This window comes from Amblyomma mixtum, chromosome 3, assembly GCF_055824585.1.
Source record: "Amblyomma mixtum isolate Tamu chromosome 3, ASM5582458v1, whole genome shotgun sequence".
In the NCBI taxonomy this organism is placed as follows: Eukaryota; Metazoa; Arthropoda; class Arachnida; order Ixodida; family Ixodidae; genus Amblyomma; species Amblyomma mixtum.
The window spans coordinates 251,718,254-251,790,342 of record NC_143014.1 but is presented as its reverse complement, the minus strand read 5'-3'; the positions used below and the strand labels follow the sequence as shown (position 1 = coordinate 251,790,342).

Below are 72,089 nucleotides of genomic sequence, written 5' to 3'. Positions count from 1 at the left end.
TTGTGGACACATATGCTGTCTGCTCACGGGTGAAATCGCATAAATATACACTAAGTACGCAGGTCTCCCTTCATTCCACTGGGAAGTGTTCGAAGTCAAATTCCACTCACATCCGCACAGACGCTCTATTGCTCACAGATAACATTCACATGTTTGAGTGATGTGTTAGAACGTAAGCACAATAACAAAGTACAAATTACGGGAAGCCCTAATAAGCTCTTTGTGCGAAAACTCAGCTGTCGAAGGAGGCTATGAGGCTACAGTCACAAAATGTCTTTCTCGAACACTGCTCCCACTTGAGGGTCTCCCTCAAAGCTCTCTTTGAGATCCTCTTGGAGCAGTGTTCGCTGAAGCTAACAATACGAGCACGGCTTACATGTGGCCAAAATACAAGTGTTCCCGTGTTGCACACTCTGTCCCGTGTCGCTACATGCTATTACAAATGAATGAGTCGCATATGCTCGCAGTGACGCGTAGAAGAGGTCAGGAGAGTTAAACTTTCGTGGCAATGCCGCAGCTGCGAAGCAAGCTCAGGTTTTACTCTCGCTTCGCTCCAGCTTATGTGTGTACGATGACGGACTAAAGGGACGTTGCACGCCCTGGTTATCACGTCTCCGAAAAGTCCATAAATATGTCAAGGTTTAAACTTTTGGCAAAAATTTCATAAAAAGTAGTACAAGGTGTCATTGTAGAAGTGGTACACTGAGACATGCAGCACTGAACGGAGAAAGATATACAGGGTGTATAACACACCAATAAATACAAATGTCAAAAGATAGGCTTTTTGGTAAAGTGCACATTTTCGGCATAGTATTAATCGCGGTTTACTACATCACAATGCAGCTAAAACGTGCTCACTAGTGGTCTGGTTAACTACTTCTGAATAGTTAACTGTTGAACTATTACCCTTAGTCTCCTTAGTTCTTGAGGGCCGTGTAGCCCACTGTAATATTCATTTTAGTTGTTAGAAATTCGAAAACGCGGTTACCTTCGGTTGTCTGGCCTATCAAATTTTGACTATTTCGACGAGTTACGCGCACTGGAGATGTAGTTTTTCCTGCAAGCTTCGCGAAAGCCCATGGATTTTCATGCCATGTCGCCAAACTTGGTTGGGCCACAACGCCAAGATTAACCGCGTTTTTTAAATTCTAAAAACTGATATGGATGTTACCTACGGTGGGTAACAGGCCCCTAAATAGTTAAGGAGCCTGATAGTAATAGTTAAAGGGTTAGCTGTTCCATATTATTTATCCGTCATGCTAATTAGCACGTTTTCGCTATTATCTTATGTACTACAACGCATACCATGCTATTCCTAAGGAAGCGGCCTTCTAACTCAAAAAGCCTATTTTTAAAATTTGTATAAAATCTTATGTGAGACACCTTGTATACATAAACCAAACATCACGGCCAACTGTTGCAGTTAAAATCTGAGACGGATCTGGTAAATAAAACAAAATATAGTTTTAAACAACATGGCAAATAAATAAAACTGGGAATTCTAGAGAACAGTACACATGTTCCGAGCTTCAAGTCCACACAATGTAGGGTTTTTCATTCCATGTGTGAATGACAGTATACGTTCAGTTTGGAAGAAATCGTCGGATTTCATTGTTTATAATGCCCTCCAGCGTATGTTTTGATCTTGATACCAAATTTTGTGATATATAGATGCTAAGCATACATAAAGGAAAAGATGACTGGCGCTGGAAAGCGTTGAAGGCCTTAAACTGGTTGCGCCATTTTCAGGATAAAAGTGTTTCGAGAGAAGCGTTCACAATACTTACTGGGCGTCACCTATGTCAAAAGTCGATAAGAAGAAAAAAAAGGTGAATATTTAATAAAGATGTTATAAAACGGAGTTCACCGTCTTCTGGTATAAGCAGCAGACTGAAATGAGCAGCACTGAGCACCCGAAGTGTACACAGCCAAATATGAGGGCAGTTAAGCTTGTCCCTTTGTTTAACTGCTTCGTGATCTTGGAAATATGCCACTACTGGTCTCGGCTACCTTGCCGGCCAAGACGATGAATACGAACAAGCAAGTTGCATTGCAAGGCGAATTTTTTGTCGAAGACATCAGAGTGAAGCGCGAAATATCTTCATCTTCAGTGGGGGTTCATCTATGTTTGTTCGCCCACTTAAATCTTAAAGGTGAACGAATATCTTTTTCTGCCATGCCAACATGTCTTGCATGGAAATGGTCGAGTCAACAAGAAAAACAGCCTGGGGTAAATTTACGTTAACGTCTTTCAAAGGTTCATCCAAAGAACGCGGAATTGAATGAAAATAGCGTAAAGGTTCCACAGACCCACTTAGACCTTTTTCATTTCAAGTTACCCAATAGGGATTTCAGCCTGTCCCTCCAAACACTGCGGCACATACTGGAATTGGCAATTCGTCTCAGCAGTAGGTGTGGAGTGTCATGTGATCCGAGGATAAGGAAAAATCCTCTTTAGAATTTGCGGAAGAAGTCGGCCTGCTCATGTTGGCGTGGGTCAGATGGGCGGCCTTCATTCGATAGGCCAGTTTGTTTCCACTGTGCCGACGGGAGAGAGATAGGCCTTAGGTTACCTTTGTAACCTAAGGCCGGGAACGTAGAGGGCATTCGAAGGCATGAGTCGCGAGTCATGGGTGGTGATGACGGGCCCACATTACGTCTCAGTCCTGGGTTCTTATCCACTGATCGCTGTCAGGAGTGGCAGAGATTCGCGTCATTTGTCCCTAGAGTAGAATGCGTCATGCTGTATTCGTCGTATTACGCATCTATGTACAAAAGATGGGTTGTAGACGGTCTCCAAATCCATGAATTTAGGAAAAATCCCGAATCCAATAAGAATTCGTCACAAGAAGGTGGATCTACGAGGTTTTTTAATCAAACTGCGGTAATGACTCACGTTCTATAGTATAATGCATTATGCTGATCTACGGGACTAAAGGTGGGTTCTAGACGGTCTCCTAATTTGTGAAGTTTGGAAAAATCTAGAATGCAATACGAATTCATCATAACGTGATGATCATAACGCACACGCACGCACGCGCACGCACGCACACACACACACACACACACACGCACGCACGCACGCACGCACGCGCACGCGCACACACACACACACACACACACACACAGCCGCCGCGGTGGCTCAGTGGCTATGGTGCTCGGCTGCTGGCCCGAAAGACGCGGGTTCGATCCCGGCCGCGGCGGCTGAATTTCTTTGGTGGAGAAATTCCAGGCCCGTGTACTGTGCGAAGGTGAGAAGGTCATCTTTCGTGCGTTCGATAAACTCCTTGACGCGCTCCTTCTTCATCCTCTCGTACACTTCAAGCTGCTGCTTCAGCGCTGATATGGTGCCGAGAGTGATGCCGGTATGCGAGCGCTTGAATTGCTCCTGCTCATGCTGCGGTATGTCGAGCCTCTCCCAAAACAAGGCTACCCGCTCCATGAGTGCGGCGTGATCATTGATACGGTCCGCTTCGAGGATCTTCGAGGAATCACATCAGCGGCCTGACATCGCAATAGGGAGTGCAGACACTGCGGCCACGTTACTTTGCTAAAGCATATCTTCTCTGACGCGCGCTAAGCGGTTAGCAAAAACAGATCTATGTCCTCTCCTCTGCGATAGGACATAACTTGCTTCATTTTGAATGACGCGTTCTCCTTCACTATATGCTACGCTGCCCTCACCACTATTCAGAGCGTGTGCATCCGAAGGTTCGAGGCGCTTCGTCTCAAGATTGTGCTGCTTGCACTTTAATCTTGGCGAGTCTGAGTGGGAGGGAGGATGTCGGCCCCACTTCCTGCCGTGTTTTATAGTGATTTTCTTCCCTAAAAACTCTAGATGGAGGCCGAGCCGGCCGACGAAGGGGTCCCCTTTTCGCTGGCCGTACTGTATTTCTTGGTGGCTTCAGGCCTGTCGGTGGCATCAAAAGTGGCGCACAGCCCGCATAGGATCGCGAACGCGCAGTGCGCTCTGTGCGTCGTTAGTGTGCAGCGCCATGAGTATTGAACTCAGCGAATCTATATTGGCACGCGGAGAACGCCTTCGATGCGATATTGTTACATAGCTGGTCGAGTCCTGCTTCTGCTTCTTCCGTCTCTTAGTGGGGGACTTGACAGCCTTGTCAGTCATTGCAGGAAGCTTGTAGTCAATGAATTCATTCTGTCACGCGGACAGCGCCTTACATGCGATATTGTTGCTTTGCTGGTCGGGTGCTGCTGCCGCCGCTGCTTCCCGGCGTGTGCCTGAGGCCATTGAGAGCCTTCTCAGTCACTGGAGTAAGCTTGAAGTCATCGAATCGATATTGTCAACAGGACAGTGCCTTACATCGGATGTTGTTACATTGCTGGTTGAGAGAGTCTTCTGCTTCTTCCCGGTATGCGACTGGGGCCTTCGACTGCCTTCTCAGTCACGGGAGCAACCTTGAAGGCAGCGAATACATATTGTCACGCGGACAACGCCTTGCTTGCAATATTGTTGCATTGCTGGTCGTGTCCTGCTTTTTCTGCTTCGCGGTATGTGACTAGGAGCCTTCACAGCCTAGTGAATTGTTGGTAGGGGCTTGAAGTCAACGAATCCATTTTGTCACGTGGAAAGTGCCTTATGTGTCTTATTGTTACATGGTTGGTTGAGTACTACTTCTGTTGCTACCTGGTATGTGACAGTGGCCTTGACAGCCTTCTCGGCCACCAGAGGGGGCTTGAAGTCGAAGAATCCACGTTGTCACGTGTACTGCATCTTCCATGTCATAGTGTTACGTGGTTGGTCGAGTCCTACTCCTGCTGCTTCGTATGTACTGGGGTTCGTGAAAGGCCTGTCAGTCGCCAGAGGAGGCTTCAAGTTAACGAATCCATATGGTCACATCGACAGCGCCTTCCATGTCATATTGTTACCCGGTTGGTCCAATCCTACTGCTGCTGCGTGCCCGTATGTGACCGGGGGCCTTAACAGCCTTCTCATTTGCCGGAGGAGGCTTGAAGTCAACGAATCCTTAATGTCACGTGAACAGAGCATTCCATCTCATTTTGTTACGTGGCTGCTCCACTGCTGCTCCTGCTGGTTCCCCATATGTGGCGGCGTTGACAGCCTTATCGATGGTCGGAGGAGGCTTGCAGTCAACGAATCACTACTATCTCGTGGACAGCGCTCTACATGTGTATTTGCTACATGGTTGGTCGAGTCCTTCATCAGCTGCTTCCCCGGACATTTGTACCAGGGGAATCACGGACCATTGCTATTTTTTGTGAATAGCGTTCTTGTGGTGGTTTAAATTATGGCTCTGGGTGAATCTTTTTTGTCACAAGTCACATAGGAAGGGCTTTATGCCCTTATGGGATCTAATATGCCTTGCAAGGTCTGAACGTACCGCAAAAGCCATGGGGCACAGCTGGCACTGGAACGGCTTTTCACCCGTGTGGGTACGGACGTGTGCCACCAGGCTGCTTCTATTACTGTGGCCATGTAAGTACTTACAGTGCACTGTGGCACTATTGGCACATTGTGTACCAATCTGTGCAAGTTGCACTGTGCTATAGCAAACCATTACGGTGACCCAAACCATGGTCACAGCTGTTGTGGCTGTGGTTATTTTAAGCTTTAAGTTACTCTAGGCTGTAAGATTTCTTTGTTCTTTGGAACGAAAGCCAATAAAAGAGTTCACTACCACCTGCATCATCGTTTCTCAGAGCACTGTCTCCACTGAATAGAAATGGCATAATATTTATGGAGCATTGTTTCCAAGGAATTTTTAATATATTTTAACATAAAATATATATATTACAATAGCACAGTGGCCATGTATACATGATATATATATATTATATATATACTATAGGCCATATATATATATATATATATATATATATATATATATATATATACATACCTTCGTAGGCAATCACATGTGCACTAAGGCTTCTTTAAACCAAGGTCGACGCAGTACGGGATTCCGGTGTTCCAGAAGAGCTTCAGGCGCTTCCTGTATATATATTAAAATATATTAATATATGTGCTATTATATATTACATAGTTGCAAGTACGTACATGGCCACAACACAGTGGCCATTAAGTATTATGGAGAATACTTCTCCAAGTATTCTATTTCTGCCGTGCCAACATATTTTCCAGGGACGTTGTCGAGTCTACAAGAAAAACATCCCCGGGGAATTTACGCTAATGTATATCAAATGTTCATCAAAAGAACGCTGATCTGAATTAAAATAACGTAAAAGTTTTCGAGACGCACTGAGACGCGTTTTTATTTCTAGTGACTCATTAGGGATTTCAGCCTGCCCCTCCATAATACTACGGTGCATACTGGAATTGACAAGTCGTTTTAGCAGAAGTTGTGGATTGTCATGTGTTCAGAAAATGCGTCTCGACATCAATGACAAAGTGATAGAGCAGTAAAAATATAAAAAGCGGTGTATTCAGAAGAAGCAAACCATCCTACCTTAAGCTCGTACTTTAGGCCTTCGTTCTTGTTCTCGAGTACTATCTTGCACTTTATGGGCAGATCGCAGATCTTCTTCTCGAGGATCCTACACTTTGTGTGCAGTTCAACCTTCTTGGCGGTGGTTTTCGGAACCTGAATGGGCTGGCTTGCGAGGTCCTCCTCAAACCGTTCTTTATCTGCCGTGGGTTGAGTGACTTCGGCAGCAGATTCTGCAGCTGCAGTCAGGCTGGTGTCCTGCGCCCGTCTCAACCCTTCCAATTACTTCTGCAGCCGTGCATTCTCAGCGATCTCGGCGGTGAGATCGTCGATCTGCAGGTTCAGCGACTCGTTGTTCGCGTCGCGCTCTTTGGCGCATTCGTAGTTGACGTCCTCAGCTTTCTTCTGCAGGTGCAGCTGGCTGTTCAGCTTCTCCTCGAGGTCCCCGGTGCGTCTTTCAGTGCCTAGATCTGGTGCTTGAGCACATCTTGTTTCTCTTGCAGTTTCGTGGTCAGTGCCACCTGCACCTGCTGCTCGGCATGGGTGGACACATTTTGCTCGCGAAGATTCGAGGCACTCGAGATTCGATAACAGCCGCCTTCTAAGCCAGCGCCTGCTTCTCTTCCCACAGCCTGCCAGAAAGCATTCTTGTTTTTCTCAGGCTGCTGCTGCAGAGAAGTTGTCATCGTTGTGTACTCTTGGCTCCCCAGATCGAACTTTGTGCGCAGAGCTGAATGTGCTGCCTGCACATTTTCCATCACGTTCACAGCTGCGCCCTTTCTTTCCACAGCTGCTTTTAGCTGGGCCTGCCGTGCGCTGAGCTGATGGCGAAACTGACAGCAGTTTCTTCAAGCTGGCGCACTCCTGCCGCAGGTATTCAACGACATCTGTCCGATGTCTCCGGTCCTTCTCGCTGTGTTCCAACCTTTGTTTCAAATAATATACGGCGCGCGTGGTGGCAATGCAGGCCTCGTTGAGGGACCTCGATGCGTACTCCGCTGCGCGGAGCGATGAGTGCAGGAGAGAGAGAGAGAGAAAACTTTTATTGCTCTTTCAAGAGATTCGCGGAGATGAAGACTTCTTGGTCGTCCTGCTTGGGCGCTGGCGACTTGAGTCTTCGAGCAAGCGTGGGCCCTCAGTCCAGGGCTCCACTGAGTCGTGCCGCTTCAACAGCGTGCTGTACCAAGGCCCTCTGGACCTCGAGCTCGCTGCTGGAGAGACAGCTCTCCCATTGCTCCTCACTCGGTGTTTGATAATTGTGGAATGCTATGCTTTTTCAAGGTGTAGCCAGGGGATTGCCAGCTGAAGAATGGCGACCTCCTGCCTGAAATACTCCACTTGTGCGGTAGCCTCCTGGAGTTGAACCTGTCCACCACGCAACTCGTCCTTGCGCGCATCTGCAAAAGAGTCCAAGCTGGCATTGCTGATCCTGAGAAGTCATTCCCGCTCACCAGAAGCAGCAATCTTAGCCTTAACTGTGGAAACCTCGTCCTGCAGGGCAGTTCAAAAAGCGGTCTTCTCCGACAGCTCCAGCTCGGCTGTTCAATTTTCTGCAAGTGTAGCATTGAATTTTCTCTTGGTGTCTTCAAGATGGCTACGAAGCTCAGAGTTGCCTCGAGCCATTTCTTGGATGTCTGTTTCCAGGCACTTTGTTTTTGTACCGGCGTCCTGGAAAGAATCCTTCAGTGCCAAGTTTTCGGAAGAAAGCCCTTCGTGCAAGATAGCTTGCTCACCACAGTTCTCTTCCAGCTCAGGTGCAGTTTTCTTTTCCTGTTCCAAGTGAGCCTCAAGTGCTTTATTTTGTGCAGAGTCTTTCAATGCACTGCCGAAGCCGGCCACATTCCTCAGCCATCTTCTCACTTTGTTGATTCTATGCACCCAGCTCGCTTTTAAGCTCTTTGTGAGACTGAGAGCGCAGCCAATTACCTTCCACGTTGAGCATTTTGCTCGCGAAGATTCGAGGCAGTCGAGATTCGAGAACAGCCATCTTCTAAGCCAGCGCCTGCTTCTCTTCCCACAGCCTGCCAGAGGCCACAGAGAAACTAGCATGCTCGCGTTTGCCCTGCGTTTCCGCGTGCTGTACCAGCTGGTTACCTTTTTCCTGCTCAATTCGGCTTAGCATTTCCTGCAACTCTGATCAGCGTCTTTTTGCTGATATGAACGAGGTCGGCGGGCGTGCAGCCTGGGTTGGTGTACGTGGCGTGGAGCTGCCGCGAATAATCCACAGAATAATAAGGAGGTGGTATGGAGCACGGGCGTCCGCCTCCACCTCTGCCGCCCACGATATGCCTCTGACCTCTACACCGATGAAGTCAGTTGGGGGGGGTGCCTTCAGGTCGGCACATATACAATGTAACAATCATATGCTAGTTACATATATGTGAACACTGTGCAGAACTACTAATAGTACTTCGTCACCAGCGCTCATTTTAGCGGAAGTGCAACTGACCTGTGGAAAGAGGAAAATGTTCGGAGACTTGAATGAAGCAGTTTCACCGTGACCGCACTTTAAGCAGTCTGCGGATGGTATTTCATTCTAGAGAGAAGTGCGGGCATCAATGTCATGCGCAGTTCATGCAGGGGTGGATACAGTCTGTTTTTCGGGAACGTAGAGGGCATTCGAAGGCATGAGTCGCGAGTCATGGGGGGTGATGACGGGCCCACATTACGTCTCAGTCCTGGGTTCTTATCCACTGATCGCTGTCAGGAGTGGCAGAGATTCGCGTCATTTGTCCCTAGAGTAGAATGCGTCATGCTGTATTCGTCGTATTACGCATCTATGTACAAAAGATGGGTTGTAGACGGTCTCCAAATCCATGAATTTAGGAAAAATCCCGAATCCAATAAGAATTCGTCACAAGAAGGTGGATCTACGAGGTTTTTTAATCAAACTGCGGTAATGACTCACGTCCCTATAGTATAATGCATTATGCTGATCTATGGGACTAAAGGTGGGTTCTAGACGGTCTCCTAATTTGTGAAGTTTGGAAAAATCTAGAATGCAATAGGAATTCATCATAACGTGATGATCATAACGCACACGCACGCACGCGCACGCACGCGCACACACACACACACACACACACGCACGCACGCACGCGCACGCGCACACACACACACACACACACACACACACACACACACACACACACACACACACACACACACACAGCCGCCGCGGTGGCTCAGTGGCTATGGTGCTCGGCTGCTGGCCCGAAAGACGCGGGTTCGATCCCGGCCGCGGCGGCTGAATTTCTTTGGTGGAGAAATTCCAGGCCCGTGTACTGTGCGAAGGTGAGAAGGTCATCTTTCGTGCGTTCGATGAACTCCTTGACGCGCTCCTTCTTCATCCTCTCGTACACTTCAAGCTGCTGCTTCAGCGCTGATATGGTGCCGAGAGTGATGCCGGTATGCGAGCGCTTGAATTGCTCCTGCTCATGCTGCGGTATGTCGAGCCTCTCCCAAAACAAGGCTACCAGCTCCATGAGTGCGGCGTGCTCATTGATACGGTCCACTTCGAGGATCTTCGAGGAATCACATCAGCGGCCTGACATCGCAATAGGGACTGCAGACACTGCGGCCACGTTACTTTGCTAAAGCATATCTTCTCTGACGCGCGCTAAGCGGTTAGCAAAAACAGATCTATGTCCTCTCCTCTGCGATAGTACATAACTTGCTTCATTTTGAATGACGCGTTCTCCTTCACTAGATGCTACGCTGCCCTCACCACTATTCAGAGCGTGTGCATCCGAAGGTTAGAGGCGCTTCGTCTCAAGATTGTGCTGCTTGCACTTTAATCTTGGCGAGTCTGAGTGGGAGGGAGGATGTCGGCCCCACTTCCTGCCGTGTTTTATAGTGATTTTCTTCCCTAAAAACACTAGATGGAGGCCGAGCCGGCCGACGAAGGGGTCCCCTTTTCGCTGGCCGTACTGTATTTCTTGGTGGCTTCAGGCCTGTCGGTGGCATCAAAAGTGGCGCACAGCCCGCATAGGATCGCGAACGCGCAGTGCGCTCTGTGCGTCGTTAGTGTGCAGCGCCAAGAGTATTGAACTCAGCGAATCTATATTGGCACGCGGAGAACGCCTTCGATGCGATATTGTTACATAGCTGGTCGAGTCCTGCTTCTGCTGCTTCCGTCTCTTAGTGGGGGACTTGACAGCCTTGTCAGTCATTGCAGGAAGCTTGTAGTCAATGAATTCATTCTGTCACGCGGACAGCGCCTTACATGCGATATTGTTGCTTTGCTGGTCGGGTGCTGCTGCCGCCGCTGCTTCCCGGCGTGTGCCTGAGGCCATTGAGAGCCTTCTAAGTCACTGGAGTAAGCTTGAAGTCATCGAATCGATATTGTCAACAGGACAGTGCCTTACATCGGATGTTGTTACATTGCTGGTTGAGAGAGTCTTCTGCTTCTTCCCGGTATGCGACTGGGGCCTTCGACTGCCTTCTCAGTCACGGGAACAACTTTGAAGGCAGCGAATACATATTGTCACGCGGACAACGCCTTGCTTGCAATATTGTTGCATTGCTGGTCGTGTCCTGCTTTTTCTGCTTCGCGGTATGTGACTAGGAGCCTTCACAGCCTAGTGAATTGTTGGTAGGGGCTTGAAGTCAACGAATCCATTTTGTCACGTGGAAAGTGCCTTATGTGTCTTATTGTTACATGGTTGGTTGAGTACTACTTCTGTTGCTACCTGGTATGTGACAGTGGCCTTGACAGCCTTCTCGGCCACCAGAGGGGGCTTGAAGTCGAAGAATCCACGTTGTCACGTGTACTGCATCTTCCATGTCATATTGTTACGTGGTTGGTCGAGTCCTACTCCTGCTGCTTCGTATGTACTGGGGTTCGTGAAAGGCCTGTCAGTCGCCAGAGGAGGCTTCAAGTTAACGAATCCATATGGTCACATCGACAGCGCCTTCCATGTCATATTGTTACCCGGTTGGTCCAATCCTACTGCTGCTGCGTGCCCGTATGTGACCGGGGGCCTTAACAGCCTCCTCATTTGCCGGAGGAGGCTTGAAGTCAACGAATCCTTAATGTCACGTGAACAGAGCATTCCATCTCATTTTGTTACGTGGCTGCTCCACTGCTGCTCCTGCTGGTTCCCCATATGTGGCGGCGTTGACAGCCTTATCGATGGTCGGAGGAGGCTTGCAGTCAACGAATCACTACTATCTCGTGGACAGCGCTCTACATGTGTATTTGCTACATGGTTGGTCGAGTCCTTCATCAGCTGCTTCCCCGGACATTTGTACCAGGGGAATCACGGACCATTGCTATTTTTTGTGAATAGCGTTCTTGTGGTGGTTTAAATTATGGCTCTGGGTGAATCTTTTTTTGTCACAAGTCACATAGGAAGGGCTTTATGCCCTTATGGGATCTAATATGCCTTGCAAGGTCTGAACGTACCGCAAAAGCCATGGGGCACAGCTGGCACTGAAACGGCTTTTCACCCGTGTGGGTACGGACGTGTGCCACCAGGCTTTTTCTATTACTGTGGCCATGTAAGTACTTACAGTGCACTGTGGCACTATTGGCACATTGTGTACCAATCTGTGCAAGTTGCACTGTGCGATAGCAAACCATTATGGTGACCCAAACCATGGTCACAGCTGTTGTGGCTGTGGTTATTTTAAGCTTTAAGTTACTGTAGGCTGTAAGATTTCTTTGTTCTTTGGAACGAAAGCCAATAAAAGAGTTCACTACCACCTGCATCATCGTTTCTCAGAGCACTGTCTCCACTGAATAGAAATGGCATTATATTTATGGAGCATTGTTTCCAAGGAATGTGTAATATATTTTAACATAAAATATATATATTACAATAGCACAGTGGCCATGTATACATGATATATATATATATATTATATATATACTATAGGCCATATATATATATATATATATATATATATATATATATATATATATATATATATACATACCTTCGTAGGCAATCACATGTGCACTAAGCCTTCTTTAAACCAAGGTCGACGCAGTACGGGATTCCGGTGTTCCAGAAGAGCTTCAGGCGCTTCTTGTATATATATTAAAATATATTAATATATGTGCTATTATATATTACATAGTTGCAAGTACGTACATGGCCACAACACAGTGGCCATTAAGTATTATGGAGAATACTTCTCCAAGTATTCTATTTCAGCCATGCCAACATATTTTCCAGGGACGTTGTCGAGTCTACAAGAAAAACATCCCGGGGGAATTTACGCTAATGTATATCAAATGTTCATCAAAAGAACGCTGATCTGAATTAAAATAACGTAACAGTTTTCGAGACGCACTGAGACGCGTTTTTATTTCTAGTGACTCATTAGGGATTTCAGCCTGCCCCTCCATAATACTACGGTGCATACTGGAATTGACAAGTCGTGTTAGCAGAAGTTGTGGATTGTCATGTGTTCAGAAAATGCGTCTCGACATCAATGACAAAGTGATAGAGCAGTAAAAATATTAAAAGCGGTGTATTCAGAAGAAGCAAAGCATCCTACCTTAAGCTCGTACTTTAGGCCTTCGTTCTTGTTCTCGAGTACTATCTTGCACTTCATGGGCAGATCGCAGATCTTCTTCTCGAGGATCCTACACTTTGTGGGCAGTTCAACCTTCTTGGCGGTGGTTTTCGGAACCTAAATGGGCTGGCTTGCGAGGTCCTCCTCAAACCGTTCTTTATCTGCCGTGGGTTGAGTGACTTCGGCAGCAGATTCTGCAGCTGCAGTCAGGCTGGTGTCCTGCGCCCGTCTCAACCCTTCCAATTACTTCTGCAGCCGTGCATTCTCAGCGATCTCGGCGGTGAGCTCGTCGATCTGCAGGTTCAGCGACTCGTTGTTCGCGTCGCGCTCTTTGGCGCATTCGTAGTAGACGTCCTCAGCTTTCTTCTGCAGGTGCAGCTGGCTGTTCAGATTCACCTCGAGGTCCCCGGTGCGTCCTTCAGTGCCTAGATCTGGTGCTTGAGCACATCTTGTTTCTCTTGCAGTTTCGTGGTCAGTGCCACCTGCACCTGCTGCTCGGCATGGGTGGACACATTTTGCTCGCGAAGATTCGAGGCACTCGAGATTCGATAACAGCCGCCTTCTAAGCCAGCGCCTGCTTCTCTTCCGACAGCCTGCCAGAAGCATTTTTGTTTTTCTCAGGCTGCTGCTGCAGAGAAGTTGTCATCGTTGTGTACTCCTGGCTCCCCAGATCGAACTTTGTGCGCAGAGCTGAATGTGCTGCCTGCACATTTTCCATCATGTTCACAGCTGCGCCCTTTCTTTCCACAGCTGCTTTTAGCTGGGCCTGCCGTGCGCTGAGCTGATGGCGAAACTGACAGCAGAGTTCTTACAGCTGATGCTGCGATGCCTCCAGCTCTTCAAGGTGGCGAATTTAACCTCTTCAAGCTGGCGCACTCCTGCGGCAGGTATTCAACGACATCTGTCCGATGTCTCCGGTCCTCCTCGCTGTGTTCCAACCTTTATTTCAAATCATATACGGCGCGCATGGTGGCAATGCAGGCCTCGTTGAGGGACCTCGATGCGTACTCCGCTGCGCGGAGCGATGAGTGCAGGAACTCTTTTTCAAGGTGTAGCCACGGGATTGCCAGCTGAAGAATGGCGACCTCGTGCCTGAAATACTCCACTTGTGCGGTAGCCTCCTGGAGTTGAACCTGTCCACCACGCAACTGGTCCTTGCGCGCATCTGCAAAAGAGTCCAAGCTGGCATTGCTGATCCTGAGAAGTCATTCCCGCTCACCAGAAGCAGCAATCTTAGCCTTAACTGTGGAAACCTCGTCCTGCAGGGCAGTTCAAAAAGCGGTCTTCTCCGACAGCTCCAGCTCGGCTGTTCACTTTTCTGCAAGTGTAGCATTGAATTTTCTCTTGGTGTCTTCAAGATGGCTACGAAGCTCAGAGTTGCCTCGAGCCATTTCTTGGATGTCTGTTTCCAGGCACTTTGTTTTTGTACCGGCGTCCTGGAAAGAATCCTTCAGTGCCAAGTTTTCGGAAGAACGCCCTTCGTGCAAGAAAGCTTGCTCACCACACTTCTCTTCCAGCTGAGGTGCGGTTTTATTTTCCTGTTCCAAGTGAGCCTCAAGTGCTTTATTTTGTGCAGTCTTTCAATGCACTGCCGAAGCCGGCCACATTCCTCAGCCATCTTGTCACTTTGTTCATTCTATGCACCCAGATCGCTTTTAAGCTCTTTGTGAGACTGAGAGCGCAGCCAATTACCTTCCACGTTGAGCATTTTGCTCGCGAAGATTCGAGGCACTCGAGATTCGAGAACAGCCATCTTCTAAGCCAGCGCCTGCTTCTCTTCCCACAGCCTGCCAGAGGCCACAGAGAAACTAGCATGCTCGCGTTTGCCCTGCGTTTCCGCGTGCTGTACCAGCTGGTTACCTTTTTCCTGCTCAATTCGGCTTAGCATTTCCTGCAACTCTGATCAGCGTCTTTTTGCTGATATGAACGAGGTCGGCGGGCGTGCAGCCTGGGTTGGTGTACGTGGCGTGGAGCTGCCGCGAATAATCCACAGAATAATAAGGAGGTGGTATGGAGCACGGGCGTCCGCCTCCACCTCTGCCGCCCACGATATGCCTCTGACCTCTACACCGATGAAGTCAGTTGGGGGGGGTGCCTTCAGGTCGGCACATATACAATGTAACAATCATATGCTAGTTACATATATGTGAACACTGTGCAGAACTACTAATAGTACTTCGTCACCAGCGCTCATTTTAGCGGAAGTGCAACTGACCTGTGGAAAGAGGAAAATGGTCGGAGACTTGAATGAAGTAGTTTCACCGTGACCGCAATTTAAGCAGTCTGCGGATGGTATTTCATTCTAGAGAGAACTGCGGGCATCAATTTCATGCACAGTTCATGCAGGGGTGGATACAGTCTGTTTTTCGGGAACGTAGAGGGCATTCGAAGGCATGAGTCGCGAATAATGGGTGGTGATGACGGGCCCACATTACGTCTCAGTCCTGGGTTCTTATCCACTGATGGCTGTCAGGAGTGGCAGAGACTCGCGTCATTTGTCCCTAGAGTAGAATGCGTCATGCTGTATTCGTCGTATTACGCATCTATGTACAAAAGATGGGTTGTAGACGTTCTCCAAATCCATGAATTTAGGAAAAATTCCGAATCCAATAAGAATTCGTCACAAGAAGGTGGATCTACGAGGTTTTTTAATCATACTGCGGTAATGACTCACGTCCCTAAATTATAATGCATTATGCTGATCTATGGAACTAAAGGTGGGTTCTAGACGGTCTCCAAATTTGTGATGTTTGGAAAAATCTAGAATGCAATAGGAATTCATCATAACGTGGCGGTTCTATGAGTTTGTTGATCACACTCTTGGTATTACTCACCTTTTGCTTTAATGGAGCTCTGAAACTTTTGCTTGAATGTTTCCGCTGAGTTTCTGTACTTCATTAGGAGGCTTGTCTATAATGCCATAGTTGTCTGCGTCCTGCTTAGTCAAGCGGGAATCACATCAGCGGCCTGACATCGCAAAAGGGCCTGCAGACACTGCAGCCACGTTACTTTGCTAAACCATATCTTCTCTGACGCGCGCTAAGCGGTTAGCAAAAACAGATCTATGTCCTCTCCTCTGCGATAGGACATAATAACTTGCTTCATTTTGAATGACGCGTTCTCCTTCACTAGATGCTACGCTGCCCTCACCACTATTTAGAGCGTGTGCATCGGAAGGTTCGAGGCGCTTCGTCTCAAGATTGTGCTGCTTGCACTTTAATCTTGGCAAGTCTGAGTGGGAGGGAGGATGTCGGCCGCACTTCCTGCCGTGTTTTATAGTGATTTTCTTCCCTAAAAACTCTAGATGGAGGCCGAGCCGGCCGACGAAGGGGTCCCCTTTTCGCTGGCCGTACTGTATTTCTTGGTGGCTTCAGGCCTGTCGGTGGCATCAAAAGTGGCGCATAGCCCGCATGGGATCGGGAACGCGCAGTGCGCTCTGTGCCTCGTTCGTGTGCAGCGCCAAGAGTATTGAACTCAGCGAATCTATATTGGCACGCGGACAACGCCTTCGAAGCGATATTGTTACATAGCTGGTCGAGTCCTGCTTCTGCTGCTTCCGTCTGTTAGTGGGGGACTTGACAGCCTTGTCAGTCATTGCAGGAAGCTTGTTGTCAGTGAATTCATTCTGTCACGCGGACAGCGCCTTATATGCGATATTGTTGCTTTGCTGGTCGGGTGCTGCTGCCGCCGCTGCTTCCCGGCGTGTGCCTGAGGCGATTGAGAGCCTTCTCAGTCACTGGAGTAAGCTTGAAGTCATCGAATAGATATTGTCAACAGGACAGTGCCTTACATCGGATGTTGTTACATTGCTGGTCGAGAGAGTCTTCTCCTTCTTCCCGGTATGCGACTGGGGCCTTCGACTACCTTCTCAGTCACGGGAGCAACTTTGAAGGCAGCGAATCCATATTGTCACGCGGACAACGCCTTGCTTGCAATATTGTTGCATTGCTGGTCGTGTCCTGCTTTTTCTGCTTCGCGGTATGTGACTAGGAGCCTTCACAGCCTAGTGAATTGTTGGTAGGGGCTTGAAGTCAACGAATCCATTTTGTCACGTGGAAAGTGCCTTATGTGTCTTATTGTTACATGGTTGGTTGAGTACTACTTCTGTTGCTACCTGGTATGTGACAGTGGCCTTGACAGCCTTCTCGGCCGCCAGAGGGGGCTTGAAGTCGAAGAATCCACGTTGTCACGTGTACTGCATCTTCCATGTCATATTGTTACGTGGTTGGTCGAGTCCTACTCCTGCTGCTTGGTATGTACTGGGGTTCGTGAAAGGCCTGTCAGTCGCCAGAGGAGGCTGCAAGTTAACGAATCCATATGGTCACATCGACAGCGCCTTCCATGTCATATTGTTACCCGGTTGGTCCAATCCTACTGCTGCTGCGTGCCCTTATGTGACCGGGGGCCTTAACAGCCTTCTCATTTGCCGGAGGAGGCTTGAAGTCAACGAATCCTTAATGTCACGTGAACAGCGCGTTCCATCTCATTTTTTTACGAGGCTGCTCCACTCCTGCTCCTGTTGGCTCCCCATATGTGGCTGGGGGCGTTGACAGCCTTATCGATGGTCGGAGGAGGCTTGCAGTCTACGAATCACTACTATCTCGTGGACAGCGCTTTACATGTGTATTTGCTACATGGTTGGTCGAGTCCTTCATCAGCTGCTTCCCCGGACATTTGTACCAGGGGAATCACGGACCATTGCTATTTTTTGTGAATAGCGTTCTTGTGGTGGTTTAAATTATGGGTCTGGGTGAATCTTTTTTTTTGTCACAAGTCACATTGGAAGGGCTTAATGCCCTTATGGGATCTAATATGCCTTCCAAGGTCTGAACGTACCGCAAAAGCCATGGGGCACAGCTGGCACTGAAACGGCTTTTCACCCGTGTGGGTACGGACGTGTGCCACCAGGCTGTTTCTATTGCTGTGACCATGTAAGTACTTACAGTGCACAGTGGCACTATTCGCACGTTGTGTACCAGTCTGTGCAAGTTGCACTGTGCTATAGCAAACCATTATGGTGACCCAAACCATGGTCACAGCTGTTGTGGCTGTGGTTATTTTAAGCTTTAAGTTACTGTAGGCTGTAAGAGTTCTTTGTTCTTTGGAACGAAAGCCAATAAAAGAGTTCACTAACACCTGCATAATCGTTTCTCAGAGCACTGTCTCCACTGAATAGAAATGACATAATATTTATGGAGCATTGTTTCCAAGCGATTTTTGATATATTTTAATATAAAATATATATATTACAATAGCACAGTGGCCATGTATACAGGATATATATATTATATATATATATATATATATATATATATATATATATATATATATATATATATATATATATATATATATATATATATATATATATATATAAGAAGGGGGTGAAGATCGGATGGATCCGGTAGAACATAAACGTAATTCGGTTGACACACGGTAGAAAAACAACAACTTTATTCTAACGTTTAGACCAGGGTCTGGCCTTCGTCAGAGTGATGGGGTACAGGCAAAAGACACAGTTTATAAGGGAATGTACGCGGGGAGGGAACATTCTGATTGGCGCATCGCAGCGGCAAACACCTCAGTATGAATCGCCAGTGAATGATAAATGTAGTAAAGAAAGCACAGTCAAAAATTACTAAATTATCGTGGAGTATAACTGCAATCACATTGTGAAAAAAATGTAAATAATACAAAAATGTTTTGGTCGTAGCTGAAATGCACAAGAAAAGGCGAACAGCAACAACAAGAAAATAATAAAAAATATAATAAAATCATCAGACACGAGGACACGGGTGAATACCACTTTTGATTAAACAACGCCTCTTGTGAAAGGGTATGGTACTAAGATGCGGTGCTATTTCAGAGATAAGCCATTTACTGAAAAAGAAAAAAGCGGCGCTAACAGTAAAAAGAGGACGAAAATGATCAGTGTAGATGAAACACGGCATGATACTATGAAGTGTTGCGGTTATGATGATAGACAAGTCAGCTTCCCAACATTTTCATTGAGACCGCAAGAAACAGTATTAAATTTGTGTATTAAAAATGATTCACGACCTTCGCGTTCATGATGGGTCTTGAAGCCTGATTCCAGTAAAGTTACTTGAATTTTTTCGAAAGGGTGCTTAGTGTTGTTCACATGTTTAGAGATAGGAAGGCTAGGCACTGTCTTGCAATGAGCTTTGTGATTATTGAAACGATATCTGAATGGTGTTTCTGTTTGGCCAATATACTGAATTTTCCAGACTGAGCATTCGAGCATGTAGATTACGTTGCTGGTATCACATGAGTAGTTTCCCCGAGTTTTCACTTTGAAGTTCGATGCAGTGCTGGAAGCCGTTACTGATGTCATCATCTGTGAGCAGACTTTGCAACGTGATTTATTACATGGATGACAGCCGATCGACATACTTGTGCTTGTTTTAGACGAAGTGAGAATGTCACTGAGGTTTTTGCCACGGCGATAGACGACCCGGGGAGCTTGTTGAAAAATGTGTTTGAGTCGATCACTTTGCATATATATATATATATATATATATATATATATACATATATATATATATATATATATATATATATATATATATATATATATATATATATATATATATATACACACACATACCTTCGTAGGCAATCACATGTGCACTAAGCCTTCTTTAAACCAAGGTCGACGCAGTACGGGATTCCGGTGTTCCAGAAGAGCTTCAGGCGCTTCGAGTATATATATTAAAATATGTTAATATATGTGCTATTATATATTACATAGTTGCAAGTACGTACATGGCCACAACACAGTGGCCATTAAGTATTATGGAGAATACTTCTCCAACTATTCTATTTCTGCCATGCCAACATATTTTCCAGGGACGTTGTCGAGTCTACAAGAAAAACATCCCCAGGGAATTTACGCTAATGTATATCAAATGTTCATCAAAAGAACGCTGATTTGAATTAAAATAACGTAAAAGTTTTCGAGACGCACTGAGACGCGTTTTTATTTCTAGTGACTCATTAGGGATTTCAGCCTGCCCCTACATAATACTACGGTGCATACTGGAATTGACAAGTCGTTTTAGCAGAAGTTGTGGATTGTCATGTGTTCAGAAAATGCTTCTCGACATCAATGACAAAGTGATAGAGCAGTAAAAATATAAAAAGCGGTGTATTCAGAAGCAAAGCATCCTAACTTAAGCTCGTACTTTAGGCCTTCGTTCTTGTTCTATATATTAAGGTTTAAACTTTTAGCAAAAATTTTATAAAAAGTAGTACGCACTAGTACGTAGTAGTATTATGTTGTAAGTAGTAGTATGTTGTAAGTAGTAGTTATACGAAGCAGTAGTACTTTGTAGTCTTAGTAGAAGCAGCACACTGAGATATGCAGCACTGAACGGAGAAAGATATAAAGGGTGTTTCACACACCAATCATAGAAATGTTGAAAGATAGGCTTTTTGGTTAGAAGAGCGCTTTTTTCGGCATAGCATTATCAGCGGTTTAGTACATCACAATACATCTAAGACGTGCTGACTAGTGGTCTTGTGAACTAATACTGAATAGCTAACTTTTGAACTGTGACAGAAGCCAACAGCCACAGAAACCAAGGGGCACAGGGGATTTTTTTTTTTAAGTTACTTATTTTGTGGTGTTGATCAATTTAGAATATTACTGAATATGTTATCGTTTAAAGATAACTGATTAGAAAAGCAGAAGAAAAAACAACCACCTGCCGCCGGTGGGATCCGAACCCACGACCTCCGAATTACGCGTCCGGTGCTCTACCTCTGAGCTACGGCGACAGCTGTCAATTCTTCTGCTTTCGGGGGTATTTATGTTTACAAGTAACCTAACCTTGAGAGTGTTCATCAGCGCCACCCACGTTCACAAGCGGCGGACGTCGAACGTCCTGAGTTACCGCAGGTGTGACGTAGAACGTCATCGAACGGAGAGGGTGGAAGCTGCGTGAGAACCCTCTTATGCTTCCTAAGGCGTCAAGGCTGCCAGAATCGAGGCCCTCGCTAAGCAATTAAGCAAACAAGGGAGGGGGATGAGGGGCTCGTTATAAATATGACAGAAGCCAACAGCCACAGAAACCAAGGGGCACAGGGGATTTTTTTTTTTTTAAGTTACTTATTTTGTGGTGTTGATCAATTTAGAATATTACTGAATATGTTATCGTTTAAAGATAACTGATTAGAAAAGCAGAAGAAAAAACAACCACCTGCCGCCGGTGGGATCCGAACCCACGACCTCCGAATTACGCGTCCGGTGCTCTACCTCTGAGCTACGGCGACAGCTGTCAATTCTTCTGCTTTCGGGGGTATTTATGTTTACAAGTAACCTAACCTTGAGAGTGTTCATCAGTGCCACCCACGTTCACAAGCGGCGGACGTAGAACGTCCTGAGTTACCGCAGGTGTGACGTAGAACGTCATCGAACGGAGAGGGTGGAAGCTGCGTGAGAACCCTCTTATGCTTCCTAAGGCGTCAAGGCTGCCAGAATCGAGGCCCTCGCTAAGCAATTAAGCAAACAAGGGAGGGGGTAGAGGGGCTCGTTATAAATATGACAGAAGCCAACAGCCACAGAAACCAAGGGCCACAGGGGATTTTTTTTTTAAGTTACTTATTTTGTGGTGTTGATCAATTTAGAATATTACTGAATATGTTATCGTTTAAAGATAACTGATTAGAAAAGCAGAAGAAAAAACAACCACCTGCCGCCGGTGGGATCCGAACCCACGACCTCCGAATTACGCGTCCGGTGCTCTACCTCTGAGCTACGGCGACAGCTGTCAATTCTTCTGCTTTCGGGGGTATTTATGTTTACAAGTAACCTAACCTTGAGAGTGTTCATCAGCGCCACCCACGTTCACAAGCGGCGGACGTAGAACGTCCTGAGTTACCGCAGGTGTGACGTAGAACGTCATCGAACGGAGAGGGTGGAAGCTGCGTGAGAACCCTCTTATGCTTCCTAAGGCGTCAAGGCTGCCAGAATCGAGGCCCTCGCTAAGCAATTAAGCAAACAAGGGAGGGGGATGAGGGGCTCGTTATAAATATGACAGAAGCCAACAGCCACAGAAACCAAGGGGCACAGGGGATTTTTTTTTTTAAGTTACTTATTTTGTGGTGTTGATCAATTTAGAATATTACTGAATATGTTATCGTTTAAAGATAACTGATTAGAAAAGCAGAAGAAAAAACAACCACCTGCCGCCGGTGGGATCCGAACCCACGACCTCCGAATTACGCGTCCGGTGCTCTACCTCTGAGCTACGGCGACAACATATACGATAACATATTCAGTAATATTCTAAATTGATCAACACCAGAAAATAAGTAACTTAAAAAAAAAAAATCCCCTGTGCCCCTTGGTTTCTGTGGCTGTTGGCTTCTGTCATATTTATAACGAGCCCCTCATCCCCCTCCCTTGTTTGCTTAACTTTTGAACTGTTACCCTTAGTCTCCTTAATTGTTGAGGGCCGTGTAGCATACTGTAATATTCTTTGGAGTGTTTAGAATTTTGAAAACGCAGCTACCTTCGGCTGTCCGGCCCATCTTATTTTGGCTATTAGGACGATTTACGTGCTCTGGAGATGTTGCTTTGCCAGGAAGCTTCTCGAATGCTCATGGATTTCATTCCACGTAGTCAGAATTTATTGGCCCAGAGCGCCGAATTTAACTCCGTTTTCGAATTTCTAAGAACTAATATCGATGTTACTTACGGTGGGCAACAGGCCCCTAAATAATAATGGAGCCTTATAGTAATAGTTAAGAAGTTAACTAATCTACATTAGTTAATGAGCATGCTAGTTAGCGTGTTTTAGCTTTAATCGTATGCACTACAACGCTTACAATGCTAATGCGAAGAAAGCGCTCTTGTAACTAAAAAAGGCTATTTTGAAAAATTGTATATTATCTTAGGTGAGACACCCTGTGTACATACAGTATACCTTCCACTTGGAAGAAATCGTCGGATTTCATTGTTTATAATGCCTTCCGTCGCATGTTTTCATCTGAATGCTAAATTTTGCGATATATAGATGCTAAACATACAAAAGTAAAAGGTCACTGACACTGGAAATCGTTGAAGACCTTAAAATGGTTGGCCATTTTCAGAATAAGAGTGTTTCGAGAGAAGCTTGCACAATACTCACTTAGCGTTACCTATGTCAAATGTCCATCAGGATAAAAAAAATGCAAATATTTAATAAAAATCTTATAAAATGCTGTTCACCGTCTTCTTGTATAAGCGGCAGAGTGAAATCAGCTGCACTGAGCAATCGAACTGTACACAGACAAAATATCAGGGCTGTTAAGTTTAGTCCTTTGTTTAATGCAAAAAAAACAGCGCGAACGAACGGGGACGAGATGAAGAATACACAGGAACCAGCGTATTCTTCGTCTCGTCCCCGTTTGTTCGCGCTGTTTTTTGTATTATGTATCACCAACTCGCCCGCTTATCTATCCCTTTGTTTAACTTCTGCGTGATCCTAGAAATGCGCTGTTATGGGTCTCTGGCTACCTTGCCGGCCAAGACGATGTTTACGAGCAACTGAGTTGCATTGCAAAGCGTATTTTTTCTCGAAGACATCAGAATGAAGTGCGAAATACCTTCATCTTCACAGGAGGTCCATCTATGTTTATTTGCGCACTTCGATCTTGAAGATTAAAGAATTTCTTTTTCTGCCATGCCAAAGAACCTTGCACGGACGTGGTCGAGTCAACCAGAAAAACTGCCTGGGGGATATTTACGCTAACGACTTTCAAAAGTTCATCCAAAGAACGCCGATTTGAATGAAAATAGCGTAAATGTTCTCCGGACCCACTAAGACCGGTTTTTATTTCTAGTCACCCATTAAGGATCTCAACCTGTTTCTCCAAATACTGCGGCACCTACTGGAATTGACAATCCGCCTCAGCAGTGGGTGTGGAGTTTCATGTGTTCAAAGTCGGCTTGCTCTTGTTGGCGTGGATCACTCGGGCGGCCGCCATTAGATCCGTCAGTTTGCACAATGTTGACGTGAGAGAGATACGCCTGAGGTTGACCGTTGTGTTGAGGTAGATTATACGCCTTGGAATTGGCGTTACTTCTTTGCGTATTGACTCTCCAGATGTTTTTTTAAAAAACGGAGAGGCGAAGGTCATCTTTCTGGATCAGCCAGAGATGACGGAGCATTCTTCAGGCCAATTAAGCGCTCCTTCTTTCCCCGTAGCACTGAAACATGAACCTGCACCAGGGCGTTGGCTAGCTCGGTGAAGGTGAAACTGTTCTCGAAAGCGAGTGTGGTGTCAAGGGGCTTATATTTGTAAGCAAAAGATGAAGATATCAGAGCTTTGTTGCTACGAGGCGAAATGACTGCACTCGCCGATGTGTTGAGAGCTACGCTTGTCACCTTTGTACATCGAAACCACCCTGGAATTGTACGAACTAAGCAAAGGCTGCGTGAGCTTTATTGCGGGCCTCGCATGGAAGAACAAGTTGGACAAGCTATAAGTCACTGTCACATTTGCCAGACACTTCGGCTTTTGTATGGGTTTCGGAAAGAAAGCGTTTGCATCTCTGCTCTGGAATGCTCACGCATGGTACGCGGGTTCAGGAGGACAATTTGTACCGTGATAGTGCGTGGAAGGTTCTCCATAGCCTCCAGGGACCTGTGTTCTTTGATAATGATGCACAATTCTCTCTCCAAGCCTCCATCAACACCTCTAGAACATGGGAGAAGTCTGTCAAAAATTCGCAATTTCTCGCTCTGAAAGTGCAAACATAAATGCAGACTGTTCTTGCACCACTTTCTGGTGAGGATCTAGAAATGCCGTCTGCTCTGCATCTTTTTGCTGATATGAAAGAGGTCAGTGACGTGAAGCCTGGGTTGGCGTACCTGGCATGGAGCTGCCCGCGAATAATCTACAAATAACAAGGAGGTGGTATGGAGCACGGCCGTCCGCCTCCACCTCTGCCGCCCACGATATGCCTCTGACCTCTACACCGACGCACTCAGTCGTTGTGGCTGCCTTCCTGTCAGCCATGTATAGAATGTAACAATCATATGCTAGTTACATGTACGTGAACACTGTGCAGAACTACTAATAGTACTTTGTCACCAGCCCTCATTTTAGCGAAAGTGCAAGTGATCTGTGGAGAGAAGAAAATGGTTGAAGACTTGAATCAAGCAGTTTCTCCCTGACCACTCTTTAAGCAGACTGCGAATGGCATTTCATTATAGAGAGCACCCCGGGCGTCAAAGTCATGCACAGTTTATGCAGGGGTGGATCCGGTCTGTTTTCCGGGAACGTAGATGGCATTTGAAGTCATGAGTCGCGAGTCATGGGTGATGATGACGGGCGCACATAAGGTGTCAGTGCAGGGTTCTTATCCACTCATCGCTTTCAGCAATGGAAAGATTCGCGCCATTCATGCCTAGAGTAGAATTTGTCGAGATGTTTTCGTCTTATTACGCGTCTGTAGTACAAAAGATGGGTTCTAGATGGTCTCCAAATACATGAATTTAGGAAAAATCCCGAATCCAATAAGAATTCATCACAAGAAGGCGCATCCATGGGTTTTTTAATCATAGTCCGGGTATGATTCACGTCCCTAAAGTATAATGCGTTATCCTGATCTGTAGGACAAAAGGTGGGTTCTAGACTGTCTCCAAATTTGTGAATTTTGGAAAAATCTAGAGTGCAATAGGAATTCGTCATAACATGGCGGTTTTATGAGTTTGTTGATTACACTCTGAGTATTACTCACCTTTTGCTTTATCGGAGTTGTGAAACTTTATGTTAGAGTGTTTCCACTGACTTTGAGTACTAGATTAGCAGGGTTGTCTTTACAATGCCATAGTTTTCTGCGTCCTGTTTAGTCAAGCGGGAATCACCTCAGCGGCCTGACATCGCAATAGTGGCAGCAGGCTCTGCGGCCACGTTAGTGTACTAAACCATATCTTCTCTGATGCGCGCTAAGCGCTTAGCAAAAACAGATCTATGTCCTCTCATTGCGATAGGACTTCATAACCTGCTTCATTCTGAATGACGCGTTCTCCTTCGCTAGAAGCTACGTTGCCCTCACTACTACTTCGAGCTTGTGCATTCTAAGGTTCGACGCGCTGCGTCTCGAGATTATGCTGCTTGCACTTAATCTGAGTCCCACGATGGCGTGGGATTTTCTGCGACACGAGCTCCCTAACGCTATAGCGCATAAAGGGTACCGTAGCGATGACCTAGTAGTTTTAGCATTTTCGTCGCATGCAGGATGTGCGGGGTTCGATCCCCAGCACCGCCGGGTAGCCACCGGTGATAAAATGGATACAATCTTTCCCCCAGGCCAGGTGCTCGACTTCTTTCTGGTGAATTGCATGGGAGTAGACGAGTAGACGAAAACGTTGAGTATACGAACAAACCTCATCTGGCGCGCTTTGGCCACAGATGCGCTTGCGACATAAAAATTCCTCATCATCATCAAAAGGGTACCCTGGCACTGACAAGAAGGCGCCGTAGCCAAGCACGGTGGGAGTTAACTCCTCGCCTTCTTGCTCGTGGCAATACCTAGCTAGCTTAATACACAGCCTATCATAATTCTCTCCCATTTTTGACAGTACAACAAAAAGGTAAAGATACATTTCTCTGGCGCTGTGTTGTATTCGTCGCTCTTGCGCCTATAAACTCCTATTTAGCACCTCAGTCGTGCGACTCGCCTCCGCTGCACCCTCGAGTTTCCCGTGTTTGGCTTCAGCCTTGCGCTGCCGCAGCTTGGCGTCTACCTAGCGCTTCCATGGCATACACTCAGCGTCCTTCGCCTTCACTGTGGAGTCACACTGCTAGGTCTCGTTCATCCAGCGCAGGATTCTGACAGCATGCACCGTCGCTTCCGTTCAGCAGGTGCCGTACCCCTCTTCATCGTTGGAGTCAGATCCCGCGACGAGGTTGGCTCCAGTTTCATGAGGGGTCCGTACTTAACGAAGATGGGAAGAAGGCTGGCTATACGGCTCGCTCTCCGCACGCTCATCAGTTGCGAATGGCTCGGAAGAGCGCCGAGAGCTTTCTGACTGGCTCTTAGTATGCTCCGGATGGATTCGGATAATGGCGTTTTGTGACGTCTTACCTCAACAATAATTGCTTTTGTGTCCACATGCACTGCTAAGGTATATATTCACAGTCTGCTTTTTGAAGACACAATTTTATATCATTCGGTGTTAAATCATCATATTTCGTGAAACTGTGTGGTGGTGTGACATCAAAAGCGTTTGTTGGCTTCCGGTTTTCTGTTGCAGAGGTCTTGTGTGGCCTTCAAAGCCTCAAGATGTGCATAAGAGGACAATGTCCCTGTGGTCGGAATTGCGCAAAATTTCACGGGGCTGCCAGAGTTTGGGGTACCCTCCCGGCTCGGATTTTCGTTCGCCTGATGTTATATTTTTGTTCTGCGTAATGAAAGTCTCTCACCGTATTTAAGCTAATGAAAGAATGTCAATATATTTAGTGTGCTTACAATCAAGTCGACAAGTGCAGAAGCTATTGCCTGTGTCTACATCTCCTTAACAAGTATGAAAATAAAAGAAACATGCGGTAGAAAAGCATCCTTAGAGTAAATCTATATAACACGTGAAACCACGGTCGGTCCATTGCATCCCACCAGTCTAGTAAAGCAGCGGCCCTGCCCAACTAGCATGACTGAGTGGCCATTTTGTCCAGGATAGTGCGGGTGTACTGAAGGAGCGAGAGCAGCTTCGGCGGGCAGCCACGCTGAAGTGTTTTGAGCCTGTATGTGTGAAATGTGCCGGTGGGTTTTACATGCGTCACCGCGGCCATGCGAGGACACAGAATGAGCTTCGAATGCTCCTGAAGAAAGTTGACCTGCAAAGATGACACTCTTTGAAAAGGATGTTGTGCTTTAGGCGATGAAAGCCATCTTTGACAGAAATATTTGTCACGTATAAAGTAGCGTCGAGAATTCGCAGCTTGTATAATCTAAGACACAATAATAAAAAATACACTTTGCTCTAAGCACGACCGATTTAGCGGAAACGAACTGTGACGTGCCATGGATTGCCCTTTCGCATCTTCTTATCCAATCCGTCTTTGATGCTTGCACTCTCCTGACACATTTTCACGAGAATGGAAGCAGAAATAAATCCACAAGAATACAAGTGAAATTTTCGCATGAAAGTTTACACAAAACGTCGTGCACGTGACGAGGCTGGCGTTTCATCTTCTATATATTGCGTAGTTGGAGTCTTAAGCGGCTTTCACTGCATCGAAAACCTAAAAAAATACGTACGATCGAAAAGGTAAATGTTACTACGCAACTTTACATGAAAATGCGATTGGACAGAAATCGCGTCGAATTCAGCCTCAGGCTTGCTGGCTCGTTCGCTCGCGCCTTGGATACAGTATGCCACAGCGGTAACGTGGCTAACCACTCATGCAAATAAAATGCTTAGTCGCGCGGCGACTCACGCTTTTGCCAAACTCATTGTATGCGTCAACTATACATTTGCAAACATGTCACCCCGTTCAGTATTTTTTTTTACTTTTTATAATAACTGCGCGATACAGTAATCTAAGGAGACATAAACGTGGCCACGCCTACCTGTACGATCCCATTAGTGAGGTAGAAAGACATGGCTGTACGGGTGCGGAGCCACGATCTCAACACGGGCAGTCTGAACAGATTGTCGCACTCGCGCGGACTGACGTCCCGACCCTGTCTTCTGGAGCTTCGACTCCATGTAAGTCGAGAAGTAGTTCAGCAGTTTGGTCTTCTTCTCAAGCGATGAGGGGTAGTCTTCCACGGTGTGGTAGTGCTGAGTACCGTCCTCATCCACGTACATCATACTCCTGCAAAACACGGGTGACAGCATTACGGGCGTAATATTGCATAAATGTGCAAAATTTTCCTCAACAAAATGAGCAGTTTGCTTTTTAAGCTTCCAGAAAGTAGGGGTGGGGGATGTTTATTATTCAGTACAAACACGCCGTATTTCTCATAATCAAATTACGCAACCAGCGGTTCCAGGAAACTATAGTACAGTTCTCTGCCGTTGGCAAATACATCACTTTTTCACGAGAGAAATAGGGTGAAGCAGTCTACATCGCAAGATCCGGAAATCTAGCCATTAATATTGCATGTCCAAGGTCCACAACCTTTTACCCTTTTATTGGTCCTCTCAAAAAAGAGGTAAAAAAACATAAAAGAAAGAGAGAGGATGCCTGGACCAGCAATGCTTTGCCAGGCTTAACGCAAATTCAAAATAAATAAAAATAACTAAATGTTCCAAAGAAGAAAAGAAATAAACGAAAAACAGAGCATTAAAAAAAACTCATAAGAAAAGAAAAGACAAGAAAAGTCTCGTCATAATAAGTTAGACGCAGGCAGATAGCCAAAGCACAGAGTGCAGTCCGCGGAATAAATAATAGTAATAAAAAAAGAGAAAAGCCAAGTCACTGCAAAGTCATTGTCACCGTAACAGTCAAAGAAAGCACTGAGCACTGAGTCTTCGAACACCTGAAATGAAGCTTGCCTGCCATAATGCTCAACGAACTTGTTAACACCCATGACTTAGGGCTTTTTGGCAACATTCTTGTGACACTGAAGTTGAACCCCAATGTACGGAGCTCAATCAAGAGTTAATCGGGCGGCAAGGCCTGGTGAATATGAGCCAGAAGACACCCGTCTCAGTCTGGGTGGAGGGACCAACGGCTTGGTGCCACGGGGATGTAATATAACCGAAGGATTTTACTCCGCTACCGTTAAGAAACGCTGAGTTCTGAATGCGTTGTGACACTATTTAGCAGCACTGCATATCCTCAGCCATTTGATGCCTCTTTTTTTCTTGTTTCGAGCACCTAGAGCAAGCATTTTTGCCGTCAGTGTTGAGAACAAGCATTGCAATGGGGACAGGGAAGAATATGAAGCAGCACATTGACAAAATCATTAGCAAACACAGATGAAGGCGCGTATCTACAGCATAGATAGTGCTTTGGAATAAGGAAACAAGCTGATAAATCCAGTACATCCGCGATTACAGGTCTATTAATACCATTACCACTTTAAAAATACGTTAAGATTACAGTTTATCAAGATCACGCCAAGGATATCAAGAATTGAATATAGAAGAACAGTGAGAACAGTGTAGGTCAAATGTTTAGGGGAATCCCCCAAAGTGGAGTAAATTCGTAATAAGTGAGTAATTACTCATTGGCATCCACCCGAGCGCAGCCATACGGCTACAAAGGAAAGCTAGACAGCTTTCCCAGAAAGCTGTTTAGCTTTCCTTCGTGACCGTATGGCTGCGCTCGGGTGGATGTCAATAAGTAATTACTCCCTTATTACGAATAAGGGATGCATACATTTAAATATTTTGTACCCTATAAATGAAATCATTAATTCAACTTGAGCAGTGCATGTAATATGGACACCAGAACGTTTCTGGCTTTCTGGGATAAAAAAGCGCAATAAACGGAAAAGAACACAAAAACGTCAACGGCAGATGGCGAGCTGAAGACAAGGTTAAGAAATTTCTTGGGGCAGTCCAGCCCCGTTGAAAAGAGCATTGTCATTTTTTTCATTCGTTGAAATTTCGTTTCAGACAGTAATTATTAAAAAAGTTAAACATTAAAAGTTAAAAAGCGGAAACCAATACCTCAAACGAAACTGACGATATTATTAAGGTATTAGCTTCAAACCCAACGTGACACAATAGTACAGTTGACAGCAGCGCTGCGCACGCAATAGATGCTTTGGGGCACAATGAGAAAAATAGGCCTAATCCTAAAGCTTAATCAGTTATAGTGTTTGCGAAGCAATTATAGTGTAAAGTATGCATCACATAGGCCCGTTTCTTCACCGGATCAGTATGAAAAGGCCAAAGGGTACAGTACATGCAATCCTCCGATTATATGTTTTCGCGGGAAATAAATTGTCGTCCCATTTTATAATTACCGGAGCAACAGGCTGCTCCATAACTGTGCAGCTAGAGTGGGTCCAGAAATGTTACTTACGTAGCTTCGACTTCACGCTCTGGGCCGGTTTTTCATCCTTTCCCTGACGCTTCTTCAAAGGAGTAATCGTGGCCTCCAGCTCTGCAAAGCAAATGCGCGCAATGGAAGTGATATTTTCGTAAAAGGTTAGCTGGCCAGAAGTACGACTACATTTCTTTTTTTCTTCTGTTGCCCTGCTTCAGCACGCATTTCTAAGTCAATAATGGCTTGTTCTAAAGGGAAATATTCTATTCCAGGAATGCCAAGAATGTGGCTAACAGGAACAGATTGAGAAATTTAGCGAGGAAATGTTCACAAAAGACAAATATCGTAAGGGTATTCTATAACTTTGAGATACAGCTCAAAAACATTCTTAGAAAATTCCTTCACAATATTCTCAATACCCTTTCGCAAATTTGAAACAGGCCCACCAATATTATTTACTGGTCCTGCGACGCCCATGAATCACTTTCTAGAAGATTTGATCCCTGTTTCAGCTTTCGTAAGTCGCAGAACTGACGTATTGAGCCCGTTAGCATAAGTTTTCGTGCTTACAATCACTGACATCAATTAGCGGTGGACACGCCATAGCAAATGGTAGTGACCTACAGCAATTGTGTGCACTCTTATGACTTCGGTTGTGAACGTTTGGGCCGCAGCGAGTACTGTTTCATCAAGACACGCGTGCCCATCCAGTTGACCGGCACACGTTCTAGAGTTTCCGGATGACGAGGCTATTCTCGTTCAGTGATTATTATTTTTGGTCGACTCACCTCGTTAGTCGTTTTTTGCCATAAGAGGCGGACGGTCGGCGATGGTCCTGGCGGTATCAAGAGTGTCAAATCGTGGTGGTATCACCAGGTAGGACGTAGGGAGGCGGGAAGGCAGGGGCCCTGCACATAATAAGAGCACTGCAACGAAGAGCTCCATCTTCCTAGCGCGATGGTCGAAATTTCGATTTTGGTTCAGGATCGCAATTAAGAACAACAAGAAATCAAGAAAACAGTCTATGCCGAAATGACCTTCATGCAGAGATGGCATTGCTATTGGCACAGTCTTGCTACAGAAGAGAACAGCAAGACACCGGTTGTTTTGCTCAAGCGCCGAACACATCCCCGTTTTCCCTGTTACGCGCCTATTATATAATTCTCTTTGGTCTCACTGTTTCCACAGTAATAGCCACAATGGCGCGCCGTTCACTCCTGGTGGCAGGCCCACCCTCAGTATTGCTAGACTCACGGTGCTAAATGTTTGGAATAGGTGTATTTTTTCTAAGTATGTCAGCCTGGCACAAACGTGATAACACGTAGTACCAGCTTGATTGTGAGCTGCTGGTATGTGTATCCCTTTCATCTGAACACACGCAGTTTCATATCAGGATAAATATATTTCAAGCATATGAGGTTACGAATTGATACACGGCATGAAGGTACAGCACTTAACTACCCTCCGATTTCCTCTCAGCAGGTATAGTGACAATCGTTGCGTCGGGGACAAAGTACAACACATTCATCGACGTCCCAAGCTACTCCCACCTGTAGCTCCGAAGAGGCGAAAGAGACTACCTTCCTATTCCGACCACGTGCTTATTATTATTCAACCTTGCCTTTTTCTACTCACTCGTTATAGTTTGCTCTATTTCATTCCTCATACGGTGTTTCATACATTTAATCGCAGTGTTTTATTATATTTCTATGGTTCTCCACATACACCTCCTCCAGTGACATTGCACACAACCTTCAAAAAGTAATTTTTGGTTGAGTTAACTTTAGAAAACGTTAGACAGAAAGCATCTACCACCTATTAAGGACGAAACATTTCCAGAACACCTACAGCCTGAGGTGCCAGAATTAAAGCGCCCTAATATGTAAACGTACATCTACGTTTACGGCAGCAGTGACGCTCACTTCCGCGCAAAATATCCCTGCAATGAGAATGCGCGTTGAAATACGTACCGGAGGTAATGAAACTATCCTCCAGGATGTCCTCAATGGTGGGTCTCCTTTTTGTATCGTGCTGGAGGATGCTTCGGATGAGTGCACGGGTTTTGGAGCTCATCGTCGGAGGCATGCTGTATCTGTTCTCCTTTATCCGGGCGTAAGTTTTCTCCACACTCGAGGTCGCGAACGGAGGGTGCCCCACAAGCATCATATGCCTGCAGAGGACAGTACCTCAGGGACCAATGACGGCCGTGCACTTCATATGAAGTTTGTGTCTCTTGAGCGACCCTAGGCGCGCGGTTATAGTTGCTTTTAAATGGGGCGGTTGCTCTGCTTGTCGCCTGCGCAGAAAAGCTCTTTCGAGACCACTGTTAGTCACCCTACCATCCGGTCTTGCTGTTCCTGCTTCACATTTTCATTGCACCACTCTTGGTGAGATACTGGAGCATTGCTCCGGCGCGAGGTCGCTAGCAGGAAATAATGCCTAAGACGGCACGAATCCGAGTGCAAATCGAATATTTGCTAGAGTCGCAGCTCGAGCAGAGCTCTGCCACTCACCTTTGCAGGGAGCTGACGCTTTAGAATCGGAAGGGTCTGATATTTTTACTGCTGCGCCCGCCGGCATTTTCCGGGAAAACGCGCGTACACCTGGCGACATGCAGTCTGAGTCGTCCAGATACGCTCCGCGTCTTCTCCATCTTCCTTTGTGGTGTCACACGTGATTCAGTCCTTAGGTTGGCCGTGCGACCCGCGAGAACCCATAGTCGTCTTAGCTCCGCCGCAAACGCATGCAGTCATTGCTTTGACCGCTGGGTACAGCTGGTCTGCTGTCGCATAGAGTTGCAGAGCTATATGTTGTACTGAGGTGTGGAGGTTAGTGCAGTGTTTGTAATGCAGCTTTCCGTCTAATAAACACTTGTGCAATCGTTAACCACGCCTTCCTTCTATAGAGCGCGGGTACGCGGCAAGTTCTGGCGATGCCTTCAGCTTCCTTTGGCTTTAGAATACACGTCATGTGAGCAACGCATATTATCACCGGTGATTATCCTTCAAAGACTGCACTAAACTTCTCTACGCAGTAGTTTTCAGTTCTGAGTCACTACAGTTTAGATATTTGTGACATTTTTACAGTCCAAGAAAGACATACTCTTTAGTTACACTCCTTATCCCAATCACATGTCAAACTCAATAAGGTTTTTGTGTACTTAAACTTTTTTTTAATAGTAAAGTGTTTTTTTTTTACTTATATGAACACGCTAAGATGTTCCGAAAGAATATTCGAGAATTTTTTGGCGGAGGGTGAAGCATGATCCAGAAATTTCCTGTGATACTGCCGGTGACAACCCACAACAGTTATTCAAAATTATTTAATGATAACGCTCCAAAAGTCTCTATGCTCGAACAGTCAAACAGTACATGCAGGGACACCTGAACTGCAAATCATCTTGCGCAAACGGACATCTAAAAGTACTTGTTCAGAAGGCGATCTCATTCCAGATTTTTCGTCTGGCTTTCACCGGTGCTGAGCAGTATTTATAAAGCAGTGGGGAGGCCTCTATGGCGACGTAGAAAACTCACAGTATGCATCCGATCGACCAGACGTCCACTTCGAAGCTGTGCCCCTTCTTCAACAGTACCTCCGTGGCGATGTAGTTGGGCGTTCCGCAAAGAGTCCTCTTGCGCTCGCCCTCATAGTTGACGCGGGTGGCAAGACCAAAGTCTGCCGGCTTCAGCTCCATCTCCTCGTTCAGCAGTAGGTTTCCCAACTTTAGGTCCCTGTGGACGACCCGCTGCTCCCTCAGACATTGGCAGGCGAGTAGAAGGTGATGGATGAAGTACCTTGCCTCGCCCTCTGTAAGCTTGCTCCGTCGCCTGTGCATTTCTGCGAGTGACTGGAAAAAGAATGCCGCAAAACAGTTTATCTAGCCCCGCGCAGCGCTCCACTTTAGGCATTCGGTTCTAAATGACTGCCCATTGCAACACCCGAGCTAAAGAGTTATTTAGTGGTACTGAAGTAAGCAGTCGGATTTTTTCACTAGAGTCAAATATTCGCTGCACTGCATTGCATTGACAACACACGCGAGCATGTGTTCTTTTTGACGCAAGAGCGTTATCGAAATCGTTCCGCAGAATATCCCGCGTCGTCAGTGCCGGTGTTGTGAGCTAGAAATCCCGGGAAATAAAACCTCGGTGCGCCACCTAGGCCGTGTGACATGGTAACATCAACACAATCTACCCGCCAGATTGTGAGCAAGCTGACCATCGTGGCAGGTGGCGGTTAAATTAACGACTATAGGTCGCGAACGGTTGCTCGGGAACAGTAACGTAATTTGCAGAATCCCCACACGTGGCAGCACCTGCCGTTGCAGGGCAGTGGCACACCGCTTAACCACTGCACCACTGCGCCAGGAGGGGCAAGAGGACTCCAAGGGATGTAGAATGTTAAGTCTATAACGAGCAGTTCCATATGTATGGGCATTAACCCATTAACGCTATCGCATCCTATCTTTAAGGCGGAGCCTAAGTGTCGCCTCCAATTTTTCTTATGACCTGTTTACTTGCGCCGCTAAATATAAGATTGGAACCAAACTAGACCAAAGGTCTAAAGACTCTATCCGCGAGAAACAAAGGAAGCTGTTCATACCGGCCTGCAGCACAGCTCAAGGACGGTGTACACGTTGTGTTCATCCTCGAAGTAGCTGTGTAACCCAACAATATGCTTGTGATTGAGGTTCTTGTGGATTCGGATTTCCTGGGAGATCTGTGGACAACGAGCATAAGATATGAATCATAAGTGGAGACAGGCTACACAAATGCAGGGCGACGGCAAGACTTGAAGACAGACATTTTAAAATATATTTGTCTAAGAGCGGACCAAAGGTCCAATAACAGTAGCTCGAGGTAGATATTACCATCCCGTTTTGAGGCAGGAGGACTTGTGTCTGAGCTAGTTGGTGTGACATACTGGAAAACAATAGCCAACAGACGGACGCGTCCGTTCTTTGTGTGTTCCTGCCCGAGAAAGAAGGGTCGAAGTGTTTGAGAGCTGCCGGGCTCAGCAAAGTAATAGCATACATGCGAGATCGCGGTAGTTTTTTCGCGAATTCTGTTAGTTTTTTGCTGGCAAAATGAGTGGCGGGGGAAAAATCGTCAGACACGGAAAGTTGTTTGCCACTTAGTTTAGTACGGAGGTCTAACACTTTCATTCTGTCTTTTAAGGAGGAAAATTTCATGATAATAGGGCGACATTTTGAGGGTGAAAAAGTGGCGAGACAATGAGCACGTTCAATGCTTAGCTGTGTGGAATCGTCGTCAAGTACTTCCGACAACACAGGAAGCGTTTTCTTTTCAGTCTCATTCCATGATTCGCTTTCATCAGGAATGCCATGCAGGATGAGATTTTTCCTTCTCGACTGGTCTTCCAGGCTATCTAGACGAGACTGCAGTACCGCTTGGTGCGATGTCAGACGTCTAGTAGTGTCCTGAATTGAAACCAGCTCAGGCTAGATAGTATTAAGAATGTTAGTTATTGATTCAAGAACTTCAAAGCGATTGAATACATCTAGTATTTTGCTTTCCAGTGACGCTTGATTGTCCGAAGCGTGGCCTTGTGGTGGAGCATCCGCCTCGCATTCTGGAGGTGCTGGGTTCGATCCCCAGTGCCGCCGGGTACCCACCGGTTTTCTTTAATGGGTACAATATTTCCCCTGGCCTGGTGCTCGGCTCTTCTAGGGTGAAATGCTTGGGAAAAGGGTCTTAGACCGAACAGTTGCCTTGACGGGTGAGTGATAAGTTCCCCCGCAAAGCAACCATAAGTCCGCCTCGTGCGGCATAAGCCCAATTTGTGGCCCTTTTTTTCTTCTCCATTTCTTGCCCAAGGTTGGTGGCCGCGTGAAGAAACTCAGAGAGAGAGAGAGAGATAACTTCTATTTTTCAGCTCAAGTCCGAGCCTTCTTATCGGCCCGTTTGGTGGGCGTTATTTATCGGCGGTGGCGGAGTGGGGCCACGTGCCCCTTGTATGTGTGGGATGTGGGCGGCGAGGAGCGGCCAGAGGGTGGGCTGCAGAGAGGTTGGTGGAGCAGTCCATCGGGCCCACGTGAGGTGAAAGGAGGGAGGCAAGGTGTGCGAGGAAGGTATGGTGGGAGAGTTAGTGGCGCGGGGTCATAACCAATATGTATGAATGCTTGAGGGATGCTCTCCGCACACGAGACAGGCGGGTTTACCCGGTTTATGAAGGATATAGTGGGAATACAGTTCGCAGGGAAGGGAGTTAGTCTGTGCCTGTCGAATTAGAGTCGCGTCAGCACGGCAAGGAAATGGGAGGGTGACGGAAGGGTTCGTCGCATGTGCCGCAAATTGCGGAGGTGTTCGCGGCGGTCCTGTCTGTGTGTAGCGCGGTCTGCCTTGGGATTATAATGGGCTGGCCAGGCAGTCGGAGGGCCCGGTGGTATTTTTTCACGGGCCAGAGCATGAGCAAGCTCACTCTCCGGTATACCTTGATGACCAGGAATCCATTCAAGGCGGACATGGAGCGTAGGGTGGGCTGTTAGGTATTGCAGCAAAGTGTCTAGGATATGGGGAGGGAGTTTTTGAGATTCGAATGAGCGTATGGCAGCCTGAGAGTCTGCACGTATGGTGATGGTGGAGGAAAGGTGGTCGTGAAGCGTAATCGCCTCTGCTATGGCAAGAGTTTCTGCGTCAGTTGAGGAGGGCACTCCTGTGTGGAGATGTGTGGAGGTGCTTCGAGGGCCGACTACTGCAGTAACTACTTGGTGCTCGAGGATATGGGCATCGGTATAGTAAGTGTCGTGGCCCAGTACGGGTAAATGGTTCGCCAGTGCTTCACGCCGCCCGGGATTTATCGTTGCAGACATGTGGCGTGGAATGGGTTTTACAGTAAGACGCGGGAGGCTTATCCACGGGGGAGCAGATGGTTGAAGCGGGGGTAGTTGGGAAATGGTGTGTCCGAAAAGGCTGAGGAGGTCTCTGCCTTGCTCGGAGGAAGCGAGACGGTGTATCTGGGCTCGGTGGTTTGCTGCTGCGCGTTCTTCGAGGGAGTTGAAAATGGCGCCGTCTGCGATCAGAGCATTTGCGGCGTAGATGGGAACTCCCATGGCTAATCGAATGAAGCGACGCAGAGAGGCTTCCAGTTCGCTTACTTCAGATGATGTGAGGCGTTGATAGGGGTAGGCGTACATGACCCTCGAATAAACGAGTGCTTCTATAACTCGACGGAGTTCGTGTTCTCTGAGTCCATGCTTTTGACGCGATATACGGGACAGCATGTGGCGAATTTGGTTCAGTTGTTGCAGGAGTTGGGTAAGCCACACGTTGCACTTGCCATCTTGTTGAAAAGTGAAACCAGGGATCTTGATATGACTCCGTCGGGGATGAGGGGTTTGCGCGAGAAAGAGTTGAATGAGTTCGCGGTAGGAAGAAGCGGTTTTTTGAGGAGCGTTAGAAACCACGATGTATTCCGAATTTCGGTGTATGCTCCTTGCTGCAAAGTGGATTCTAGTTCCCCGGCATTTCCTGTGGTAGACCAGACAGAGATATCATCCGCATATATAGCTTGGCGTAGGCCAGGAATTTCAGCGAGTTTTCGGGGCAGTTCTTTCATTGCCAAGTTGAAAAGCATAGGTGAAAAAATGGATCGCTGTGGTGTACCTGCGGTGAGGGGAAAGGGGGCGGAAGGTGTGCCGTCGGGGCCAATGATTCGGAGGGTCCTGTCTGGAAGAAAGTCTTTGATGTAGTTTAACATGCAGACCCCAGGGCGAGTGTCTGCCAGGTTGGTGAGAATTGCGGAGTGGGCGACATTATCAAAAGCCTTTTTGATATCCACGCCGGTCAAAACTCGAAGCTGTGCGCTGCTTGGGAAGGCGTACAAATCCTCATAGATTTGCCGTCCAATGTCTTGTGTGCATACGTGGGCGCGGAATGCGACCATAGTGGGAGCAAGACAGCGATTCGTAAGCAGGTGCCATTCTAGGCGGGTAAGGGCCATCTTCTCCATCAGCTTCCCTAGGCAAGAAGTCATGGATGTAGGTCGGAGCTTAGTGATGAGCGCAGAGGATTTTCCTGGTTTCGGAATCATAATTACGTGTGCCTCTTTCCATGCAGCGGGAATTTTCCCGGAGCGCCAAATAGTATGAATGATCTGAATAAGTTCGTCTAATTTTGAATCGGGGAGGTTACGGAGTATACCATAGGTAATTTTATCTGGGCCGGGTGCTGTGTTTCGCTTACGGGAGCGTAGAGCAGCCTGAAGTTCAGCGAATGTGAAGTCGGAATTCATTCCTTGCTCGTCTGCTTCTTCTTCGGTGTAAGGGTATGACGGGGAGCTGGCAGGAGAACTAGAGGATGGGTAAAATTGATTTCGGATTTGCTCAGCCAGCTCTTCTTGTGGGACGGAGAGGGCCAACTGTAGCTTTTGAAGTGTGTTACGAGGTTTACCCTGTCCAAGTAGGGTGCGCATAATGTGCCAGACTTTTGGAGAGTGGAGTCTCTCGACCATGTTATCGCAGAGCTGAAACCAGTTGTTCGTGGCTAGTTGGTCAGCGTATTCTTGGGCTGCTTGCGTTAATTCAGCAACTTTTCTTTTCAGTGCGTGGCTAGATCTACAGTTGCGCCAAGCTTATATGGCCCGGCGACGTTGTTTCCATAGCACAAGTAGGTGTGTGTCAATGTATGGATAGTCGGGAGATCGGTGGATATGTTTGGTGTGTTGGGAGACGGTCTCCATAATGGCGCTACACCATTTTCGGGGTCCTTGAGTGAGACTGATAAGGAGTCGAGGGCCGGCCGAGCCTTTGGCCAGTCTACGAGCACAGTGGGCGGTAGATGTGTTCCGGGTGATGTGAAGGGTCGCTGGGACGTGAGCGTTATCTGAAGAATGCAGTGATCACTCCCCATCGTGTCACCCGTATTACTCCAAGAAGCGCGGAGATCGCTGCGAATCCATGCAATGTCGGGGTTTGTGTCGGATTGTGCTCCACATCCTAGACGTGTAGGCATGAACGTGTCATTCAGGAGGGTGAGGTGATGAATACTAGCGAAGCGGTCGAGTTTTCGTCCGGAGGCTGAAGTACGGTCGTATCCCCATGCAGAGTGTGGGCAGTTGAAGTCACCAAGAAGGACGAAAGTAGTAGGGACATTAGAGGCAGGGAGGGCCGTATGCAAAGGTGGTATGCTGGTTTTAGAGTCGGAGGGAGTCGAGCAGCAGTTTAAAATCGTGATACGGTGACCCTGATAGGTGGAGTGTGTCAGGACATGCTCTTTCGTCCTGGAGTTGAGGTGGGATGTATCTTCCTGAAAGGTGGGCATCGTGCGCCGTATGTATGTAACCGTCAAAATCGGCGGAGGAGGGGGCGTTTGATGTCCTTTTCTCTTCACGACTATACTTGGCTGAGTAAAATGGTCGTAACCTGGAAGAGAAAAGACACCGTGCGTTTCTTGCAGTGCGGTGACGTCTGGGTTAACGCCAGTAATCCGCATGTGTTGCAAGAGGGCATTTTTCTTGCGACGAAAACCGCGGCAGTTCCACTGCCAAATAATTAGAGGGTTTTGGGGTGGGGATGTGTGTCGCATGATATCCCTCATCATGCCGATCTTCCTCCTTTGTGTCGAGGTTAGGCACTAGAGGGGCGCTTGCGCGCTTTCGAGGGGGAGCATTGGAGTCTGCGTCGGGAGAGGGTGGGGCAGAGGACGCGAGGGAGAGGAGATGGTGCTCTAGTTGCTCGACGCGAGCCGTCAGTTGTTGTTAGGACGGGAGTTGTTGGTAGGACGTGAGCAAGGGATTGCTGTATGAGAGCAATAGCATTGTCGGTAGGGAGGGGTGAAAGTAGAGTATTTGTGGAGGGACGAGAGTAAAACCGGTTTTGGAAGGACGGGGGAGGGGTGCGATGGATGTGGGAGATGGACCGCTCACCTGGTGACTTGGTGGAGTATGTGACTGCATCACGGAAGCTTGCGGTTTAGTAGAGGAGGTGGAGGTGCTGGTTGCCGCACCAGAAATGGTGGACGGTGGCCGCTTTTCAGAGGGCTTGGTTCGAGGTTGACTTCTTTGCGCGGTCTCGTGCCCCGGGCTGTTGCTGCTGCTGCAGGAGAGCTAAAGGGCCTCGTAGCGGTTCGAGGTAGGCAGGGGCGGCCAGACGGTCGCGTCGGCTTTAGGGGGTGGAGGGGCGGCGCGGGCGCGATGGCGTCGTCGGGCGCGGTGCCACTTTAGGACTGCAGCGTCGGCGTCTTTCCTTGCGGGGCACTCAGGATGAGACGGTGTGTGGTCGCCCTTGCAGTTCCAGCAGTGTGGTTCACATTCATGTGGGGTAGGTGTTGGGTCTTGGTTAGGAGGAAACGGTTGGCTGCAAATCGAGCATCGAACAAGGCTAGGCTTGTTAGGACAGACGTCGGCACGGTGTCCCATGGCGTGACAATGCGTGCATTGTTTTGCTGTGGGGCTTTTGCGGGTAGACGCGGTTCACTCCGCTGTAGAAGACAGCATAGCGTGGTAGACGGGGCCCTTCGACGGTGAGCAGAAGTGTGTTGGTACGTCCGAGACGGCGGGCGCTTAGGAGTCGGGTGCCGTCAACACGAAGGTTAGCGGCAAAGTCGTCTTCGGTAAAGTCCATGGTGATGCCGTGTATAACACCACGGGCGTTAAGGGGGTCGTTAGCTACGTACGAGGTGACTTCGTACGGGGTGTTGTTCAGGGAAACTTGCTTGAGTTGGCGCAGCTTGTCAGCAGCGGCTGGGCTGTAGGTATCGATGGCCAGGATGTTTTTCGAGGTGCGGAGTTTGATGTAGGTATTGTCACGTTGAGTATTGGTAAGACGGGCGGAATCCATGACGGACCGACAGAGCACAGGGAATAAAGTGTTGCCGAGGTTGAGGTGGTTCGCAAATTTCATGACGATCGTGGCTGCGGTGGCTTGCCGGGGCGCCGCAGGAGCACAGTGCTTGTGATTCAGCGCCTGGGCTGCTGACTGGCTAGGCGAGCTCCCCGCCGTTCCGGCTGCGAGCATGCTGGCGAGCGCGGGGGGCGTTGCCCCGGCGGTGTAGATGTAGGCTTGGCTTAGCGTGCCCGGCGTGGGCGGCCAGCCAGATGCTGATGTGCCAGAAAACGGCGCAGAACGCTTGGGATTTTGATTACCAGGCGTACAGGCGATGAAGTAGCACTCCTATAGACCGGTTGGTGGCGATCCGAGGTCAGGAACCTGGACGTAGACGTGACATTATTGCTGGAGCTCGGTGTGCCAAGAAACTCAGAATTCATCCACTTTCATAACATGCTTTCTATCCACCGGTTTACAAGTTCGTAAAAAATGAGCAGAAACAAAACTCATTCACTTCCATTACATACTTCCTATCCTCTCCGGTACAAGTTTACAAAAAATCGAGCCGAAACAAAGGTCATTCACTTTATCATAACATACTTTCTATCCTCCCCTTTACAAGTTTATAAAAAATCGAGCAGGAACAAAGCGCGTTGTCACATTCAGCCTTGGCATAACAGTTACTGCTTTCGAACTGGCGTGAATGAGTGACACCAGGTACGACTGGTGTGCCAAGTAATCGACAAATGACTTCTACTCAATCCTGAATTGCATGTGTCAGAGTTGGTCGCACACTCCTGATGTGCGCACAAACAGGTGGCGTGACGAAAATGGACTGCCCTTGCTTTGGGAAATGGTCCGACTGCTTGTTACCGAGGCTTAAAACAGTTATGTACCTTCACGCAGAAACTGAAGCAGCCTGCAGCTCATGGCTATCAGCAGAGCACAAAACTCAAAGATCTAAAACTAAAAGGACAGAAACAATATGATTACTGTTACCTAAAAGTTTCTGTATCAAATGTGTGACGCGTACAAGTAAAAACATATATATATATGACAAGCTACTAGACCTGGGACAGGCCGCTCACTGCTTGGGACAAGCCACACAGACCTGGGACTTGCCAGTGAATTAATACATATGTACAAATAACACTAGACACTAAAAACCTGAAATTTCAGACTTAAGCATTTCTTAAAGCATTTTGCAATCACAGCACACGGCAAAATAAGTAGACCACTTACTCTTTTTCTGAGACAAGTTCGATACGGCTTCAGAACATCGCCAACTCTAAGGTATTTGGCTATCTGACAGCAGCAAGCATCATTAAAGGCATCTATCTGTGTGTGTGGTGTTGGAGAGCACTCGACTTCTCTCCTAACAACATTTGTTTGGAGAGACGATAATGATCCAGGACTTTTCAGGACACAAGTGTCCTGTTCCAACCACCAGTCTATCTTGATCCACCTGCAATTTTCCTTGCCATAAGCATGGCCACAAACTAAAAGGTCACAGCACCAGTTACACAGAAAAATAAGTCAACCATTGACTCTTTTTCTGAGACAATCTCAATACAGCCTCAGAACACTGCTAACTCTAAGGTACTTCGCTATCTGATAGCAACAAGCATCATTCAAGGCGCCTATCTGTGTGTGTGGTGCTGGAGAGCTCTCGACTTCTCTCCTAACAACATTTGTCACAACAAGGTAGTTGCAGCACAAGTTCTATTCTGCAGACACCAGTTTACATGGGTCTGCTTGGGTGCCTTCAGTGGCCTCAGTTGCAAATGGGAGGGAGACTTTGAATAGAATCATTTACTAAGCCTCCGCAGAATCCCTCGTAAAGTACGACCCCAAAACAAACTGCACAGCCCAGGTCAACATCTGCATGTTCCACCGAAGTGCTTCACAAATACAGACGGATCCACTACCATGTGGCGGGTCTGCGCAGATCGTAATGTCCAAGATAACATGGTTCTCTTCTGTTGCAGTAGCTAGTGGCTCTAGGGCAAATGAACTTATGACAGCATAAAAGATACATTCAAGAAAGTGCAGAAACCAAACTATACCTTAAGTAAGGCAGCCCGGGACACACTCACTCTGGTTGTTGACCAATGTCGATAAGAAGGAAACACACTAACTGTACAAAGCACAGGGAGCAAATATTTACTGACTGAGTGAAAGCTCAACAGTGGGAGGATGATATTAGGGCACAGTTCCATGCCATCTTGCTCAAATCAGTGTCACTTGAGATGCATCCACACCGCACTCCTCAGCTACCTTCTCCACGATATCACACGAAGGTGCTTCCGGTGATGTGGAGAAGTTCAGCAAAGTGGCCTCGCATTTCACAATGATCACCAATTTTTCCCTTGTCACTGGTGAGACCACTTCGACAAAACATGAGGCGCTGTTGCATGACTCATACCATAGGTCAATGCAGCTAACCTTCTCTGCCTTCTGCAATATCTGCAGCGTCTCCTTCGTGTGTTGAACCTCATTATAGGAATGAACATGGCTGCAGCAGATTTCGCTGACCTTTGTGACATTTTCAAGGGACTTTCTGGACGTGTGCTTCCAGTGCTACCTTGCGGCAACACAACACAGTCCTTGTCTGAATCACACTCAATGGCAACAACTTTGTGCTTGCGAGTTTTTTTCCTTTTTCTTGGATAATGGGTGACAGACCCACTGCACTGCTGGGCATTGTCATGAGATTGCTGCAACCACTTTGTCAATCGGGAAAGCAACTCCTCCGAAAAAATGCTTGCGCTGAACAGGCCCTTGCATAAATCCATGTGAGTTCAGCACCTGATTTTCTTAATTTCTTCCAAAACCCGTCCAAATCTCTGTGTTCTGCTTTTTAGCTTTAGCCGTCTTGAGAATTCCGGACCACAGCAAAACAATTGAATGTGGAACATAGAATACATATACATATATGAAAAAGACTGACTGTCTTTGCTTTATAACTTTATAAATATGTAGACTGATTTATACCAAGTTGCAGGCATTTTAAAAACTATTATTTCTGTAGCACAGAGCCAAATTACCTGCGCTTCCAGTGAAGCTGCTGGAAGAACAGAAAATTACTGTTTTCGTGAACAGCCTTCTGTTAAGGATGTTTAAGACATTCTTTCTATAACAACCGAAATTTTGTGTAAAAAGAACTTTAGTGTTACACACATTTCTTACAATCAGGAGCAGAATCGCAGACAGCGCCCATGCGAGTGGTGCCATGTCAAGGTTGAAACTAGGTTCACTGCTCCGTTCTCTGCTCCAGAAGTGCATAACATACTTCCTATCCTCTCCGGTACAAGTTTACAAAAAATCGTGCAGAAACAAAGCTCATTCACTTTCATAACATACATTCTATCCTTCCCTTTAAAAGTTTGTAAAAGCTCCAGCCGAAACAAAGGTCATTCACTTTATCATAACATACTTTCTATCCTCCCCTTTACAAGTTTATAAAAAATCGAGCAGGAACAAAGCGCATTGTCACATTCAGCTTTGGCATAACAGTTACTGCTTTCGAACTGGCGTGAATGAGTGACACAGCATCCACACAAGACAGCATTGGTTGAAGACACGAAACAATGATGTCTGTGCACGTTAAAGGACCCCAGGACTTTTGTACCGCCCGATCAGCAGTCAGAGTCCCAGGTTGCCAGACGGAATCAACCACTGCGTCCAGAAGTGGCGGAGCATACAGAATAGGTGAAGCAGGCAAAAAACATGTTTTAGGTCGCAGTCTGTTGACGTACACGCGCCGAGCTGGGAGCTTATATCGTTGAGCCATTCCGTCTTGTGCATCGTCCATGGCCGGCCTAGGAAAATTAGCAGCAGGACCTGTAGAAACATCAGTGGTGAGCGTGGGATCGCAGTGGCGGTGTCGTGCCCCCCCCCCCCCCTTTTTTGTTTTCATCGGAATAAATGCTTTTTTTTATTGTACAAAATAAAGCTGACCAACACAGACACTGCCATGTGGTAGTATGAAGCGTGACTGCACTTTTAAAGGCACACAGAAAGCAAATAGAAATATACATAGAGTATCATGTTCTTATCACAAAAAGACCACTGAACATAGCCAGAGAATCAATCTCTATTGATAACTGGATAGAGTTGTCCTTTAATAAACAACACTATGTCAAAAAGCTTCAAGAAGAATTGTCCTTTATATAAAACCAGGCAACGAAATAGGCATGAAACAATGGTATATACACAATGCCTTTTTTTTTAAGTTTGATATACAACTTTGCAACTCGTAGGAAGCTCCAGCACGTTTAGGAAGGCCGTTTTGTTCTGATCGTACGGACATGTAGGAGATCTGCTCCCACCCCTTGCCGCCGCCGTTCTTAGAAAAAGGGGTAGCCCTTGTTTTCCACTTGCGCCGTCCGGCCGGCGTAGTCGTGGTGTCTACCGCCCTCTGTGCAAAGGGAGGGTCAGCGAGCCGTCCTTCCGCCACTGAAGGAGACACAGGGTTACTGTGGCCGCCGCCGCCGTGTGTATGTGGGCGGGTGATTTTGGAGGACGTAAACGTCTCTTTGTGGACACATATGCTGTCTGCTCACGGGTGAAACCGCATAAATATACACTAAGTTCACAGGTCTCCCTTCATTCCACTGGGAAGTGTTCGAAGTCAAATTCCACTCACATCCGCACAGACGCTCTATTGCTCACAGATAACATTCACATGTTTGAGTGATGTGTTAGAACGTAAGCACAATAACAAAGTACAAATTACGGGGAGCCCTGATAAGCTCTTTGTGCGAAAACTCAGCGGTGGAAGGAGGATATGAGGGTACAGTCACATACCGTCTTTCTCGAACACTGCTACCACTTGAGGGTCTTCCTCAAAGCTCTCTTTGAGATCCTCTTGGAGCAGTGTTCACTGAAGCTAACAATACGAGCACGGCTTACATGTGGCCAAAATACAAGTGTTCTCGTGTCGCACACTCTGTCCCGTGTCGCTACGGGCTATTACAAATGCATGAGTCCCATATGCTCGCAGTGACGCGTAGAAGAGGTCAGGAGAGTTAAAATTTCTTGGCAATGCAGCAGCTGCGAAGCAAGCTCAGGTTTTACTCTCGCTTCGCTCCAGCTTATGTGTGGACGATGACGGAATAAAGGGACGTTGCACGCCCTGGTTATCACGTCTCCGAAAAGTCCATAAATATATTAAGGTTTAAATTTTGGCAAAAATTTTATAAAAAGTAGTACAAGGTGTCTTTGTAGAAGTGGTACACTGAGACATGCAGCACTGAACGGAGAAAGATATACATGGTGTATAACGCACCAATAAATACAAATGTCAAAAGATAGGCTTTTTAGGTAGAAGTGCACATTTTCGGCATAGTATTAATCGCGGTTTACTATATCACAATGCAGCTAAAACGTGCTCACTAGTGGTCTGGTTAACTACTTCTGAATAGTTAACTGTTGAACTATTACCCTTAGTCTCCTTAGTTCTTGAGGAGACTAGCCCACTGTAATATTCATTTAAGTTGTTAGAAATTCGAAAACGCTGTTACCTGCGGTTGTCTGGCCTACCAAATTTTGACTATTTCGACGAGTTACGCGCACTGGAGATGTAGTTTTTCCTGCAAGCTTCGCGAAAGCCCATGGATTTTCATGCCATGTAGCCAAACTTTGTTGGGTCACAACGCCAAGATTAACCGCGTTTTTTAAATTCTAAAAACTGATATGGATGTTATCTACGGTGGGCAACAGGCCCCTAAATAGTTAAAGAGCCTGATAGTAATAGTTAAAGGGTTAGCTGTTTCATATTATTTATCCGTCATGCTAATTAGTACGTTTTAGCTATTATCTTATGTACTACAACGCCTACCATGCTATTCCGAAGAAAGCGGCCTTCTAACTCAAACAGCCTATTTTTAAAAAATGTATAAAATCTTATGTGAGACACCTTGTATACATAAACCAAACATCACGGCCAACTGTTGCAGTTCAAATCTGAGACGGCTCTGGTAAATTAAACAAAATATAGTTTTAAACAACATGGCAAATAAATAAAACTGGGAATTCTAGAGAACAGTACACATGTACCGAGCTTCAAGTCCACACAAAGTAGGGTTTTTCATTCCATGTGTGAATGACAGTATACGTTCAGTTTGGAAGAAATCGTCGGATTTCATTGTTTATAATGCCCTCCAGCGTATGTTTTGATCCTGATACCAAATTTTGTGATATATAGATGCTAAGCATACAAAAAGGAAAAGATGACTGGCGCTGGAAAGCGTTGAAGGCCTTAAACTGGTTGCACCATTTTCAAGATAAAAGTGTTTCGAGAGAAGCGTTCACAATACTTACTGGGCGTCACCTATGTCAAAAGTCGATAAGAAGAAAAAAAAGTGAATATTTAATAAAGATGTTATAAAACGGAGTTCACCGTCTTTTGGTGTAAGCAGCAGACTGAAATGAGCAGCACTGAACACCCGAAGTGTACGCAGCCAAATATCAGGGCAGTTAAGCTTGTCCCTTTGTTTAACTGCTTCGTGATCTTGGAAATATGCCACTACTGGTCTCGGCTACCTTGCCGGCCAAGACGATGAATACGAACAACCAAGTTCAGTGGGGGTTCATCTATGTTTGTTCGCCCCCTTAAATCTTAAAGGTGAACGAATATCTTTTTCTGCCATGCCAACATGTCTTGCATGGAAATGGTCGAGTCAACAAGAAAAACAGCCTGGGGTAAATTTACGTTAACGTCTTTCAAAGGTTCATCCAAAGAACGCGGAATTGAATGAAAATAGCGTAAAGGTTCCACAGATCCACTTAGACCTTTTTCATTTCTAGTTACCCAATAGGGATTTCAGCCTGTCCCTCCAAACACTGCGGCACATACTGGAATTGGCAATTCGTCTCAGCAGTAAGTGTGGAGTGTCACGTGATCCGAGCATAAGGAAACATCCTCTTTAGAATTTGCGGAAGAAGTCGGCCTGCTCATGTTGGCGTGGGTCAGATGGGCGGCCTTCATTCGATAGGCCAGTTTGTTTCCACTGTGCCGACGGAAGAGAGATAGGCCTTAGGTTACCTTTGTGTCGAGGTCTATTACATGCTTTGGAGGCGTTACTACGACGTGTTTTCCCTCAGCAGATATTTTTTACAGAGAGGTGAAGCTCATCTTTCTGGATCAGCCAGAGGTTACAGAGCATTGTTCACGCCATGCACTACCTCCTTCCTTCGAGCACTGAAACATGGACCTGCACCGACGCGTTGACTAGCTGGGTAAAGCTGAAACTGTTCTCGAAAGCGAGTGTGGAGTCGAGGGGGCTAATATTCTTAAATGATGAAGCCTGGCTATTCTACCGGTTTTAGAAAGAAAGCGTTCACATCTTTGCTCTCGAACGCTTATGCATGGTGCCTGGGTTCAGAAGGACAATTTGTACCGTGATAGCGGGTGGGAGGTTCTCCATCGCGTCCAGGATCCTGTGTTTCTTGAAAATGATGCACACTGTTCTTACCACGACTGTCGGTGAGGAGCTAGCAGTGGCGTCTTTTCGGCGCCTTTCTGCGGACACGAAAGAGGTTGGTGTGCGTGCAGCCTGGGTTGGTGTACAGGGCATGGAGGTGACCGCGAGTAATCTACAGAATAATGAGGTGGCGGTATGGAAGCATGGGCGTCCGCCTCCAATTCTGCCTCCCACGAAAGGTCTCTGACCGCTACACCAATTCGCTCAGGCGGGGTGGGTGAGCCTTTCTGCGGACATGAAATAAGTTCGTGTGCGTGCAGCCTGTGTTGGTGTAAAGAGCATGGAGCTGCCCGCGAGTAATCTACAAGATAAATTTCTGCAAATTTCTGCTCTAAATCGTGCACTCGCTTTGTAAGTTTTTCCAAGTCAATTTTTAAGTTTGCGTGAATCTGGAGCACTTTGTTGACAGATTCTTGAAGGACTGCATTGCTAGCTTCAAGGCGTCAGATAGAACCAGCCACAAGGTCCAGCTTTTCCTATACACTGTAGCGCAGCAAAAGACGAGGACACAAGAGACGAGAGACGAACACCACGAGCGTCTCTTGTGTCCTCGTCTTTTGCTGCGCTACAGTGTATTGGAATTATGTACCAACAAGCCCAAAAAGCCACGCTACAGCTTTTCCTCTTGAGCCTTAGTCATGGATCCCGGGTTTTGGTCGACATCGCCTTCCAAAACTAGCAGACACCATAAATAGGATACACAACCGCGGAAACTTTTCAAAACGTGGGGTGGCCACGACACCGCTAAAAGACAGACGTCAACTTCGCGGTAAGAATAGGCGTCATAGTAACCAACGTGTAGAAACATCATTGGTGAGCGTGGCGGTGCCATGGCCCAGAGGGGCGTCGAAAGGCGCGCACTTTTGTACCGCCCGATCAGCAGTCACAATCCCACGTTGCCAGACGGAATCAACCACTGCGTCCAGAAGTGGCGGAGCATCCAGATTAGGTGAAGCAGGAAAAAAACATGTTGATAGGTCGGAGTCTGTTGACGTACACGCGCCGAGCTGGGATTTTGGATTGTAAAACGTTTATTGCCAACCGTCTGAAGGGCATATAGGCCCCCCGCCTAAACGACGGCCAGAAGGTCTTGGCTCCTGGCGGCGTCTTCGGCCAGTTGGACGACTTTTGTTTGAGTCTCCGGATCGGAGCTTAGTAGGAGAGCCTCCCATTGTTCAAGTGACTTTATTTTTTGTCCCTCCAGGGGGGCAAAAGGGCATTTCCAGAGAATATGGTTGAGATCCGCTTTGGCCTTACATTGCTTACACTCGTTTGAATATTGTCCCGGATAATAACGACTACACATAACCGGGTTCGGAAACGTATAAGTTTGGAGACGGCGCCAAGAGGTGGCCTGACTCTTTGTCAATGATTTATCAGCAGCGGGGTACTTTGTTCGATTGAGCCTATAATGTTGTGTGATTTCTCTGTAACCTACAAGACGATCCCTGTCTGCGAAGCCCTCGGTATGGCCACTGGCTCGGAAAGCAAGACCTCGAGCCAGTTCGTGAGCTGCTTCATTTCCAGCCAGGGATCCGTGTGCAGGTGTCCAGACTATGCGAATTTTGCGGTCGTCCCTTGCAGTCCGCAGGATTCCGTTCGTCAGAGGGGAGACCCTCCCCTTGGCAAAGTTCATCACTGCTACCTTTGAGTCACTGACTATCATTGACGCATCCGTGCCCACTATTGCAAGTGCGATGGCGGCTTCTTCTGCAATTTCGGGACTGTCCGTCGTGATCGAAGCGCCGGCTCGGAGATATGTCTCGGCGCTAGCTACCGCTATCACCATTCTCCCCCTCCCGCAATTAGCTGCGTCCACGTAGGCCACGTCTTCTATCGGATAGTTTTTGAAACATTTGCCGAGGGCTTCAGCCCGTTTCTCTCTGCGATCCTTGTGGTGGACGGGATGCATGTTTTTCGGTAGTGGTGGGATCATCAGCCTATCGCGCACGCTCTTAAGCATGTCCACTTTCGGACCTCGCTGACTCTCGTAATTTATTCCTAGTTTCGCGAGGATTTGCCTGCCTGTAACGCTTCCCGACAGCCTTTCGTACTGCGAGACTGTCACGCCTTCCACAATTTCATCCAATGTGTTGTGAAGACCTAGTTCTAAAAGTTTTGCGGGGGGGGGGTCCGAAATGGTAAACCCAGCGCCTGCTTGACACTTCTGCGAATGATCCCTTCCAGCTTGGACTTCTCCGCTGCCTTGAGATTAAGGAAAGGAGCTACGTAAGCAATCTTACTTATTACAAAGGCTTGAACTAATCTGATTAGATTCGTTTCTTTCATGCCATAGCGCCTATTTGCGATTCTGCGGATGAGCCGCATAGTCTGTTGCGCGCATATCTCCAACTTCTTTATTGCTTCTCCATTGAAACGGTTGTTTTGAATGTACAGCCCTAAGACTCTAATCCTGTCCACCGTCGGGATATCGAGTCCCTGAGCCTTAAGAGATATCCGCGGGGGATCCGACCGTGATTTCCTCTTTGGTTGGTAAAAAAGCATTTCCGGTTTTTGCGGGGAGCACCTAAGCCCCCTATCATTTACATACTTTTCAACTTCTCCTATGGCCATTTGGAGAGTCTCCTCTATTTGACCGTCAGTTCCTTTGCCAATCCACATAGTAATGTCATCCGCATACATGCAATGACTGAGACCTTCAATCGCTGCTAGTTTGCTAGGAAGCCCGATCATGGCCACGTTGAAAAGAAGCGGGGACAGTACAGATCCCTGCGGGGTCCCGTTGCTACCTAGCTCTATGTAGTCTGATTTACTTTCCCCGAAGTTAATTTGGGCCACTCTGTCGGAAAGGAAATTTTTAACATAGTTGTAGGTTTTCGGGCCTACTCCCAGGAGGCTGAGATTATCCAGGATCGCCTTGTGCGTGACGTTATCGAAAGCCTTCGCCAGGTCAAGACTCAGAATGACCTTCGCGTCCCGCGTTTGTTAGTCCAGAATTTCATGTTTTAGTTGCAGCATCACGTCCTGCGTTGAGAGATGAGACCTGAATCCCACCATGGAGATAGGATAAAGATGGTGGTCTTCCATGTAGTTGTTGAGACGTGTCTGCACTACATGCTCCATCAATTTCCCTGCACAGGAGGTTAGGGATATAGGCCTTAGATTCTCGATCGACAAAGGTTTCCCCGGTTTAGGAATAAGTACCACCTTAGCCGACTTCCACTGCTTAGGAATCTCACCCGCCTCCCAACATTTCTAAATGTAGGTAGTGAGTGCTGTTATAGAGTTGTCGTCGAGATTTATGAGCAATTTGTTGCTTACCCCATCCGGTCCGGGCGCTGAATTAGTATTTAATCTAGCAAGCTCTGCTCGCACTTCGGATTCAGTAATGGGTTCGTCCAAGCGATCGTTGGGTATCCCACAGTAACCATGCAGAGGTACCTTCTCGGTGTCCCCTATGTACTTAGATCGAATCTCATCGAGCAGCTCTTGCTCTGTACCCTCATGTTTATGCTGGATCTTTTGGAGGTTTTGCCTCTGGGCCGTTTTACATCCGTCAGGGTCTAGGAGGTATCTGAGTAAACTCCATGTGCGAGCCAGACTTATATTCCCGTCCATTTTGTCGCATAGCGATTCCCAGTTTTGCCTAGAAAGTTTGAGCGCATATTCCTCTATCTCTTTGTTGTGCCTTGCTATCCTTCTGCGAAGGTTACGATTCCACTTTTGACTTTTAAGTCGCTTTTCCATACTGGTTTTGGCTTGCCACATATGGAGGAGGCGGGTGTCCATTGTTTCTAGGCCTGAGTCTTCCGCCACAGTCTGGGTCGCTTTACGAGCGTCCAATAGGAGCTGCCTTATCCACTCCTCAATGTCATCAATTTCTGTGGTGTTAGCGCTCTGTTCCCGGATTTTTCGGAAGGCGTCCCACTCAACAAGTGAGTGACCTCGGCCTGGGCGTTTATAGGGCCCAGCAGTAATTACCGTTTCCAAAATAAAGTGATCACTGCCTAAATTTTCTTGAGTGTTAACCCAGTTTGCGCTGCCGACGTTCTTAACGAGGGTGAGGTCCGGAGATGTGTCCGTACTGACGCTATTTCCCGTTCTAGTGGGAGACTGAGGGTCCGTAAGTAGGGTGAAGGCCCCTTGTTGCATATCGAGCCAGAGCTCTCTACCCTTGACACATTCTCTCTGGTACCCCCAAGCAGCGTGATGGGCGTTGAAGTCCCCCATTACCACCACCGCTTGTTTGCTAGCAATGCGTAGAGTTTTTTGAAGAAGCGAGCTGGGAGCTTGTATCGTTGAGCCATTCCGTCTTGTGGATCGTCCATGGCCGGCCCAGGAAAATTAGCAGCAGGACCTGTAGAAACATCATTGATGAGCGCGGGATCACAGTGGCGGTGCCGTGCCCCCCCCCCCTTTTTCATCGGAATAAATGCTTTTTTTATTGTACAAAATAAAGCTGACCAACACAGACACTGCCATGTGGTAGTTTAAGGCATGACTGCACTTTTAAAGGCACGCAGAAAGCAAATAGAAATATACATAGGGTATCATGTTCTTATCACAAAAAGACCACTGAACATAGCCAGAGAGTCAATCTCTATTGATAACTGGATAGATTTGTCCTTTATTAAACAACACAATCTCAAAAAGCTTCAAGAACATGAAAAGAATTGTCCTTTATATAAAACAAGGCAACTAAATAGATGTGAAACAATGGTATATACACAATGACTTTTTTTTAAGTTTGATATACAACTTTGCAACTCGTAGGAAGCACCAGCACGTTTTGGGAGGCCGTTGTGTTCTGATCGTACGGACATGTAGGAGATCTGCTCCCACCCCTTGCCGCCGCCGCTCTTAGAAAAAGGGGTAGCCCTTGTTTTCCACTTGCGCCGTCCGGCCGGCGTAGTCGTGGTGTCTACCGCCCTCTGTGCAAAGGGAGCGTCAGCGAGCCGTCCATCCGCCACTGAAGGAGACACAGGGTTACTGTGGCCGCCGCCGCCGCGTGTATGTGGGCGGGTGATTTTGGAGGACGTAAACGTCTCTTTGTGGACACATATGCTGTCTGCTCACGGGTGAAACCGCATAAATAAACACTAAGTTCGCAGGTCTCCCTTCATTCCACTAGAAAGTGTTCGAAATCAAATTCCACTCACATCCGCATAGACGCTCTATTGCTCACAGATAACATTCATATGTTTGAGTGATGTGTTAAAACGCAAGCCCAATAACAAAGTACAAAGCACGGGGAGCCCAAATAAGTTCTTTGTGCGAAAACTCAGCTGTGGGAGGAGGATATGAGGGTGCAGTCACATACGGTCTTGGTCGAACACTGCTCCCATTTGAGGGTCTTCCTCAAAGCTACGTTGCCCATTACAGGGCAATAAGTTGATAGACACTGCCGCACAAAGGTGTCGTGCAACCCGCGGCCCATTATGTGCAACCTTTTGATGTCGCCGAATAGTCAATCTTGCAAGCAGTCTCTGTCGGAATACAAGCTCAGAACACAGCGTTCAGTTCAAAAGAAGCAAAAAACACCTCTGGAAGAGCTTGTTCGATATTGTGGTGATGTGCGAAAAATAAAGGCAGCGATGGTAGAATGGGGCTACGCGGTTTACGATGCATGCATGTGCACTGCGAAATAATGATAGCGGCGCAGCTTACTGTGAGCCGATAAACGAGTCACGTGTCAATGAAAACAAGTATGAAAATAAGAAACATGGGGTAAAAATGCATCCTTAGAGTAAATCTTTATAACACGTGAAACCACGGTCGGCCCATTCTATCCCACCAGTCTAGTAAAGCAGCGGCCCTGCCCAACTAGCATGACGGAGTGGCCATTTTGTCCTGGATAGTGCGAGTGTACTGAAGGAGCGAGAGCAGCTTCGGCGGGCAGCCACGCTGAAGTGTTTTGAGCCTGTATGTGTGAAATGTGCCGGTGGGTTTGACATGCGTCACCGCGGCCATGCGAGGACACAGAATGGACTTCGAATGGTCCTGAATAAAGTTGACCTGCAAATATGACACACTATTTGAAACGGATGTTGTGCTTTAGGCGATGAAAACCACCTTTGACAGAAATATTTGTCACGCATAAAGTAGCCTTGAAAATTCGCAGGTGGTATAATATAAGACACAATAATAAAAAATACACCTTGCTCTCAGCACGACCGATTTAGCGGAAACGAGCTGTGACGTGCCATGGATTGCCCTTTCGCATCTTCTTATTCAATCTACCTTTGATGCTTGCACTCTCCTGACACATTTTCACGAGAATGGACGCAGAAATAAATCCACGAGAATACAAGTGAAATTTTCGCATGAAAGTTTACACAAAACATCGTGCACGTGAAGAGGCTGATCTTCTATATATTGCGTATTTGGAGTCTTAAGCGCCTTTCACTGCGTCGAAAACCTAAAAAAATACGTACGATCGAAAAGGTAAATGTTACTACGCAAATTTACATGAAAATGCGATTGGACAGAATTCCCGTCGAATTCAGCCTCAGGCTTGCTGGCTCGTTCGCTCGCGCCTTGGATACAGTATGCCAAAGCGGTAACGTGGCTAACCACTCATGCCAATTAAATTCTTAGTCGCGCGGCGACTCACGCTTTTGCCAAACTCATTGTATGCATCAACTATACATTTGCAAACATGTCACCCCGTTCAGTATGTTTTTTTACTTTTTATAATAGCTGCGCGATACGGTAATCTAAGCAGACTACCGTTACGACGCCTAGCTTAAAACAGAGCAATCCTCTCGAAAAAAAAACTTTGAGTTGAATACTTTCGACATTTAAAGAATAAACGTGGCCACGCCTACCTCAGTACCGTCCTCATCCACGTACGTCATACTCCTGCAAAACACGAGTGACAGCATTACGGGCGTAATATTGCATAAATGTGCAAATGTGCAAGAAACTCTGAGTTCTGAATGCGTTGTGAGACTGTTTAGCAGCACTGCATATCTTTAGCCATTTGATGGCTCTTTTTGTCTTGTTTCCAGCACCTAGAGCAAGCATTTTTGCCGTCAGTGTTGAGAACAAACATTGCAATGGGGCACGGAAGAATATGAAGCAGCACATTGACAAAATCATTAGCAAACACAGATGAAGGCGCGTATCTACAGCATAGATAGTGTTTTGGAATAAGGAAACAAACTGATAAATGCAGTACATCCGCGATTAGAGGTCTATTAATACGTTAGCATTACAAAGACCTGCGCAAACGGAAATGGCGAACGCCGCCACGCGTGGCGCGTCAAGTGGTACGCCACCTACGATATAACGAACTTAAGTGTGTTAAGCTCCGATATTACTAACTGTCGTGTTACATCGCATATAACGAACCTGAGTATGCACCCTTGGATATATGAACTTTCATTTGTTGACCTCTGATGCATAGAAATTCTATGTGTTGACGTCGGATATAGGGAAACCAAGTGTACGACCAGGGATACTACGAACTTAATATGCCAACCTCGGATGATAAGGAACGTTAGACTGCTAACGCATTCAACGATCAACCGATGATCACCTAAGAGTTTTTGCCAAATATAATTACACGCATGGAAAGCAGCAGAACTGACCCTGTGCGGACTCCGCAATGCTTAGAACATAATCTGGCCGGAAAGGAAAATTCCGGGTACCATTACCACTTCAAAATACGTTGAGATTGCAGTTTATCAGGATCACGCCAAGGATATCAAGAATTGAATATAGAAGATTATAATGCGTTTAACGCCCTAAAACTGCACATGGAATATCAGAGACACCGCGGTGGAGTACACCGAAATTATTTCGACTACCTGGATTTTTCTCCATTTTACCTTAATGCGTTTTACTGCAAAGAAGTACTACCCTGCAGAACCATAGAAAAAATTGGTGCGTGTCATGGTTATAAAGAACGGTCACGGAAATCTGTGATCAACTCTTCACATGGGTCGACGTCAACGCCGCAGAAAAAAAACAACAGCTTCAAAAATAGCAACTCTGAACCGTTTTCCTTCACCAATAAATTCTTCCAGACGTGCGCTCACCCGTACGCTTTCCACGATAGAAAAAATATCAAAAAACGCGCACTTGTTTCAAACCACCCCACTTTATACTAACTTGAATCGAGCTTATTGCGGCTGAAGTTCTAGATTTATTTGGACTCCTTTATTCCTTGTGACTCCACGTTAAGAATGCCTTGTAATGTTGCATCCTATCCCTTTTTTACTCCTTAACCGAAACCTTAAGATCAGGCAGAGGTGATTACACGTTGTTGTTGAGCAGGACGATACGTGTGTTGTCAATGAAGACCAGTCCAATGCTGCCGTCGCATAGCTGGTAGCCCATGGCATACTTGTCGGTGTAGTCCGCCCATTTGGTGATCCAGAAAATTGGCGCGGAGGCAGGGTCCTCCGCCTCGTCGGGCCGATCGAAGCAGCGCTCGGGGGCCGCGCACTCAAGAGCTGCTGCAAGAGACGCTGCTGCGTCATCACGTGCTCTGCACAGTGACTTTCTCGTTGCTGCCCAGGGCTCAGCATTTCAGCTGCTGGAGGTGGCGCTTGAGCTTCCTTCGGCATTGCAGCTACAAAGTGCGGCGAGTGAAGCACGCAATAAGTGATGGTCAAATGTTTAGGGGAAGTACGGTCGTATCCCCATGCAGGGTGTGGGGAGTTGAAGTCACCAAGAAGGACGAAAGTAGCAGGGACATTAGAGGCAGGGAGGGCCGTATGCAAAGGTGGGATGCTGGTTTTAGAGTCGGAGGGAGTCGAGCAGCAGTTTAAAATCGTGATACGGTGACCCTGATAGGTGGAGTGTGTCAGGACATGCTATTTCGTCCCGGAGTTGAGGTGGGATGTATCTTCCTGAATGGTGGGCATCGTGCGCCGTATGTATGTAACCGTGAAAATCGGCGGAGAAGGGGGCGTTTGATGTCCTTTTCTCTTCACGACGATACTTGGCTGAGTAAAATAGTCGTAACCTGGAAGAGAAAAGGGACCGTGCGTTTCTTGCAGTGCGATGGCGTCTGGGTTAACGCCAGTAATCTGCATGCTTTGCAAGAGGGCATTTTTCTTGCGACGAAAACCGCGGCAGTTCCACTGCCAAATAATTAGAGGGTTTTGGGGTGGGGATGTGTGTCGCATGATATCACTCATCATGCCGGTCTTCCTCCTTTGTGTCGAGGTTAGGCACTAGAGGGGCGCTTGCGCGCTTTCGAGGGGGAGCATTGGAGTCTGCGTCGGGAGAGGGTGGGGCAGAGGACGCGAGGGAGAGGAGATGGTGCTCTAGTTGCTCGACGTGAGCCGTCAGTTGTAAGGCCAATAGGACGGGAGCAAGGGATTGCTGTATGAGAGCTATAGCATTGTCGGTAGGGAGGGGTGAAAGTGGAGTATGTGTGGAGGGACGTGAGTAAAACCGGTTTTGGAAGGACAGGGGAGGGGATGCGATGGATGTGGGAGATGGACCGCTCACCTGGTGACTTGGTGGAGTATGTGACTGCATCACGGATGCTTGAGGTTTAGTAGACGAGGTGGAGGTGCTGGTTGCCGCACCAGAAGTGGTGGATGGTGGGCGCTTTTCAGAGGGCTTGGTTCGAGATTGACTTCTTTGCGCGGTCTCGTGCCCCGGGCTGTTGCTTCTGCTGCAGGAGAGCTGAAGGGCCTCGTAGCGGTTCGAGGTAGGCAGGGGCGGCCAGATGGTCGCGTCGGCTTTAGGGTGTGGATGGGCGGCGCGGGCACGATGGCGTCGTCGGGCGCGGTGCCACTTTAGGACTGCAGCGTCGGCGTCTTTCCTTGGGGGGCACTCAGGATGAGACGGTGTGTGGTCGGCCTTGCAGTTCCAGCAGTGTGGTTCACATTCATGTGGGGTAGTCGTTGGGTCTTGGTCAGGAGGAAACGGTTGGCTGCAAATCGAGCACCGAACAAGGCTAGGCTGGCTTGCTAGGACAGACGTCGGCACGGTGTCCTATGGCGTGACAATGCGTGCATTGTTTTGCTGTGGGGCTTTTGCGGGTAGACGCGGTTCACTCCGCTGTAGAAGACAGCATAGCGTGGTAGACGGGGCCCTTCGACGGTGAGCAGAAGTGTGTTGGTACGTCCGAGACGGCGGGCGCTTAGAAGTCGGGTGCTGTCAACACAAAGGTTAGCGGCAAAGTAGTCTTCGGTATAGTCCATGGTGATGCCGTATATAACACCACGGGCGTTAAGGGGGTCGTTAGCTATGCACGAGGTGATTTCGTACGGGGTGATGTTCAGGGAAACTTGCTTGAGTTGGAGCAGCTTGTCAGCAGCGGCTGGGCGGTAGGTATCGATGGCCAGGATGTTTTGCGAGGTGCGGAGTTTGATGTTGGTATTGTCCCGTTCAGTATTGGTAAGGCGGGTGGAATCCATGACGAACCGACAGAGCACAGGGAATAAAGTGTTGCCGAGGTTGAGGTGGTTCGCAAATTTCATGACGATCGTGGCTGCGGTGGCTTGCCGGGGCGCCGCGGGAGCACAGTGCTTGTGATTCAGCGCCTGGGTTGATGACTGGCTAGGCGAGCTCCCCGCCGTTCCGGCTGCGAGCATGCTGGCGAGCGCGGGGGGCGTTGCCCCGGCGGTGCGGATGTAGGCTTGGCTTAGCGTGCCCGGCGTGGGCGGCCAGCCAGATGCTGATGTGCCAAAAAACGGCGCAGAACGCTTGGGATATTGATTACCAGGTGTACAGGCGATGAAGTAGCACTCCTATAGACCGGTTGGTGGCCATCCGAGGTCAGGAACCTGGACGTAGACGTGATATTGCTGGAGCTCGGTGTGCCAAGAAACTCAGAATTCATCCACTTTCATGACATGCTTTCTATCCACCGCTTTACAAGTTCGTAAAAAATCGAGCAGAAACAAAGCTCATTCACTTTCATAACGTACATTCTATCCTTCCCTTTAAAAGTTTGTAAAAGATCGAGCCGAAACAAAGGTCATTCACTTTATCATAACATACTTTCTATCCTCCCCTTTACAAGTTTATAAAAAATCGAGCAGGAACAAAGCGCATTGTCACATTCAGCCTTGGCATAACAGTTACTGCTTTCGAACTGGCGTGAATGAGTGACACGGCATCCACACAAGACAGTATTGGTTGAAGACACGAAACAATGATGTCTGTGCATGTTAAAGGACCCCAGGACTTTTGTACCGCCCGATCAGCAGTCAGAGTCCTACGTCGCCAGACGGAATCAACCACTGCGTCCAGAAGTGAGCATCCAGAATAGGTGAAGCAGGAAAAAAACATGTTGATAGGCCGCAGTCTGTTGACGTACACGCGCCGAGCTGGGAGCTTGTATCGTTGAGCCATTCCGTCTTGTGCACCGTCCATGGCCGGCCCAAGAAGATTAGCAGCAGGACCTGTAGAAACATCAGTGGTGAGCGTGGGATCGCAGTGGCGGTGTCGTGCCCCCCCCCCCTTTTTTTCATCGGTATAAATGCTTTTTTTATTGTACAAAATAAAGCTGACCAACACAGACACTGCCATGTGGTAGTATGAAGCATTACTGCACTTTTAAAGGCACACAGAAAGCAAATAGAAATATAGATAGGGTATCATGTTCTTATCACAAAAAGACCACTGAAAGACCAATTACTTGTGCAGCCGTGAATTCTCAGCGATCTCGGCGGTGAGCTCGTCGATTTGCAGGTTCAGCGACTCGTTGTTCGCGTCGCGCTCTTTGGCGCATTCGTAGTAGACGTCCTCAGCTTTCTTCTGCAGGTGCATCTGGCTGTTCAGCTTCTCCTCAAGGTCCCCGGTGCGTCCTTCAGTGCCTAGATCTGGTGCTTGAGCACATCTTGTTTCTCTTGCAGTTTCGTGGTCAGTGCCACCTGCACCTGCTGCTCGGAATGGGTGGACACATTTTGCTCGCGAAGATTCGAGGCGCTCGAGATTCGATAAAAGCTGTCTTCTAAGCCAGCGCCTGCTTCTCTTCCCACAGCCTGCCAGAGGCATTTTTGTTTTTCTCAGGCTGCTGCTGCAGAGAAGTTGTCATCGTTGTGTACTCCTGGCTCCCCAGATCGAACTTTGTGCGCAGAGCTGAATGTGCTGCCTGCACATTTTCCATCATGTTCACAGCTGCGTCCTTTCTTTCCACAGCTGCTTTTAGCTGGGCCTGCCGTGCGCTGAGCTGATGGCTAAACTGACAGCAGAGTTCTTCCAGCTGATGCTGGGATGCCTCCAGGTCTTCAAGCTGGCGAATTTAACCTCTTCAAGCTGGCGCACTCCTGCCGCAGGTATTCAACGACCTCTGTCCGATGTCTCCGGTCCTTCTCGCTGTGTTCCAACCTTTGTTTCAAATCAGATACGGCGCGCGTGGTGGCAATGCAGGCCTCGTTGAGGGACCTCGATGCGTACTCCACTGCGCGGAGCGATGAGTGCAGGGACTCTTTTTCAAGGTTTAGCCACGAGATTGCCAGCTGAAGAATGACGACCTCCTGCCTCAAATACTCCACTTGTGCGGTAGCCTCCTGGAGTTGAACCTGCCCAGCACGCAACTGGTCCTTGCACGCATCTGCAAAAGAGTCCAAGCTGGCGTTGCTGATCCTGAGAAGTCATTCCCGCTCATCAGAAGCAGCAATCTTAGCCTTAACTGTGGAAGCCTCGTCCTGCAGGGCAGTTCAAAAAGCGGTCTTCTCCGACAGCTCCAGCTCGGCTGTTCACTTTTCTGCAAGTGTAGCATTGAATTTTCTCTTGGTGTCTTCAAGATGGCTACGAAGCTCAGAGTTGTCTCGAGCCATTTCTTGGATGTCTGTTTCGAGGCACTTCGTTTTTGTACCGGCGTCCTGGAAAGCATCCTTCAGTGCCAAGTTTTCGGAAGAAAGCCCTTCGTGCAAGAAAGCTTGCTCACAACACTTCTCTTCCAGCTCAGGTGCGGTTTTCTTTTCCTGTTCCAAATGAGCCTCAAGTGATTTATTTTGTGCAGAGTCTTTCAATGCACTGCCGAAGCCGGCCAGATTCCTCAGCCATCTTCTCACTTTGTTCATTCTATGCACCCAGCTCGCTTTTAAGCTCTTTGTGAAACTGAGAGCGCAGCCAATTATCTTCCACGTTGAGCATTTTGCTCGCGAAGATTCGAGGCACTCAAGATTCGAGAACAGCCATCTTCTAAGCCAGCGCCTGCTTCTCTTCCCACAGCCTGCCAGAAGCCACAGAGAAACTAGCATGCTCTCGTTTGCCCTGCGTTTCCGCGTGCTGTACCAGCTGGTTACCTTTTTACTGTTCAATTCGGCTGAACATTTCCTGCAACTCTGATCGGCGTCTTTTTGCTGATATGAAAGAGGTCTGTGGACGTGCAGCCTGGGCGTGGACGTGGCGTGGAGCTGCCGCGAATAATCCACAGAATAATAAGGAGGTGCTATGGAGCACGGGCGTCCGTCTCCACCTCTGCGCCCACGACATGTCTCTGACCTCTACACCGGTGCACTCAGTCGGGGTGGGTGCCTTCGGGTCAGCATGTATACAATGTAACAATCATATGCTAGTTACATGTATTTCAACCCTGTGCAACTACTAATAGTACTTCGTCACCAACCCTCATTTTAGCGGAAGTGCAACTGACCTGTGGAAAGAAGAAAACGGTCGGAGACTTGAATCAAGCAGTTTCACCGTGACCGCACTTTAAGGAGACTGCGGATGGTATTTCATTGTAGAGAGCACTGCGGGCGTCAATGTCATGCGCCGTTCATGCAGGGGTGGATACAGTCTGTTTATCGGGAACGTAGATGGCATTCGAAGGCATGAGTCGCGAGTCATGGGTGATGATGACGGGCCCACATCATGTGTCAGTGCATGGTTCTCATCCACTGATCGCTGTCAGGAGTGGCAGAGATTCGCGCCATTCGTCCCAAGAATAGAATATGTCATGCTGTTTTCGTCATATTACGCGTCATTGTAGAAAAGGCGGGTTCTAGATGGTCTCCAAAACCATGAATTTAGGAAAAATCCTGAATTCAATAAAAATTCGTCATGTGAAGGCGGATCTATGAGTTTTTTGAATCATAGTCCGGGAATGACTCACGTCCCTGAAGCAGAATGCTTTATGCTGTTCTGTAGGACATAAGGTGGGTTCTGGACGGTCTCCAAATTTGTGAATTTTGGAAAAATCCCGAATGCATTAAGAATTCGTCATAACGTGGCGGTTCTATAAGTTTGTTCATAACACTCTGGGTGTTACTCACCTTTTGCTTGATTGGAGTTGTGAAACTTTTGCTTGAATGTTTCCGATGAATTTCTGTACTTCATTAGCACGCTTGTCTTTACAATGCCATAGTTGTCTGTGTCCTGTTTAGTCAAGCGCGAATCACATCAGCAGTCTGACACCGCAGTAGGGACAGCAGGCACTGTGGCCACGTTACTGTGCTAAACCATATCTTCTCGGCTAGCAAGATAGATATATGTCCTCTCCTGTGCGAGAGGACCTCATAACGTGCTTCATTCTGAATGATGCGTTTCCTTCACTAGAAGCTACGCAGCCCGCACTACTATTTCGAGCTTGTGCATCCTAAGGTTCAATGCTGTGCGTCTCGAGATTATGCTGCTTGCACTTAATCTGAGTCCCACGATGGCGTGAGATTTTCTGCGACACGAGCTCCCTAACGCGATAGCGATTAAAGGGTATTGTAGCGATGACCAAGTAGTTTTAATGCAGGATGTGCGGGGTTGGATCCCCAGCACCACCGGGTTGCCACCAGTGATATAATTTATACAATCTTTCCCCCTGGCCTTGTGCACAGCTTCTTTCTGGTGAATTGCGTGGGAGATTGGTCCCTGACCACACCTTGAGTAGACGATAACACCTCATCTGACGTGCTTTGGCCGCAGATGCGCTTGCGGCATAAAAATTCATTATCATCATCAAAGGAGTACCCTGGCACTGACAAGAAGGCGCCGTAGCCAAGCACGGTGGGAGTTAACTCCTCGCCTTCTTGCTCGTGGCAGTACCCAGCTAGCCTAGTTTTAATACACAGCCTATCATAATCCTCTGCCATTTTACACAATACAACAAAAAGGTAAAGATACATTTCTCTGGCGCTGTGCTGTATTCGTCGCTCTTGCGCCTAGAAACTCCTTTCAGAAGATCGGAAGAAGGCTTGCTATACGGCTCGCTCTCCGCACGCTCATCAGTTCCGAATGGCTCGGAACGGCCCCGAGCGCTTTCTGACGGGCTCTTATTATGCTCCGGATGGTTTCGAATAATGGCGTTTTGTAACGTCTTACCTCAGCACTGTCTGCAAGTTCAGATTTAGGCCTTTTTCAATTAACAATAATTGCTTTTGCGTCCATATGCACTGCTAAGGTATTCACAGTCTGCTTTATGAGGACACAATTTTATATCATCCGGTGTGAAAGAATTATATTTCGTGAAACTGTGTGGTGGTGTGACATCGAAAGCGTTTGTTGGCTTCTGGTTTCCTGTTGCAGGGGTCACGTTGCAGACGCCACGTTAGCAAGTGCACCTTTCAGTTTCTTCTTAGTGCAGTCCAGCAATGTTGGAAGCAGAGTGAGCTGTATCAATATACTGTCACAGAAGCAGGTAGGCAGGTTTGTATTTGCCACAACGTCCAAGCGCCAGCGAAAACGGCCCGGCCGGCTAACCGACTAGCGAGCGAGCGAGCTCACGGGCGAAGAAGAGCGCGCGCCAGCCTTCTGAGCGCGACTACTAGGCGGCGCCAGTAATGCGTTGCGGCATTGCCCCTCCCGGGGGAAAAAGCATCGTCCCGATGCTGCGTGGCGAGGTGAAGAAGAACCGTAGGCTTGACCTAGCGGGCGTGGAAGGGCTTCATCCGGACAACGTGTACGACTTCCGACTGTGTTTGCCGTCGGGACGTACGAATAGTTCCATGCGGAATCACTGCGTAGGTGACGTCACTGAGTTTGCGCAGCACTTCGTACGTGCCGAAGTAGCGGCGCAGAAGCTTCTCGGAGCGACCCCACTGGCGAACAGGAACCCACACCCAGACTTTATCGCCAGGGTTGTAAATTACCTCCCTGTGACGAAGGTTATAGCGTTGAGCGTCTTTAACCTGCTGCGTCCGGAGTCTCGTTCGAGCAAGCTGACGGGTGGCCTCAGCGTGCTGGACGAATTGGTCAGCGCCGGCAACTGATGGAAGGGCGACATCGGGCAGTAACATTGCATCCAGCATGGTAACGGCTTCGCGACCGTACACCAAACGAAAAGGGGTGAAGCGGGTCGTTTCCTGGACTGCCGTATTATACGCAAATGTTGCATACGGTAGTACCTGGTCCCAGTTCTTATGGTCTTCGTCGACGTACATTGAAAGCATATCGGCGATGGTCTTATTGAGTCGCTCAGTAAGGCCATTCGTCTGAGGATGGTAAGCTGTGGTTCTGCGATGACAAGTGCCACTGAGCCGCATAACTTCCTGGGTGAGAGCTGAAGTCAATGCAGTGCCTCTGTCAGTAAAAACGACCGCAGGGGCACCATGACGGAGGACGAGGTTAAAGATGAAAAAGTTCGCAATATCAGTAGAAGTGCCGCTGGGAAGAGCTTTGGTTTCACAATAACGGGTGAGGTAATCAGTGGCGACTATAATGTAGCGGTTGCCCAAAGATGACGTAGGAAACGGCCCGAGCAAGTCCATACCGACTTGGTGAAAGGGTACTCGAGGAGGACCAATAGGCTGCAGCAGACCGGCCGGCTTGACAGGCGGCGTCTTCCGACGTTGGTAATCACGGCACGTCTAAACATAGCGCTGGACAATAGCAGCAAGCTTGGGCCAGTAGTATTTTTGTCGCACGCGAGCCAAGGTCCGTGAGAAACCGAGATGGCCGGCAGAAAGCTCGTCGTGGCATGCCTGCAAAACGTCGGGACGGAGCGGCGTTGGGACCACCAGCAGGTACTGAATGTCTGTGGAAGCGTAGTTTTTCTTGTAAAGGACGCCGTCCCGCAAGCAGAACGACGACAGGCCACGCGTAAAAAGGCGAGGTGGCGATGAGACGGCTCCCTCGAGGTAATCGATGAGGGGCCGCAGTTCGGTGTCATCTCGCTGTTGTTGAGCGAGATCAGGCGTCGTGAGAGCGCCGAGAAAAACGGAGTCATCTGTTTCAGGTGAAGAACACGGGATAGGGGCTCGGGAAAGACAGTCAGCGTCACTGTGTTTCTTGCCGGACTTGTACACGATAGTGACGTCGAACTCCCGCAAGCGGAGACTCCAGCGGGCTAAGCGGCCAGAAGGATCTTTAAGGTTGGCTAGCCAGCAGAGAGAGTGGTGATCACTGACCACTCTAAATGGCCGACCATACAAATACGGCCCAAAATTTTGTCACCGTCCAGACAATTGCAAGGCACTCCTTTTCGGTAGTAGAATAATTCGCTTCGGCACGAGAGAGGGTGCGACTGGCGTAAGCGATGACCCGCTCAGCACCATCTTGCCACTGAACGAGAACTGCTCCGAGGCCAACGTTACTGGCGTCGGTATGCAATGCTGTATCCGCCTCCTCGTCGAAATGGCCAAGTATGGGCGTTGTTTGAAGGCGTGTGCGAAGCTCCTGGAAAGCCCTTTGTTGCTCGTCGGCCCAGATGAAAGGTTGGTCGTCCTTTGTTAGACGAGTCAGTGGTTCGGCTATCCGGGAGAAGTCATGGACAAAGCGTCTGTAATATGCACAGAGGCCCAAAAACCGTCGAACAGAACTTTTATGAGTAGGAGTCGGAAAAGCAGCTACGGCAGCCGTCTTCTCTGGATCAGGGCTAATGCCCTCAGCGCTGACGACATGGCTCAGAAACTTCAGCTGTTGGAATGCAAAGTGGCATTTTTCTGGTTTTAGTGAGAGGCCGGCCGCGCGGATGGCATTTAGGACGGCCGTCAAGCGCTTGAGATGCTCGTCGTAAGTCGCAGAGAAAATGACGACGTCGTCAAGGTAGACGAGGCACGTCTGCCATTTGAGGCCGGCTAGGACAGTGTCCATCATTCTTTGGAAGGTCGCGGGGGCGGAGCACAAACCAAAGGGAAGGACCTTAAATTCGTAGAGGCCGTCAGGAGTAATGAACGCCGTCTTTTCACGATCACGTTCATCGACTTCGCTCGATCTACACAGTGGCTATATCGAGCGATGAAAAGTATCGGGCATGGCGGAGTCGGTCGAACAAGTCGTCGATTCGAGGCAGTGGGTAGACGTCTTTTTTGTAATTTTGTTGAGCATCCTGTAGTCGACGCAGAATCTGAGTGTTCCATCCTTTTTAGCGACCAGCACAACAGGTGAGGCCCATGGACTTGTGGACGGTTGGATCACATCATCGCGAAGCATTCCATCAACTTGCGCCCGAATAGCCTCGCGTTCCTTAGTCGACACTCGGTAGGGGTGTTGGCGGATAGGGCGTTCGGTGGGGTCAACTATAATGCGATGCTTTGCTACTGACGTCTGCCCCACCTTGGACTTGACAGCAAAGCAGTCATGGTAAGAGTCAAGAATTGCCTGAAGGCGGCGTTTCCGGTCAAAAGGCAAAGCAGGATTCACGTCAGTTCGAACTGTATGGGCATGCTCTCGGGAGGGTTCTTGGTGAGCAACGATAGGGCGCAGTGGGCTGAGGGCTCGCCGACTTCATCAAAGTAGGCGATGGCTGCCCCTTGCGGTAAATGGCGGTATTCAGCGCTAAAGTTCGTTAAAAGCAGTTCAGTTCGGTTATTACTCAAGGAAAAGACCCCACGAGCGACGCAGACTTGTAGGCTCAACAACAAATTCACATTCATTTCCGCGAGACCTTGAAGGGCGGGAGGGTTGTCGCAGTGCACTGTAACAAACACGCTGGTGCGTGGAGGTAGTGTGACATGGTCATCGCATACCCGGAAAACTGGCCTGTCTGCTGTGTAGTCTTCGGAAACTGCGCGCTGGGTCGAAAAAGTCACCATGAGGTCACGGAGGTCGATGATTGCGCCGTTTTCTCGAAGAAAATCAAGACCGAGGATCAGGTCCTTGGAGCACTCCGCCAGCACAGCAAAGCAACAAGAGAAAGTTACGTGGCGAATCTCGACTCGGGCGGAGCACACTCCTAGCGGCGTCAGCACATGCCCTCTGGCTGTCCTTATCGGCGCGCCGTGCCAAGGAGTCAGGACTTTGCGTAGGATTATAGCAAGGCCACGACTCATAACGCAAAAATCAGCGCCCGTATCTACAAGGGCAGTCGTATGGTGGTTGTCAACGGCGATCGGTATCTCAGCGGAAAGAAGCTCACCGTCGACGAAGTGCGCCGTATCACGGATCGTCGGACTGACGGGTCGTTCAGTGCGTCGAAGTGCGGCGTCGAAGGTAAGCTTCTGTGATCGTCGGGAGGTCGTCGGACTCGTTGGTCGTGCGGTGCGTCGATTGGGGGCGTTGGAGGAAAACTGCGGCGATCGTCGGAAAGTAGTCGGACTGCTGGTCGGTGCGGGGGGTCGGAGGTCGGAATGTTTGATCGAATCGGCGAATGGAGGATCTTGGTCGTAGTGCTCATCGACGGCGGCTCTACCTCCGAGAGTCGCCGTCCTCAGTTTTCCCGGCGAGGACTTGGGGACTGCCTGAAGGAAGTACGCCGGTTGGGGGAAAACTGTCGCGGCTATGGCGACCTGGACTGGCGTCGCGGTGGGGACGCAGGTGGGACGTTGGCGCTGAGGTACTGGTCGATGTCCCGAGGTCGTTCACCATAGCGCGGCCGAGGGGCATCCGGTGAGAATCCGCGCAAGCCCATCTGACGGTATGGACAGTGGCGCAGTACGTGCCCGGCTTCGCCGCAGTGGAAGCACAGCGGTAGATTGTTCCGCGTACGCCACACGTGTGCTTTGCGAACGGGCGGTCGAGTGTCGGGCGCATCAGCCGGAGCTGGATGTCGGGGTGCAAAACGGATGGAGGAGCGGGCCTGTAGGGTGCCGGCGGTGCTGGCGCAGGGGTACGCAACGCGTCGCTGTAGGACATGACGTGCGGCTCAGGCGGCTGGGGGGATGGCATTGATGGCACTGCTTGCCGGAGCTCTTCACGTATAACATCCGAGATGCCTCCAACACGCGGGTGTTGCTCGAGAAAGGGCAGCTTTTGCAGTTCTTCACGTACGATGCTTCGGACAAGCTCGCGAAGGGCGCTACTCTCGTTGCCGTTCACCGGCAAGCGGAAGTCCACAGCAGTGATGTTCGCAGAACGATCAAATTGCACGAATCGCTGTTGTAGGGCACGCTCCATACTTGTCGCCTCCTTCTTAAAATCAGCCACAGTACATGGAGGGTCACGTACAAGGCCGACAAAAATCTGTTCTTTAACGCCACGCATAAGATGGCGCACCTTCTTTGCCGTAATGCCGCAACGCATTACTCGCGCCGCCTAGTAGTCGCCATGGTTCGCGGTAAGGAAAGAAGGGGACTACACTCGGGAGCTAAGCCTCTCAAGCGGCGGCTGGCCTTGTGCACAGGTGTGTCCACAGTGTGTAGCGGGGCTTCGGAGGCACCCAAAAGCTCTTCGGACATGGGATGTACCCAGCACCTCCCCCAAAATGTCACAAAAGCAGGTAGGCAGGTTTGTATTTGCCACAACGTCCAAGCGCCGGCGGAAACGGCCCGGCCGGCTAACCGACTAGCGAGCGAGCTCACGGGCGAAGAAGATCGCGCGCCAGCCTCCTGAGCGCGACTACTAGGCGGCGCCAGTAATGCGTTGCGGCAATATAGTACTCTCGATGCTATTGCCTCCACTGCACCCTCGAGCTTCGCATGTTTGTTATCAGGCTTGCGCTGTCAAAGCTTGCGGTCTATGTGGCGCTTCCGTTGCATACGTTCATCGTCTTTCGCCCCCGCTGTGGAGTCACACTGCTAGCTCCCGTTCATGTAGCACAGGATTCTGAAAGCACCGTCGCATCCGTTTGGCAGCCGCCGCACGCTCCTTCCTCGCGACGTAGTTCTCGTTGTTTTCGTGAGGCATCCGGACGCGCGAAAGATGGGCGGCGGATTGGCTACACCGGTCACTCTCTGCCCGCTCACCGGTTCCTTGTGGCTGGGATTGGCTCCAAGCGTGCCCTGAGTGGCTCTGAGTATGCTCCGGGCAGCTTTGAATGATGACGTTTTTGACGTCACCCCTCAAGACCATCTGCAATTTCAGATGTAGGCCTTTTCTAATAAACGATAATAGCTTTCGTGTCCATATGCTCTCTTAGGATACATTTTCGCAGTCTGCTTCTTGAAGATACAATTTTATGCCATTCGCCTTTAAGTGTGTCATATTTTATGAAACTATGTGGTGGTGTGATGCCGGAAGGGTTTATCGGGTTCTGGTTTCCTGATGCCGGGGGCTGGTGAGGCCCTGAAGCTGCTCACAATAAGATAATATTTCTGTGGTCGGAACTGCGCAATATTTCGCCTGCTGCCAGTGCTTGGGGAACCCTCTTAGCTGTGATTGTCGTTCGTCTGGTGTTACATTTGTTCTTTTCCGTAATGAAAGGATGAGCCCAATCCATCAAACAGTTCGTTTTGGAACCGGTTCGCTTTGCCACTGCGTCGTTTTGGCTTTAGACATGGGTGGGCGAACTTGGTGGGAGGACGCGTTGAGACCGCAGCCAATCGGTGACGATGCAAGCTCTTTTTCCGTTCTCGAGAGGGTGCGACTCATTTTTTAACTTCGAAGGAAGTTTTGGGATTGCAGAACTTTCGCTGCTGACGTATTGATGCGATCCAGTGAGAGTGCCAACACGCAGAGGCTGCCGTCTTGGTCTGCATAACTCACTCGCCAGCGTGAGCTACTTGAGCTCAAAGAGCTGTGCAGTTGAAGTTGGATTAATTGGTGAGCATGCAATGCAGAAGCGGGACGAGGTGATGCGATGACTAATAAATAATAGGATGGTATGGGTGTCGGGTGTTTAATGCCCCAAAGCGACTCAGACTACGAGGGACGACACAGTGAAGGGCTCCGTAAATTTCGATCACCAGGGGTTCTTCAGCAAGCACTGATATCGCACAGTACACGGGCCTCCAGAATTTCGCCTCCATAGAAATTCGACCACTAGGGCTTGGTAAATATTGCCACGGATGAGCGAAGACGAAGCAGTTGAAGTGCAAACCTAGTGGATGTGGAGGTGGTTGACCGTCATCGTGAACTGACTTGGTGCGTGGCGGGAAACGATCTAGAGTAAAGCTTTCGAATCTGCAATAACTTGGTGAAGGTGCTTGGCACTTTGGTGATGAAGAACGCTCTTCATTTGAAATGGCCTGGAGCTGTGGAGGCCATAGTGACGCTTCATTTTCAGCCTTTTGGGGGGTGCACAGAAGCACTTTAGCTTGCTCCCCAGACATCTGCTTATCAGCTGCAGATGTGGTGGTGGTGCTTCTTTCTGTGCCTTTCAGTTATCTGCTGATAAAAGATCTCCATTCGAGCGCTGAGGTACAGCTCGAAGGTGTCATTATTGCGTCTGAGTGTTCTTCACTGTTGTTGACTATTGCCACTGCATGCACAGCAGTTGAGTCTGCCAATGTTCCTGCCTCCAGGCTGTCTACAAATATATTTTTTCACATTTCCTGGCTGTTTTCAAATGCACTGTTCGCAGTCTTGAAGCTGTCTTCCACTGTGACGTTTGTTGTGGCTTCTAAAGCAGGAGCATTAGAGGCGAATATTTCTCTGCGGAATGCAGTTTACCGTCTTCCACTGTAAGCAGCAGAGTGAAATCAGCTGCACTGAGTAACCGAACTTTGCACCGACAAAACATCAGGGCTGTTAAGTTTAGCCCTTTGTTTAGCTTCTTCGTGATCTCGAAAACAAACCATTACGTGTCTCAGCTACCTTGCCGGCTTAGATGGTGAATACGAGCAACAGAGTTGCATTGTAGGGCGAATTTTTTTGTCGAAGACAGCACAACGAAGCGCGAAATATCTTCGTCTTCACAGGTGGTTTATCTATGTTTGCTTGCCCAGTACTGTCTTAAAGATGAAAGAATTGCTCTTTCTGCCATGCCAACATATTTTCCGG

At 48.0% G+C, this 72,089-nt stretch overlaps 1 protein-coding gene across 1 annotated transcript; it reads right to left on the bottom strand.

Annotated features, from left to right (window-relative positions):
• Positions 1 to 34,443: 34,443 nt before the first annotated feature.
• LOC149354341 (serine/threonine-protein kinase PLK1-like) lies at positions 34,444 to 57,488 on the bottom strand. The gene is made up of 4 exons (XM_089575966.1): positions 57,409 to 57,488; positions 55,973 to 56,006; positions 35,514 to 35,630; positions 34,444 to 34,761 (listed from the first exon to the last, which is right to left on the bottom strand). The coding sequence occupies exons 1-4, from the start codon at positions 57,486 to 57,488 to the stop codon at positions 34,444 to 34,446; spliced, it is 549 nt and encodes a 182-aa protein (XP_089432092.1).
• Positions 57,489 to 72,089: the final 14,601 nt, after the last annotated feature.

Bases quoted from the DNA above. Each gene is read 5' to 3' on its own strand.
- LOC149354341 (XM_089575966.1), bottom strand. From the start codon at position 57,488: ATGGGCTACCAGCTATGCGACGGCAGCATTGGACTGGTCTTCATTGAC. The intron at 56,007-57,408 runs GTAATCACCTCT...CGTGTTTTGCAG, and splicing joins GTCCTGCTCAACAACAACGT to GAGTATGACGTACGTGGATG. The intron at 34,762-35,513 runs GTATGAACAGCT...TTCTTTTTCCAG, and splicing joins TTGAGCTGTGCTGCAGGCCG to TCACTCGCAGAAATGCACAG.